Genomic DNA, 71,201 nt, shown 5'->3' with positions numbered 1-71,201 from the left:
TGAACTAACGTTACATCACGAGACCATTATTTCTCTCCGATTCTACACGCTCGTTGGCACACAACGCACAGCTGACCTTTCTTTGGAGATGGGATTTGGGGATAAACAAGTGATGGAACTCGAGGGACGACGCCGCTGTCTTGGCACACACAAATAAAAAGGAGGAAATTTGCAGTTGCGGCCAGGTTGTTATCGTGATCGACCTCTGGCTGACGAATAGGGGCACGCATTTGACTAGCGCCAAAAACCTCCGGTCGTCGTAGACTCCATGATTGGAATTGGATATGGGCATTAGCGTTAACTTCTTTTATTCAAAGATGGTTGGATCAGTATTGAATAACCTGTTCCATTGATGAAAAATACTCCATGTTGGACATCAGTTTGGTGCATGGGAAGACAGTGGTAAAAAGCATGTGAGGTCGAAGAGCGCTTCTCTTCTGAATTTCGTCGCCAATGTTGCGACAGCTTGTTTACCGTTCAGAAATACTATTATTAGGCCCGTCCGTTGTTTTGGGCCAAAATCTTTCTGTTTCCACGAGAGATTTTTCATTTTTAATTCTAGTTAAAACTGTTTCTAAAAATAATGTGAGATTTTTCACAAAATAACATGCTTGTCCAAGCATCCCGTCTAGCGTGGCACGAGATACAAGTCCGGTGTATATCCTTCCTCTCTTTTTCCTTCCTCATTTATTCTTCCTCCCAACCTGTGCTACCGACTTTGTCTTTCCCGACTAAGTACAAAGTAATGGCCGCCCTCTTATTTCTATGATGTTTTTTCAAGATTCACTTTATTGCTAGGGGTTGAAGAAAAAGTATATCTATTTAGAGATGTAAAGGATTTTAGACAGATTGCATATGTTATAAAATTTTAGTTGAATGCAATTGCATGTGCTCTAGGTAGGGACGAAAACGGTTTCGGAATTTTTCGGAATTCCGGAAACCGATTTCGAAATTTTTCGATCACCGGTAACGGTATTTTTCGAAAACGGAATCGATTTTCGGAATTTTCTATCGGAATCGGTATCGGAATCGGCGTGATGTTTTACCGACCGTTTCCATCGGTTACCGGTTTTTGTCGGAAATTACCGGATTTGTGTCTCGAAAATTTCCGGAATTGTGTCTCGGAATTTTTTCGGAATTTTTTTCGAAATTTTCCAGCATGTGATTTTTTCGCATCGCCTGTACATCTCTAGATAAGGATTACTTATTTTTATACTTTTTGGACGCTTTAAGATTTTTTTGGGGTTAGATGGTATTGGAAGGCAGTTGAGATTAACGATTTGGTCTCTCAAACGAATCCACCATTTTCTATGCACATGTTATGTATTAGTAATATATAATGATAGAGAGCCGACAGTCTGTCTTTTCCACACACTAGATTTTAGGGTTTTCCTGTGAGGCTGTGAAAAAACCTTTTATGTGAGGAAAAAATATTTCATGAGTAAGCATGTCATGTCAACTAAATCGAGTGGATATTGTGAATTGTGAACTTTGAGTCTGTGAACTTGTGATCTTTATGAACTTGTTATACTGTTGTCGGGGACCATAATTAGGGGTACCCTCAAGACTCCTAATTCTCAGCTGGTAACCCCCATCAGCATAAAGCTGCAAAGGCCTGATGGGTGCGATTAAGTCAGGGATCAGTCCATTCGAGCGACTCGATCATGCCTCGCCCGAGCCTAGCCTCGGACAAGGGCAGCCGACCCCGGAGGATTTCCGTCTCGCCCGAGGCCCCCCTCCAACGGCGGACACGTCTCCGGCTCGCCCGAGGCCCTGCCTTCGCTAAGAAGCAACCCTGACTAAATCGCCGCACCGACCGACCGAATCGCAGGAGCATTTAACACAAAGGTGACCTGACACCTTTATCCTGACACACGCCCCCCGGCAGAGCCGAAGTGACCGCCGTCACTTCGCTGCTCCACTGACCGGCCTGACAAAAGGACAGCGCCGCCTGCGCCACTCCGACTGCAGTGCCACTTGACAGAGTGAGACTGACAGGCAGCCAGGCCCTGCCAAAGGCACCATAGGAAGCTCCGCTCCGCCCGACCCAGGGCTCGGACTCGGGCTGAGTCCCGGAAGACGACGAACTCCGCTCCGCCCGACCCAGGGCTCGGACTCGGGCTAAGTCCCGGAAGACGGCGAACTCCGCTCCGCCCGACCCAGGGCTCGGACTCGGGCTAAGTCCCGGAAGACGGCGAACTCCGCTCCGCCCGACCCAGTGCTCGGACTCGGGCTAAGTCCCGGAAGACGGCGAACTCCGCTCCGCCCGACCCCAGGGCTCGGACTCGGGCTAGGTCCCGGAAGACGGCGAACTCCGCTCCGCCCGACCCAGGGCTCGGACTCGGGCTCAGCCCCAGAAGACGACGAACTCCGCTTCGCCCGACCCCAGGGCTCGGACTCCGCCCTAGCCTCTGCCGAACGATCTCCGCCTCGCCCGACCCAGGGGCTCGGGCTCGGCCTCGGCCACGGAAGACAGACTCGACCTCGGCTTCGGAGGAGCCTCCACGTCGCCCAACCTAGGGCGCAAGCCAGCCACGTCAACAGGAAGCGCCATCATCACCCTACCCCGAGCTGACTCGGGCCGCAGAGAACAAGACCGGTGTCCCATCTGGCTAGCTCCGCCAGATAGGCAATGATGGCGCCCCACAAGCTCTGTGACGACGGCGGCTCTCAGCTCTCTTACGGAAGCAGGAGGACGTCAGCAAGGACTCAACCGCTCCGATAGCTGTCCCTCCGCCAGGCTCCGTCGCTCCTCCAACGGCCACGACATCACACCAGCTCGGTGCCAAGATCTCTCCGGCTGCCACATCGGCATGTACTTAGGGCGCTAGCTCTCCCCCGCTAGACACGTAGCACTCTGCTACACCCCCATTGTACACCTGGATCCTCTCCTTATGCCTATAAAAGGAAGGACCAGGGCCCTCTTAGAGAGGGTTGGCCGCGCGGGGACGAGGACGGGACAGGCGCTCTCTTGGGGCCGCTCGCTTCCCTCTCCCGCGTGGACGCTTGTAACCCCCTACTGCAAGCGCACCCGACCTGGGCGCGGGACGAACACGAAGGCCGCGGGATTTCCACCTCTCTCACGCCCATCTCCGGCCACCTCACTTCCCCCCTTCGCGCTCGGCCTCGCGTCGACCCATCTGGGCTGGGGCACGCAGCGACATTCACTCGTCGGCTTTGGGACCCCCCGGTCTCGAAACGCCGACAGTTGGCGCGCCAGGTAGGGGCCTGCTGCGTGTTGACGAACAGCTTCCCGTCAAGCTCCAGATGGGCAGTCTTCAGCAACCTCTCCGACCCGGGACGGTGCTCCGTTTCGGGAGTCTTGAGTTCATGTCCTTCGACGGCAGCTACGACATGATACTCCTTCCACCGCCTCGCGACAACGACAATGGCGGCCGACAGCCCGCCCGCCGGCGGCGGAATCGACGACGTCTTCCCCGCGTGGTGGAAGAACAACATTCGAGCTCGTCCCGTCCTCTCCCCCGCCAAAGGAGGAGGAGGCGGGGCAACCAAGGCCAAGCGGGAGGCCGCGCCTCGTCGGCTGTCGAGCGAGTCGACGTCCCCAGCGCCCCAACGGGGGGCGCGTCGGGCGTCGACCTCGCGTTTGAGACGAAGGCGAGCGCCATCCCCCCGCGACACGCCAATCCCGAGCAAGTGGACGACGCCAGTGCGCTCGTGGAGAGCTTGCAGGACGTCGCCCTCGTACCTGAGACGGCGGTGCAATCAGTCCCCGACGTGACTATGTCGCTGCTCATCGACCGAAAGGTACCGACCGATTCCCATCCTACGTCATTTGGACTCAGCCTCAACCCGCCTAGCGACCTTGCTTTGGCGAGCGCTCTCGTAGAGGCGAGTTCAAACCCTCTGGGGTTCCGCATGCGGTCGCCTTGGGACCGGCTGACGGACGTCTCGACCTACGGGCCCTCTGGGTCCGAGGAAGATGACGACCCCAACATCTGTTGGGATTTCTCTAGATTTGGCAACCCCAGTGCCATGCGGGACTTCATGACCGCATGTGACTACTGCCTCTCCGACTGTTCCGACGGTAGCCGCAGCCTCGACGACGAGGACTGCGGCCCAAGCCGCGAATGTTTCCACGTCGATCTAGGGGATCCCTCCGAAGGCAATCATCTCGGCATGCCGGAGGACGGTGATCTCCCTAGGCCGGTGCCTCGCGCTGACATCCCGCGGGAGCTAGCTGTGGTCCCCGTTCCGGCGGGGGGTCACGACCCACAGCTCGAGCAAGTCCGCGGGGCGCTGGCCAGGCTCGACGAGGGCGCAGGAGCGCTTGAGCCGATCCGCCGGGACGTCGGGCAGGCGTGGGCGGGCCAACCCCCGGCCGGAGAAATACGTCACCTGCCCTAGGGTCTCCAGCACCGCGTCGCCGACGGTGTCAGGCTCAGGCCACCACCCGCATCCAGTGGGGTCGGTCAGAACCTGGCTGCAGCAGCAATGCTTCTCCGCGCGATGCCGGAGCCATCAACCACCGAGGGTCGGCGAATCCAGGGAGAGCTCAAGAATCTCCTGGAAGGCGCTGCGGTCCGACGGGCCGAGAGCTCTGCCTCCCGAAGGCAGGGATACCCCTCGGAACCTCATGCCACGACTTCCCGATTCATGCGGGAAGCCTCGGTCTACACCGGGCACACGCGCAACACCGCGCCTGCGGCCCCGGGCCACCTCGGCAACGAGCACCATCATCGCGACCGTCGGGCCCACCTCGACGAGAGGGTGCGCCGAGGTTACCACCCCAGGCGTGGGGGACGCTACGACAGCGGGGAGGATCAGAGTCCCTCGCCCGAACCACCCGGTCCGCAGGCCTTCAGCCGGGCCATCCGACGGGCACCGTTCCCGACCCGGTTCCGACCCCCGACTACTATCACAAAGTATTCGGGGGAAACGAGACCGGAACTGTGGCTCGCGGACTACCGCCTGGCCTGCCAACTGGGTGGAACGGACGACGACAACCTCATCATCCGCAACCTCCCCCTGTTCCTCTCCGACACCGCTCGCGCCTGGTTGGAGCACCTGCCTCCGGGGCAGATCTCCAACTGGGATGATCTGGTCCAAGCCTTCGCCGGCAATTTCCACGGCACGTACGTGCGCCCCGGGAATTCCTGGGACCTCCGAAGCTGCCGGCAGCAGCCGGGAGAGTCTCTCCGGTACTACATCCGGCGATTCTCGAAGCAGCGCACCGAGCTGCCCAACATCACCGACTCGGATGTCAATCGGCGCGTTCCTTGCCGGCACCACCTGCCGCGACCTGGTGAGTAAGTTAGGTCGCAAGACCCCCACCAGGGCGAGCGAGCTGATGGACATCGCCACCAAGTTCGCCTCTGGCCAGGAGGCCGTCGAGGCTATCTTTCGAAAGGACAAGCAGCCCCAGGGCCGCCCATCGGAAGATGCTCCCGAGGCGTCTACTCCGCGTGGCGCCAAGAAGAAAGGCAAGAAGAAGTCGCAAGCGAAACGCGACGCTGCCGACGCGGACCTTGTCGCCGCCGCCGAGCACAAGAACCCTCGGAAGCCCCCCGGAGGTGCTAACCTCTTCGACAAGATGCTCAAGGAGTCGTGCCCCTATCATCAGGGTCCCGTCAAGCACACCCTTGAGGAGTGCGTCATGCTTCGGCGCCACTTCCACAGGGCCGGGCCACCCGCGGAGGGTGGCAGGGCCCACGACGACGACAAGAAGGAAGATCACCAAGCAGGAGAGTTCCCCGAGGTCCGCGACTGCTTCATGATCTACGGTGGGCATGCGGCGAATGCCTCGGCTCGGCATCGCAAGCAAGAGCGCCGGGAGGTCTGCTCGGTGAAGGTAGCGACGCCAGTCTACCTAGACTGGTCCGACAAGCCCATCACCTTCGACCAAGCTGACCACCCCGACCACGTGCCGAGCCCGGGGAAATACCCGCTCGTCGTCGACCCCGTCGTCGGCGACGTCAGGCTCACCAAGGTCCTTATGGACGGGGGCAGCTGCCTCAACATCATCTACGCCGAGACCCTCAGACTCCTGCGCGTCGATCTGTCCTCCGTCCGAGCAGGTGCTGCGCCCTTCCACGGGATCATTCCCGGGAAGCGCGTCCAGCCCCTCGGACGACTCGACCTTCCCGTCTGCTTCGGAACGCCCTCCAACTTCCGAAGGGAGACTCTGACGTTCGAGGTGGTCGGGTTCCGAGGAACCTACCACGCAGTACTGGGGAGGCCATGCTACGCGAAGTTCATGGCCGTCCCCAACTACATCTACCTGAAGCTCAAGATGCCGGGCCCCAACGGGGTCATCACCGTCGGCCCCACATACAAACACACGTTCGAATGCGACGCGGAGTGCGTGGAGTACGCCGAGGCCCTCGCCGAGTCCGAGGCCCTCATCGCCGACCTGGAAAGCCTCTCCAAAGAGGTGCCCGACGTGAAGCGCCATGCCGGCAACTTCGAGCCAGTGGAGACGGTCAAGGTCGTCCCTCTCGACCCCAGTGGCGACACCTCCAAGTAGATCCGGATCGGTTCCGGGCTCGACCCCAAATAGGAAGCAGTGCTCGTCGACTTTCTCCGCGCAAACGCCGACGTCTTTGCGTGGAGTCCCTCGGACATGCCCGGCATACCGAGGGATGTCGCCGAGCACTCGCTGGATATTCGGGTCGGAGCCCGACCCGTCAAGCAGCCTCTGCGCCGATTCGACGAGGAGAAGCGCAGAGTGATAGGCGAGGAGATCCACAAGCTAATGACAGCAGGGTTCATCAAAGAGGTATTCCATCCCGAATGGCTTGCCAACCCTGTGCTTGTGAGAAAGAAAGGGGGGAAATGGCGGATGTGTGTAGACTACACTGGTCTCAACAAAGCATGTCCGAAGGTTCCCTACCCTCTGCCTCGCATCGATCAAATCGTGGATTCCACTGCTGGGTGCGAAACCCTGTCCTTCCTCGACGCCTACTCAGGGTATCACCAAATCAGGATGAAAGAGTCCGACCAGCTCGCGACTTCTTTCATCACGCCCTTCGGCATGTACTGCTATGTCACCATGTCGTTCGGTTTGAGGAATGCGGGCGCGACGTATCAGCGGTGCATGAACCATGTGTTCGGCGAACACATCGGTCGCACGGTCGAGGCCTACGTCGATGACATCGTAGTCAAGACAAGGAAAGCTTCTGACCTCCTCTCCGACCTTGAAGTGACATTCCGATGTCTCAAAGCGAAAGGCGTCAAGCTCAATCCCGAGAAGTGTGTCTTCGGGGTGCCCCGGGGCATGCTCTTGGGGTTCATCGTCTCCGAGCGGGGCATCGAAGCCAATCCGGAGCAGATCGCAGCCATCACCAGCATGGGGCCCATCAAGGACTTAAAAGGCGTGCAGAGGGTCATGGGATGTCTCGCGGCCCTGAGCCGCTTCATCTCGCGCCTCGGCGAAAGAGGCCTGCCTCTGTACCGCCTCTTAAGGAAGGCCGAGTGTTTCGCTTGGACCCCTGAGGCCGAGGAAGCTCTCGGGAGCCTGAAGGCGCTCCTCACAAAGGCGCCTATCTTGGTGCCTCCAGCTGATGGAGAAGCCCTCTTGGTCTACGTCGCCGCGACCACTCAGGTGGTTAGCGCCGCGATTGTGGTCGAGAGGCAAGAAGAGGGGCATGCATTGCCCGTTCAGAGGCCGGTTTACTTCGTCAGCGAGGTACTGTCCGAAACCAAGATCCGCTACCCACAAGTTCAGAAGCTGCTGTATGCAGTGATCCTGACGCGGCGGAAGTTGCGACACTACTTCGAGTCTCATCCGGTAACTGTGGTGTCATCCTTCCCCCTGGGGGAGATCATCCAGTGCCGAGAGGCCTCGGGCAGGATTGCAAAGTGGGCGGTGGAAATCATGGGCGAGACAATCTCGTTCGCCCCTCGGAAGGCCATCAAGTCCCAGGTATTGGCGGACTTCGTAGCCGAATGGGTCGACACCCAGCTACCGGCGGCTCCGATCCAACCGGAGCTCTGGACCATGTTTTTCGACGGGTCGCTGATGAAGACGGGAGCCAACGCGGGCCTACTCTTCATCTCGCCCCTCGGGAAACACCTACGCTATGTGCTACGCCTCCATTTCCCGGCATCCAACAATGTGGCTGAGTACGAGGCTCTGGTCAACGGGTTGCGGATCGCCATCGAGCTAGGGGTCAGGCGCCTCGACGCCCGCGGTGACTCGCAGCTCGTCATCGACCAAGTCATGAAGAACTCCCACTGTCGCGACCCGAAGATGGAGGCCTACTGCGATGAGGTTCGGCGCCTAGAAGACAAGTTCTACGGGCTCGAGCTTAACCACATCGCTCGGCGCTACAACGAGACTGCGGACGAGCTGGAAAAAATAGCCTCGGGGCGAACAACGGTTCCCCCGGACGTCTTCTCCCGAGATCTGCATCAACCCTCCAACAAGATCGACGACTCGCCCGAGCCTGAGGCGCCCTCGGTTCAGCCCGAGGTACCCTCGGCACAGCCCGAGGCACCCTCAGCTCGGCCCGAGGCGCCCTCAGTTCAGCCCGAGGTACCCTCGGCCTCCGAGGGCGAGGCACTACGCATCGAGGAGGAGCGGAGCGGGGCCACGCCTGATCGGAATTGGCAGACCCCGTACCTGCAATATCTCCGCCAAGGAGAGCTACCCCTCGACCGAGCCGAGGCTCGGCGGGTAGCGCGACGCGCCAAGTCGTTCGTCTTGCTGGGCGATGAGAAGGAGCTCTACCACCGCAGCCCCTCGGGCATCCTCCAGCGATGTATCTCCATCGCCGAAGGTCAGGAACTCCTGCAAGAGATACACTCGGGGGCTTGCGGCCATCACGCAGCGCCTCGAGCCCTTGATGGGAATGCTTTCCGGCAAGGCTTCTACTGGCCAACGGCGGTGGCTGACGCCACTAGAATTGTCCGCACCTGCGAAGGGTGTCAATTCTATGCGAAGCAGACCCACCTGCCCGCTCAGGCTCTGCAGACGATACCCATCACCTGGCCCTTTGCTGTGTGGGGTCTGGACCTCGTTGGCCCCTTGCAGAAGGCGCCCGGGGGCTACACGCACCTGCTGGTCGCCATCGACAAATTCTCCAAGTGGGTCGAGGTCCGACCTCTGAACAGCATCAGGTCCGAGCAGGCGGTGACGTTCTTCACCAACATCATCCATCGCTTCGGGGTCCCGAACTCCATCATCACCGACAACGGTACCCAGTTCACCGGCAGAAAATTCTTGGACTTCTGCGAGGATCACCACATCCGGGTAGACTGGGCCGCCGTGGCTCATCCCATGTCGAATGGACAAGTAGAGCGTGCCAACGGCATGATTCTACAAGGGCTCAAGCCTCGGATTTACAACGACCTCAACAAGTTCGGCAAGCGATGGATGAAGGAACTCCCCTCGGTGGTCTGGAGCCTGAGGACAACACCGAGCCGAGCCACGGGTTTCACGCCGTTCTTCCTGGTCTACGGGGCCGAGGCCGTCTTGCCCACTGACCTGGAATACGGCTCCCCGAGGACGAGGGCCTACAGTGATCAAAGCAACCAAGCTAGCCGAGAAGACTCGCTGGACCAGCTGGAAGAAGCTCGGGACAAGGCCTTACTACACTCGGCGTGGTACCAGCAGTCCCTGCGACGCTACCACGCCCGAGGGGTCTGGCCCCGAGACCTCCAGGTGGGTGACCTGGTGCTTCGGCTGCGGCAAGACGCCCGAGGGAGGCACAAGCTCACGCCCCCCTGGGAGGGGCCATTCGTCATCGCCAAAGTTCTGAAGCCCGGAACGTACAAGCTGGCCAACAGTCAAGGCGAGGTCTACGGCAACGCTTGGAACATCCAACAGCTACGTTGCTTCTACCCTTAAGATGTTTTCAAAGTTGTTCATATACCTCGCACCCACGCAAAGTTTAGTCATCAAGGAAGGGTCGGCCTCGCCTCGGCAAAGCCCGACCCTCCCTCGGGGGCTAAAAGGGGGGAACCCCTCTGCATTGAATTTTTTCCTCGAAAAAAAAAGATCTCTTCTGGCAGAATATCTTTCGTGCTTTCTGACTACTTCGAAAAGTGGATCCTGGAAACGACGGAGTACACGTAAGCAGCCAAGGCTGACCGAGCCGAGAGACTCCTACGCCTCCGGGATACGGATACCTCACTCATCACCTTCTGCGATAAGTAACTCGCGTTCGAATAAAGTGATTCCGCGGACCGAACAAGTCTTCACGTTCGGAAGCTCTTCTGGCGAAGCGATCCTTCGAGCCTTCTCGACTGAGTCGGTGACAGGGCCTCATGGACGGGTGAAAGTGCGCGTAAGCGGCAAGGCCGACCGAGCCGAGGGACTCCCACGCCTCCGGGATACGGATACCTCACTCATCACCTTCCGCGAGAAGCAACTCTCGCTCGCACAAACATCCCTGTTACCGACAAAAAAGTCCAGATACTCGAAACAAGAGGAAAGGAGACGCAGCTTTACAACGCAGCGAGGGTGTGTATTCTGGCCTCGGCGGCCGCAGAAGGCACACGCTACAAGACAATCTGATCCTGCAGGCTTGGGTCTTGACGCTGGAAGGGGGCAGCAGCACCCTCGGCATCGACGACAACTTCGGCGAGGTTCGACCTAGCCTCGGACGGCGACGCGGTCCGAAGACCTCCACTCCGAAGGACGACGTCATCACCACGCCTGGGCCGTCGCCGCCAGGGTCTTCTCTGGGAATCCGGCCCGAGCAGGCGGCTCGGCCGGTGACCCCTGGGGCCTCGGCCAACCATCTCCCAAGGGCGCCAGCCCGACCCGAGGCCTCGGCTGGTCAACTCCGGCGCTCCCGCTAACGGACAACCCGGCTAGGCTCCGGCCAACCAGGTTTCATTTTCGAGCCAACTCCGCCTCTGTTCATACTGAATCGCTACCCCTGGCCTCGGCTCGTCGAAGAGCGGCCAAGGGGTCCCTTTAACTAAGCTAGAGGAGCCTCAGACAACAAGGCCGACCGAGCCGAGGGACTCCTACGCCTCCGGGATAAGGATACCTCACTCGTCACCTTGACACGGGGCGACTCATGCTTGGTGAAGCGGTTCAGATAATCAACAGGCGAGTCTTAGTGCTCGAAAATGAGGAAAAAACACGGCTCCGTGCCAAAATTACATACATGTTCAGGCCTCGACAGCCGTAATGAACAAAAACACTGGCATTCAAAGTGCCATTACAAACGGAACTCTGGTTCCCCCTCCGCAGGTACGAACAACCCCACTCCATGGGGGAGGACCTGCGGAGCAACAGAAGACTGACGAGCGGCTCGCGGCCGCCCGCTCTGACTACGACGACAACGACCCCCGCTCCGGGTGGCCGGACTGCAGCAGCGCAGGCCTCAGGGTGGGCGCTGCTGCAATCTTTCCCTCGCCCACGCCGACGCTCGAGGGGCGATGACAAGTACAAAGAGCCGGAGGCCCGAAGCGCGGATGGTGGCGGTGATCCCGTCGGTGACGGGGACTTCTCGAACCGCCTCCGCCTCGGCACCGACGGCAGGGGCCATCAGCCCTCCGGCAGATCCCCACTCAAATCCTCCTGGATGAGTGGGGCACCGGCCTCCGCGTGAAGATGCCACGCCGGTGCAAAGGCAGGACCACCCCAGAACACGAACTCCGCCCTAGCAGCGCGCGGCATCTAGGGGGGCCCTCCCGTGCACACGGCGCGGCAGCCGCCCTCCGGCAGAAGGGGCCGCCGGGAGCCAAGCCGACGAGCCCGACACGCTGGAGGTGACGACGCCTGCCGTCGACCAGCCCCGCGTTGTCGAAGTCCGGGCCGCCCGCAGGGCCAGTGAGCGCCCTCTCCCTCGAACGCCGCGGGAGAGGGTGACCCACGAACCCGCGCGGGAGGTAGAGCGCCGGCTCAGCCCGGCCCCCACCCCAGCGAGGATGATGAACATCCTTGAAGCTGAGGGTGGGACCAAGATCGCAGCCCAGCTTGCTTCTCCCCACCCAGGAACTGGTGGTCACCGTCTTGGGTGACCACCGGCGGGGGGGGTACAGCCGGGCTGGCTGATGAAAATCCTTGAAGCCGAACGATGGCTGAAAGGTACCAACTCCCACGGAGTTGCGTTCCTCCAACGATGAGGCGAAAAGACGGCGGGTATCCCCCATCCGGGGGCTTGGAAGGTGGAAAGACGCGATGCATAAGGGAGCGAGAAGACATGGTCGCCTTCCGAAAGGGGTCGCCCTCCTTTTAAAGGCCACTCTCCCTACTTGCGCCCCCAACCGTCACGGGCTGAGTCTTCTCCAACACGCTCCAAGGCCCTCCCCTGCGGCGCGGGGGCTGGGTCCCGCACGTCATGCAAACCGGCTCAGAGCAGGAGAAGCCAAACCGCCGCGCGTGGTGCACACAACCGCCCAGCGGTTACAAGTGACCCTCCATTTTTGCCCAGACCAACGGGCGAAAGAGGCGGGCAGCCATGCAGGCGGCATGCAACCGTGCCAAGTGGACGCGCTTCTCCGACTCCCAACGCGCCCAGCCTGGAGGCCCAGGCCCACGCGTCATGCAACCGGCGCGCCGGATGCTTCATGCAAGCAACTGCACCGCCACTTGCGCCACCACCTCGCCTCCTCGATTGCGGAACCAATACCGTGACTCGAGGTGACCCAGCGCACGACCCAGCAGCGCCAGCCTAGCGCGGCGGTCAATGCGGTCAAAAATGGGCCGGCAGTAATGACGGTGGCAGGCGGGCGGGAGCAGCGGTCACGTCGTTAGCCTAGCTCACGTCCCATCCGGGGGCAGCAAGAGGACCCCCTCTCACGGCGTGAAGACAACGCGCCCGTGATCCGTTCCTCGAACGGCTCGCGCACGCGCGACGGCCGCCCCGCCAACCACTCGCCCCGTCGCATTAACGCCGCGGCGAGACAGGCGGCACCTATGGCAGGAGAAGCGGGCGACGCTTCGCCTTCGCCGTAATAACCGCGCCAAAAAAGGTATGCCGCGTCGTTCGATTTCGTATCCTTTTCCGTTTTTCCTCTTTCTCTATCTCTTGCAACAGGGACCGGGAAAGGGGGATACCCCGAAAAAGATCCTTCCCCGTGAAGGAACCAGGCTCCGAGCCTCCTTACTGATCAGAGGTTCGAAGGCTGGCCCCCCGAAGGGTTTCAACAGCCGCCTCAGATCGCGTGGGCCCTACACCCACTACTGGTCAGAGGTTCGAAAGCCGGCCCCCCGAAGGGTTCCACGGCCGTCTCAGGCTACTCGGGCTCCGCGCCCATTACTGATCAGGGGTTCGAAGGCTGGCCCCCGAAGGGTTCACAGCCGCCTCAGACGCCGAGCAAGGGATGACCAGAGGTACGTTCGATACATAACCAAGGCTCGGGCTGCGCTCCCGAGGTACCCTAGGACATTTCCGAGACCAGCGGGAGCGATCTTGTAACGGAATCCCATCAGATGGAGGCATCGAGCCCTCGGACCCCGTCGCTAGGGGACCGGGTCCGGCAGATCACCCGCAGGTACTTTTGGGCGTGCCTCTGGGCCCCTAGCCGACCCCTAACGAACGGGGCACGGACGTCCACTCGGATTACCCGCTTGCAGCTCACCGGAGACACCATGTTCGGCGCCCATCGAGGGTAACATGGCGCTTTCCCCCCCTCCTCCTTGCGGAAAGGCGACGCAGGGGCGTATGTAAAAAAGCCGAGTCTGTCCCTGATCGTCCTCTCGCCCTGTGCGGAGGCTCGGGGGCTGCTCTCGCAAACCCGGCTCCGGCCGAACCGTTGACAGCGTCAACATACCAGCCCGAGAACTTGGGCCCAAACCGTACACCCGGGCTACGGCCAGTTCGCATGAGGGAACAACCAGACCAGCCGAAGCATTACGCAAGGCATTAAGACCTCGGAGGAGTGAAACCACTCCTCCGAGGCCTCGGGGGCTACACCCGGCGGGTGCGCTCGCGCGCACCCACCGGAACAAAATGCAACCGAGAAAGGCTGGTCCCCTTGCAAAAAAGTGCGACGAAAGCCTCCAAGCGAGTGATAACGCTCCCTTCGAGGCTCGGGGGCTACTGTCGGGGACCATAATTAGGGGTACCCTCAAGACTCCTAATTCTCAGCTGGTAACCCCCATCATCATAAAGCTGCAAAGGCCTGATGGGTGCGATTAAGTCAGGGATCAGTCCATTCGAGCGACTCGATCATGCCTCGCCCGAGCCTAGCCTCGGACAAGGGCAGCCGACCCCGGAGGATTTCTGTCTCGCCCGAGGCCCCCCTCCAACGGCGGACACGTCTCCGGCTCGCCCGAGGCCCTGCCTTCGCTAAGAAGCAACCCTGACTAAATTGCCGCACCGACCGACCGAATCGCAGGAGCATTTAACGCAAAGGTGGCCTGACACCTTTATCCTGACACACGCCCCCCGGTAGAGCCGAAGTGACCGCCGTCACTTCGCTGCTCCACTGACCGGCCTGACAAAAGGACAGCGCCGCCTGCGCCACTCCGACTGCAGTGCCACTTGACAGAGTGAGACTGACAGGCAGCCAGGCCCTGCCAAAGGCACCATAGGAAGCTCCGCTCCGCCCGACCCAGGGCTCGGACTCGGGCTGAGTCCCGGAAGACGACGAACTCCGCTCCGCCCGACCCAGGGCTCGGACTCGGGCTAAGTCCCGGAAGACGGCGAACTCCGCTCCGCCCGACCTAGGGCTCGGACTCGGGCTAAGTCCCGGAAGACGGCAAACTCCGCTCCGCCCGACCCAGGGCTCGGACTCGGGCTAAGTCCCGGAAGACAGCGAACTCCGCTCCGCCCGACCCAGGGCTCGGACTCGGGCTAAGTCCCGGAAGACGGTGAACTCCGCTCCGCCCGACCCCAGGGCTCGGACTCGGGCTAGGTCCCGGAAGACGGCGAACTCCGCTTCGCCCGACCCAGGGCTCGGACTCGGGCTCAGCCCCAGAAGACGACGAACTCCGCTTCGCCCGACCCTAGGGCTCGGACTCCGCCCTGGCCTCTGCCGAACGATCTCCGCCTCGCCCGACCCAGGGGCTCGGGCTCGGCCTCGGCCACGGAAGACAGACTCGACCTCGGCTTCGGAGGAGCCTCCACGTCGCCCAACCTAGGGTGCAAGCCAGCCACGTCAACAGGAAGCGCCATCATCACCCTACCCCGAGCTGACTCGGGCCGCAGAGAACAAGACCGGTGTCCCATCTGGCTAGCTCCGCCAGATAGGCAATGATGGTGCCCCGCAAGCTCTGTGACGACGGTGGCTCTCAGCTCTCTTACGGAAGCAGGAGGACGTCAGCAAGGACTCAACCGCTCCGACAGTTGTCCCTCCGCCAGGCTCCGTCGCTCCTCCGACGGCCTTGACATCACACCAGCTGGGTGCCAAGATCTCTCCGGCTGCCACATCGGCATGTACTTAGGGTGCTAGCTCTCCCCCGCTAGACACGTAGCACTCTGCTACACCCCCATTGTACACCTGGATCCTCTCCTTATGCCTATAAAAGGAAGGACCAGGGCCCTCTTAGAGAGGGTTGGCCGCGCGGGGACGAGGACGGGACAGACGCTCTCTTGGGGCCGCTCTCATCCCTCTCCCGCGTGGACGCTTGTAACCCCCTACTGCAAGCGCACCCGACCTGGGCGCGGGACGAACACGAAGGCCGCGGGATTTCCACCTCTCTCACGCCCATCTCCGGCCACCTCACTTCCCCCCTTCGCGCTCGGCCTCGCGTCGACCCATCTGGGCTGGGGCACGCAGCGACATTCACTCGTCGGCTTAGGGACCCCCCGGTCTCGAAACGCCGACAACTGTGAACTTGTGATCTATGTAAACTTTTTATATTATAAATTTGTGATCCTTGTGAACTTGTTATATCATGAATTGTGAACTTGTGGTATTTGTGATCTTTTGTCAATTTTGTTTTATTGTGAAGTTTGATATGTTTACCGATCGTATTTTAGATTTCGACCGTTACCGGTGTATTTTCCGCACCGAACTTTCGTTTCCGATGTTTCCGAAATACCGATATTGTTTCCGTTTCCGGAGTTACCGTTTTCGATTTTATTTCCGATAAAAAATATGAATACGGTAATGGTTTTAGTGTTTACCGACCGTTTCCGACCGTTTTCATCCCTAGCTCTAGGTTTAGGTTAGCTATTTAGTTTGAAATTTGAGTTTCCATGTTTATGTTTAGGTCAAATGTGGTCAGTGCCTTTAATGTTTAGGGTTAGTCTTGATCGTCCTAGTGATTTATATTTGGACATGTCTTGCAAGAATACGCTTGTCTCTCATGAGCTACTGGTGCGTAACTGTGATTACGGAGAGCCAGTCCATGTGTCTCAATGAAGACATCCAAACATCACTACTGGAATTCGGGCCTTTGCCGAGTGCTTTTTATCGGGCACTCGACAAAGATTCCTTTGCCGAGAGCCACACTCGACAAAGTCCCGCACTCGGTAACGATCTCGTTTACCGAGTGCAGGACATCTCGGTACAGAATTACACTCGGCAAAGATAGCTTTACCGAGTGCCGAACCCTCGGCAAAGACGGCGCTCGGCAAATAGCCGTCAGCGGTCGTCTAAAGATGATGGTCGTTAACCTTTGCCGAGGGTCAAAGGTAGGCACTCGGCATATAGGATTCTTTGCCGAGTGTCTTTTTTGGCACTCGACAAAGTACATTTTTATTTTTTTAATTTTGGCAACCAAACTTTTTGTGGTATGTTCCTACACTATGTAGATCTACATGTACCATTTTGGGACAATTAGAAAAGTGTTTTCTATAGCTAGTAGATTTAGTTCGTTTATTTGAATTTCTTCGAAAAATTCACATTTGTACTGCAAGTCACTCAAAACTTGGAAAACCGTGCGTGCAAACATAATATTCATGCTATTTAGCACAAGTTACGACCGATTTCAGGAGCGGATCGGAAACTTCGAGCACCATGATCGCTCAACATAGCCGTGAACTTGCCATCCAGTTGTTTAAAAATTGTATAAAACACAAACAAAGCCAAAAAATCATGAAACTTGTCCACGTGTCATGATATCATATGTAGAGGCTGTGAAAAAATGAGAATGTTTCAAAAAAGTTGAGACGTACTATGTGTAGAAACCTAGGAGAACTACACATGAAATCATAGAGTTTCAATGTAGTTCTCCTAGGTTTCTACACATAGTACGTCACAACTTTCTCGAAACATTCTCAAATTTTTACCACAGCCTCTACATATGATATCATGACACGTGGACAAGTTTCATTATTTTTTGACTTTGTTTGTGTTTTATACAATTTTTAAATAACTGGATGGCAAGTTCACGGCCATGTTGAGTGAGCATGGTGCTCGAAGTTTTCGGTCCACTCCTGAAGTCGGTCATAACTTGTGCTAAATAGCATGAATATTATGTTTGCACGCACGGTTTTCCAAGTTTCGAGTGACTTCCAGTTCAAATGTGAATTTGCCGAAGAAATTCAAATAAACGAACTAAATCTACTAGCTACAAAAAAACACTTTTCTAATTGTCCCAAAATGGTACGTGTAGGTCTACATAGTGTAGGAACATACCACAAAAAGTTTGGTTGCCAAAGTTAAAAAAATAAAAATGTACTTTGCCGAGTGTTCAGAGATGACACTCGGTAAAGAGAGCTTTGCCGAGTGTCAACCGATTGACACTAGGAAAAAATCTTCTTTGCCGAGTGCCATCTCCTTGGCACTCGGCAAAGAACTTAGAACAGATCTTTGCCGAGTACCTGTCAGTTGACACTCGGTAAAGCCGTCTTTGCCGAGTGCCTACGATCTGGCACTCGGCAAAGAATATTTTAAAATTAAAAAAAAATCTTTGTCGAGTGCCAGTTCGTGGGCACTCGGCAGAGAAGAGAAATAAATCGGCCCGCCTTATCCTTTCTCCTTCTTCCTCTCCTCTCACTCTCTATCACCCCGCCGCCGCTCACCCCACCGCCGCTCACCTCGCCCACGTCGTGCGCCCGCCGCCGCGCCCGCCCCTCGTCGCGCCGTCCCCTCACCGCGCCGTCCGCCTGCCCCTCCCCATGCCCGCCCCTCACCGAGGCCGCGCTCGCCCGCCCCTCGCCGAGGCCACGGTCGTGCCCGCCTGCCCGCCCCTCGCTGAGGCCATGCCCGCCCGCCCGCCGCGCCCCTCTCCCTCGCTCGCCCACCGCCCGACACCGCCGCTGCGCCCCGACACCGCCACCGTCGTGCCCCGACACCACCATCGTTGTCGTCGCCGCGGCCCGGCCTCAACCGCCATCCCCATGCCTCGCCCTCAACCGCCGTCGCGCCCGGCACCACGCCATCGTTTGGTAAATCATTCTTTATTTTTGTTGAGCATGTGATTGATAATGTGATGGATAGTTAGAGTTATATTATCTCTAGCCACTAGGTACTTAGAATTTGCATTGTGTGGATAATCTTTTTCTAGTAGATTAATAAAATAATGCCAAACTCTAAAACATGCATGGATTGAATATATATATGTGTGATTGCCGGCCATCATGCCGTTGAATTATACGTGTATGTCAGCCATCGTGCTGATAGTTTTATTTGCAGGATTTCGAAACCTCCGCGTGCAGGGGAGGTGCTGCCGAAATTTTCTATTATGCTAGGCTTCTGTTAGAGGATGGAGGACCGTGAGTGGATGTACACGGGCCATAGAGGAAGGAACGATGTCACCCCTGAATGGATTAGAAAAACCGATGATTTCGTGGAACGAGCATATGGCGAAGCTGCTAAAGGAGCGAGTCTAGTCCCATGCCCGTGCAGCAAATGTACCAACCGGAAAAGAAAACCAAAGAAGACCATGGTAGAACATATTTGGAAGAATGGATTTACTCCGGGCTATACTCGGTGGATATTTCATGGTGAAGCGCATAGTACGAGAGAGGAGGTGCTGATACAACGTGTCGAGGATTATGACGCGGATGAGGGGGTAGCGGATATGTTGAACGACTATCAGAAGGCACAGTACACGGGAGATGTATGGATGGTGAGCCAGAGCCGACTGCAAAGGCGTTCTACGACATGTTCGATGCGGCACAGAAGCCCCTTCACGGCCAGACAAAGGTTTCTCAACTGGATGCCACTGGGCGTGTAATGGTGTTCAAGTCGCAGTACAGCATGAGTAGAGACGCATTCGATGGCTTGTTGATGGTTATTGGGATCCTGCTTCCGGATGATCACATTCTGCCAAAGAGCATGTACGAGGCACAGAAACTCCTTCGTGCACTCAAGATGACGTATGAGCAGATTCATGCTTGTCTGAAGGGCTACGTGCTATTTAGGAAAGAATACGCGAAGGCAAAGTACTGTCCCAAGTGTAAATCGTCTAGGTTCATGGAGGTAGACTCTGGTGATGGACAGAAGAGGCAGCTCGACATCCCCTTGACAATCCTATGGCACCTTCCGTTCATACCGAGGATCCAGCGTCTGTACATGACAGAGGAATCCGCGAAACAGATGACATGTCACAAAAATGGAAAACGATACAATCCTGACAAGATGGTGCACGCATGTGATGGTGAAGCATGGAAACACTTTGATGCTATTCACCGTGAGAAAGCTGAAGAGGCTCATAATGTACGTGTTGCGCTGGCCACAGATGGGTTCAATCCCTATGGAATGAGCGCTGCCCCGTACACATGTTGGCCCGTGTTTGTTATCCCAATCAATCTCCCCTTGGTGTGTGCTTTCAAAGGCAGAATATATTCATGTCGTTGATAATTCCCGGACACCCGAGGAATAAAATGGGCGTGTACATGGAGCCTTTGATCGATGAATTGGTACGTGCCTGGGAGGAAGGGGTATGGACGTATGACCGAGCTACGAAGACAAACTTCAGAATGCATGTTTGGTACTAGTACTCCATGCATGACTTACCGGCGTATGGGCTATTCTGCGCCTGATGTGTTCACGGTAAGTTCCCATGCCCAGTTTGCAAGGAAGCTCTCAGGTTCATTTGGTTGAAAAGGGTGGCAAATATTCGTCCTTCGATAAACATCGACAATTTCTTCCTCCTGGCCATCCATTCCGCCTAGACATCAAGAACTTTATGAAAGGTGTCGTAGTGACAGACCGCCCACCTGCAACGATGACTAGCGCCAAAATTCGTCAACAGATAGATGGGCTCGTGGCCAATACAGAAGGTGGTTTTGTGGGATATGGTGAGCAGCATATGTGGACACATAAGTCTGGCTTGACTCGTCTCCCCTATTATGACGACCTGCTCCTTCCACACAACATTGACGTGATGCACACTGAAAAGAATGTTGCCGAGGCACTGTGGGCAACAATTATGGACATTCCTAATAAGTCAAAGGATAACGTAAAGGCAAGAGTAGATCTGGAAGCGTTATGTGATAGACCAAACCAAGAGATGAAGCCGCCAAGTGGTGGAAAGACATGGAGAAGGCCTAAGGCCGATTTCGTCCTAAGCAGGGCCGAGAGGAAGGAAGTACTTCAGTGGATCAAGATGTTGATGTTCCCTGATGGGTATGCAGCTAACCTGAGTAGGGGGTGAACTTATCTACTATGCGAGTCTTAGGGATGAAGAGTCATGACTTCCACATATGGATTAAACGGATTCTTCCTGCGATGGTTCGAGGCTATGTCCCTGAGCATGTCTGGCTAGCGCTTTCAGAGTTGAGCTATTTCTTCCGTCAGCTTTGTGCAAAAGAGTTAACTCGGACCGTGGTTGCAGACTTGGAAAGATTGGCACCGGTGTTACTGTGTAAGCTTGAGAAGATATTTCCACCCGGCTTCTTCAATCCAATGCAGCATTTGATTCTTCATCTCCTCTATGAGGCACGAATGGGGGCCCGTGCAGGGACGTTGGTGCTATCCTATCGAGAGATGTCTAAAGACTATTCAAAAGAAATGTAGAAATAAATGCAAAATCGAGGCTTCCATTGTAGAGGCATACATTCTAGAGGAGGTGTCAAACTTCACAACAACTTATTATGGTGACAAACTGCCGAGCGTGCATAATCGACCCCCTCGTTACAATGATGGCGACAATGAATCGAACCTTAGCATATTTCGAGGCCAACTCAGAAGCGCAAGTGGCTCGACCACCAAGACCCTGACACATGAAGAGTGGCGGCATATCATGCTATATGTATTGACCAACCTTGAAGAGGTGACGCCATACATGGAATAATTTCTTCATGAATTCTGGCGTCGATCAAGGGACCCCACTCCACAGGAATATGACACTCTTCTTAGAAAGGGTGCAAGAAATGAGTTGCCCGCTTTCATTTCCTAGATCAAATGTAAGGTACGTGCTTAGTTTGTCAAAGAGATCCGTCTATGAACTCAATTTAGCGTCTTTTAACTTGCGAATACTTGCAGGGCAAAAGAGATCCGTCTATGAGTGCCGAGTTGAGACAAGTAGCCAACGGCTTTGCTTATAGGGTCAAGAAATATTCTGGGTATGACGTAAATGGATACCATTTTCGCACAACAAACTACGACAAAAGTTAGCCCAATCGGAAAACAATGTGTTCTGGAGTCTTTACGCCCGGCCTTGACGATGTCGATTATTTTGGACGAATCGAAGAAATATATGAGCTCAATTTTTATGGTTCCAAACCTCTTACTCCGGTGATATTCAAATGTCATTGGTTTGACCCTCAAGTGACGAGACGGACATATTCTAATCTTGGGATAGTCGAAATTCGACAAGATTCCACCTTACCAGGAGATGATGTCTATATCGTGGCCCAACAGGCCACACAAGTGTATTATCTCCCATATGTGTGCCAAACGAAAGAACATCTTAAGGGTTGGGATGTTGTGTATAAGATATCGCCGCACGGGAGGTTACCTGTTCCTAGCGATGAAGATTATAACTTAGACCCGGACACATATGATGGAGAGTTCTTCCAAGATGGGCTAGAAGGGCGATTTGAGATAGACTTAACCGAAGCTATCGGAATGGACGTAGATATTGAAATGGTTGTTGATGAGGAGGATGATGAGGTGCAAAATGATAATGACTTAGTGAAAGGGAAATGTGCCCTTGGGCCATTTCTAAGTATTTTGGTGATTGAGTGCCAACACAAGTGGACAAAGTGCAAATCAAGTAAAAAGATATGTTTCTATGACTTAGTACATTGTTTTAGAGACTAATGTATTGTGTCTAAGTGCTGGAAACAGGAGAAATTAAGTTGGAAAAGAGATGGCTTTGTTCAGCCAAAGACAGCTCGGTCTGGGTGCACCGGACTGTCCGGTGGTGCACCGGACAGTGTCCGGTGGTGCACCGGACAGTGTCCGATGCGCCAGGTCGGAGTCTGTCAACTGGCTGCTCTCGGGAAGCAATTAACGGCGTACGGCTATAAATCACCGGACTGTCCGGTGAGCCAACAGTCAGCCGGGCCAACGGTCAAAAGGGGGCACCGGACTTTCCGGTGTGCACCGGACAGTGTCCGGTGCGCCAACGGCTCCAAGACTGCAACAGTTGACTTCGCCAAATGAGGAAAGAAATCCGCACCGGACAGTGTCCGGTGGTGCACCGGACTGTCCGGTGCGCCAGGCGACAGAAGGCAAGAATTGCCTTCTTGAAATGCTCTCAACGGCTCCTAGCTGCCTTGGGGCTATAAAAGGGACCCCTAGGCGCATGGAGGAATATTCCGAGAATTCTCTAAGCATTCCTAAGCACCAAGACTTCGATTCCGCGCATTTGATTCTTTGTGATAGCAACTAGAGCTCCATTTGAGTTGTGAACTCGTCGGGTTGTGTTGTGAGCCCTTGTTGTGACTTGTGTGCGTGTTGATACTCTGATTTTGTGTCTTGTGTGCGTTGCTCATCCCTCCCTTACTCCGTGCTTCTTTATGAACATCAAAGTGTAAGGGCGAGAGGCTCCAAGTTGTGGAGATTCCTCGCAAGTGGGATATAGTAAAGTGAAAGCAAAACACCGTGGTATTCAAGTGGGTCTTTGGATCGCTTGAAAGGGGTTGATTGCAACCCTCGTCCGTTGGGACGCCACAATGTGGAGTAGGCAAGTGTTGGACTTGGCCGAACCACGGGATAAACCACTGTGCCATCTCTGTGTTGATCTCTTTGTGGTTATCGTGTTGTGCAAGCTCTCCTCTCTAGCCACTTGGCTTAATTGTGCTAACTCCTAATCAAGTTTTGTGGATTAAGTTTCAAGTTTTTACAGGATCACCTATTCACCCCCCCTCTAGGTGCTCTCAATTGGTATCAGAGCCGTTCTCTTCAAGAAAGGGACTAATCGCCCGAAGAGATGGATCCTAAGGGCAAGGGGATGGTGGTCAATGATAAGGAGAAGGAGTCCTTCGTCAATGATCCAAAGGATGACAAGCCTACTGACTCAGGCTCGGGCCACAAAAGAAAAGACGGGAGGAAGAAGAAAACAAGGCGCATCAAGGAGATAGTCTACTACGACAGCGACGAATCTTCCTCCTCCCAAAAGGATGACGACAACGACTACGAGAAAAAGAAGACGGTTAATTCTAACTTCTCTTTTGATTACTCTCGTATTCCTCAAAGTACCAATTCTCATTTACTCTCCATTCCACTTGGTAAACCTCCTCAGTTTGATGGAGAGGACTACGGATTTTGGAGTCACAAAATGTGTAGTCACTTGTTCTCTCTCCATCCAAGCATATGGGAGATAGTCGAGAGTGGAATGCAATTTGATAGTACTGATAGTCCTATATTTATTAATGAGCAAATTCACAAAAATGCACAAGCTACTACTGTTCTTCTAGCATCATTGTGCATGGATGAATACCATAAGGTGAGCGGCTTGGATAACGCCAAGAAAATTTGGGACACCCTCAAGATCTCACATGAGGGGAACGATGTTACCATGCTCACCAAGATGGAGTTGGTGGAGGGCGAACTCGGGAGATTTGCGATGATTAGGGGGAGGAGCCAACCCAAACGTACAACAGGCTCAAGACCCTCGTCAATAAGATAAGGAGCTATGGAAGCACGCGATGGATGGACCACAACGTCGTCCGCCTAATGCTAAGGTCCTTTACTGTCCTTGATCCACATCTTGTAAACAATATTCGTGAGAATCCTAGGTACACCAAGATGTCGCCCGAAGAAATTCTTGGGAAATTTGTAAGCGGGCGGATGATGATCAAGGAGGTGAGATACGTGGATGATGCGTTGAATGGCCCAATCCACGAGCCTCAAACCGTTGCTCTCAAAGCAACAAGGAGCAAGGAGGCGCTACCTAGCAAGGTGGCGCAAGTTGAGGCGGCCGGGCTTAATGAGGAAGAAATGGCCCTCATTATCAAGCGGTTCAAGACGGCGCTAAAGGGTCGCAAGGAGCACCCCAACAAGAACAAGACAAAGGGGAAGCGCTCCTGCTTCAAATGCGGTAAGATTGGTCATTTTATCGCTAATTGCCCCGATAATGATAGTGACCAGGAAAAGAAGAGTGGAAAGTGGGAAAAGAAGAACTATAAGAAGGCAAAGGGCGAGGCACATCTTGGAAAGGAGTGGGATTCGGATTGCTCCTCGTCCGACTCCGACAACGAAGGACTCGCCACCACCGCCTTCAACAAATCATTCCTCTTCCCAAACGAGCATCACACATGCCTCATGGCAAAGGAGAAGAAGGTATGTACTCGAAACAATACTACTTATGCTTCTTCAAGTGAGGATGAGTCTAGTGATGATGATGAAATAGACTATTCATGTTTATTCAAGGGCCTAGATAGAACTAAGGTTGATAAGATTAATGAATTAATTGATGCCTTGAATGATAAGAATAGGTTGTTAGAAAAGCAAGAGGATCTTTTGTATGAAGAGCATGATAAATTTGTAGAGGCACAAAATTCTCTTGCATTAGAAATTAAAAGGAATGAAATGCTTTCTTGTGAATTGTCTACATGCCATGACTCTATTTGTAGCTTAAAGAGCATAAATGATGATTTGAATGATAAGTTAGAAATAGCCAATAAATCAACATCTTGTGTAGAACATGTTGCAATTTGCAATAGGTGTAAAGATTTTAATATTGATGCTTGTAGTGAACACCTAGTTTCAATTTCTAAATTGAATGATGAAGTGGCTAGTCTTAATGCCCAACTTAAGACTAGCAAAAATGATTTTGATAAACTAAAATTTGCAAGGGATGCCTACACGGTTGGTAGACACCCCTCAATTAAGGATGGTCTTGGCTTCAAGAGGGAAGTTAAGAACTTAACAAGCCATAAGGCTTCCATCTCTATCAAGGAGAAAGGGAAGGCCCCTATGGCAAATAGTATTCAAAAGAACCATGCTTTCTTATACCATGATAGGAGATATTCTAGGAATGTTCATCATGATAGGAGTTGCAAGGATGTTGTTTCACATGCTTATGAATCAAATGCAATGTTTGCCTCTAGTTCTTCTATGCATCATAGAAATTTGGCTAGGAAAAATGCTATGCCTAGAAGAAATATTGTTCATGTTCCTAGGAAAGTAATGAATGAACCTTCTACAATTTATTATGCTTGCAATGCTTCCTTTGCTATTTGTAGAAAGGATAAGAAAGTAATCGCTAGGAAATTAGGGGCCAAATGTAAGGGAGACAAGACTTGCATTTGGGTCCCTAAGACTATTGTAACTAACCTTGTAGGACCCAACATGAGTTGGGTACCTAAGACTCAAGCCTAAATTTGCCTTGCAGGTTTATGCATCCGGGGGCTCAAGCTGGATTATTGACAGCGGATGCACAAACCACATGACGGGGGAAAAGAGGATGTTCTCTTCCTACGTCAAGAACAAGGATCCCCAAGATTCAATCATATTCGGAGATGGGAACCAAGGCAAGGTGAAAGGGTTAGGAAAAATTGCTATTTCATCCGAGCACTCTATTTCTAATGTGTTCTTAGTTAAGTCGCTTGGATATAACTTGTTGTCTGTGAGTCAACTTTGTAATATGGGATATAACTGTTTATTCACAAATGTAGATGTGTCTGTCTTTAGAAGAAGTGATGGTTCATTAGCTTTTAAGGGTGTACTAGACGACAAACTTTATTTAGTTGATTTTGCAAAAGAGGAGGCCGGTCTAGATGAATGCTTAATTGCTAAGACTAGCATGGGCTGGCTGTGGCATCGCCGTTTGGCACATGTGGGGATGAAGAACCTTCACAAGCTTCTAAAGGGAGAACACGTGATAGGTCTAACTAATGTAACGTTCGAAAAAAATAGACCTTGTGCAGCTTGTCAAGCAGGTAAACAGGTGGGAAGCTCTCATCATGCCAAAAATGTGATGACAACATCAAGACCCCTGGAGTTACTTCATATGGATCTCTTCGGACCCGTCGCCTATCTAAGCATAGGAGGAAGTAAGTATGGTCTTGTTATAGTTGATGATTTTTCTCGCTTCACTTGGGTATTCTTTCTGCAGGATAAATCTAAAACCCAAGGGACCCTCAAGCGCTTCCTAAGGAGAGCTCAACATGAGTTTGAGCTCAAGGTGAAGAAGATAAGGAGCGACAATGGGTCCGAATTCAAGAACCTTCAAGTGGAGGAGTACCTTGAGGAGGAAGGAATCAAGCACGAGTTCTCTGCTCCCTACACACCACAGCAAAATGGTGTGGTAGAGAGGAAGAACAGGACGCTTATAGACATGGCGAGGACGATGCTTGGAGAGTTCAAGACCCCCGAGCGCTTTTGGTCGGAAGCCGTGGACACGGCTTGCCACGCCATCAACCGGGTCTATCTTCATCGCCTCCTCAAGAAGACTTCATATGAGCTTCTAACCGGTAACAAACCCAATGTATCTTACTTTCGTGTATTTGGGAGCAAATGTTACATTCTAGTGAAGAAAGGTAGAAATTCTAAGTTTGCTCCCAAAGCTGTAGAAGGGTTTTTGTTAGGTTATGACTCAAATACAAAGGCGTATAGGGTCTTCAACAAATCATCGGGTTTGGTTGAAGTCTCTAGCAACGTTGTATTTGATGAGACTAATGGCTCTCCAAGAGAGCAAGTTGTTGATCTTGATGATGTAGATGAAGAAGACATTCCAACGGCCGCAATGCGCACCATGGCGATTGGAGATGCGAGGCCACTGGAACAAAAGGAGCAAGATCAACCTTCTTCCTCAACAATGGTGCATCCCCCAACTCAAGACGATGAACAGGTTCATCAAGAAGAGGCGTGTGATCAAGGGGGAGCACAAGATGTTCATGTGATAGAGGAAGAAGCACAACCGGCACCGCCAACCCAAGTTCGAGCGACGATTCAAAGGAATCATCCCGTCGACCAAATATTGGGTGACATAAGCAAGGGAGTAACTACTCGTTCTAGATTAGTTAATTTTTGTGAGCATTACTCCTTTGTCTCTTCTATTGAACCTTTCAGGGTAGAAGAGGCCTTGCTAGATCCGGACTGGGTGTTGGCCATGCAAGAAGAGCTCAACAACTTCAAGAGGAATGAAGTTTGGACACTGGTGCCTCGTCCCAAGCAAAATGTTGTGGGAACCAAGTGGGTGTTCCGCAACAAACAAGACGAGCACGGGGTGGTGACAAGGAACAAGGCACGACTTGTGGCAAAAGGTTATGCCCAAGTCGCATGTTTGGACTTTGAGGAGACTTTTGCTCCTGTCGCTAGGCTAGAGTCAATTCGCATATTGTTAGCCTATGCTACTCACCATTCTTTCAGGTTGTTCCAAATGGATGTGAAGAGCGCTTTCCTCAACGGGCCAATCAAGGAGGAGGTGTACGTGGAACAACCCCCTGGCTTTGAGGATGAACGGTACCTCGACCACGTGTGTAAGCTCTCTAAGGCGCTCTATGGACTTAAGCAAGCCCCAAGAGCATGGTATGAATGCCTTAGAGACTTTTTAATTGCTAATGATTTCAAGGTTGGGAAAGCCGATCCAACTCTTTTTACTAAGACTTGTGATGGTGATCTCTTTGTGTGCCAAATTTATGTCGATGACATAATATTTGGTTCTACTAACCAAAAGTCTTGTGAAGAGTTTAGCAGGGTGATGACTCAAAAGTTTGAGATGTCGATGATGGGCGAGTTAAGCTATTTCCTTGGGTTCCAAGTGAAGCAACTCAAGGATGGGACCTTCATCTCCCAAACGAAGTACACGCAAGACTTGATCAAGTGGTTTGGGATGAAGGACGCCAAGCCCGCAAAGACTCCAATGGGAACCGACGGACACACCGACCTCAACAAAGGAGGTAAGTCCATTGATCAAAAGGCATACCGGTCCATGATAGGGTCTTTACTTTATTTATGTGCTAGTAGACCGGATATTATGCTTAGCGTATGCATGTGTGCTAGATTTCAATCCGATCCAAGGGAGTGTCACTTAGTGGCAGTGAAGCGAATTCTTAGATATTTAGTCGCTACGCCTTGCTTCGGGATCTGGTATCCAAAGGGGTCTACCTTTGACTTAATTGGATATTCAGACTCCGACTATGCTGGATGTAAGGTCGATAGGAAGAGTACATCGGGGACGTGCCAATTCTTAGGAAGGTCCCTGGTGTCATGGAGCTCTAAGAAACAAACTTTCGTTGCCCTATCCACCGCTGAGGCCGAGTATGTTGCCGCAGGACAGTGTTGCGCGCAACTACTCTGGATGAGGCAAACCCTCTGGGACTTTGGCTACAATCTGAGCAAAGTCCCACTCCTATGTGATAATGAGAGTGCTATCTGCATGGCGGATAATCCTGTTGAACACAGCCGTACAAAGCACATTGACATCCGGCATCACTTTTTGAGAGACCACCAGCAAAAGGGAGATATCGAAGTGTTTCATGTTAGCACCGAGAACCAGCTAGCCGATATCTTTACCAAGCCTCTGGATGAGTCGACCTTTTGCAAGCTGCGTAGTGAGCTAAATGTCTTAGATTCGCGGAACTTGGATTGATTTATAGCATACATGTGTTTTATGCCTTGATCATGTTCCTTAATGCATTTCGTTGTTTATTTATGGTGCTCAAGTTGTACAAGCACTCCTCGGACCTCACATGTCCATTTGCAAGTGATGCACATATTTAGGGGGAGATGTGCTACAACTTGACCCTTTGAGACTAACTGTGTACTTGAGTTTGCTTACTTTAGTCTCAAAGGAGGTTTGAAAGGGAAAGGTGGACTTGGACCATGCAAGACTTCCACTGCACTCCGATGAAAGAGTAAATAATTCCAAGTTCATCTTTGCACTCTTATTGCCTTTTTACTCTTAGTTGAAGATTTTGGTGAGGCAATGGGGTTAAAGGGCCAAAATTGATCCTGTTTTGGTGCCAAAGGGGGAGAAAATAAGGCCAAAGCAAGAAATGGATCAGCTACCACTTGAGAATTTTGAAAAAGTAGAGTTTTTGTTTGTCAAAATACTCTTGTTTGTCTTGTTTGTCTCTTATTGTCAAAAGTTGGCCTCTTGTGGGGAGAATGGTTGATTATGGGAAAAAGGGGGAGTTTTTGAAATCTTTGATCAATTTCTCTTGGAACAACTCTCTTTATGTCTCAACAAGTGTGTTTGACTTAGAGATAGGAAATTGAATTTGATTTGCAAAAACAAACCAAGTGGTGGCAAAGAATGATCCATATATGCCAAATTTGAATCAAAACAATTTTGAGTTCTCATTTGCATTGATGTTGCACTTCCTTTAGTTGCTTTTTATTGTGTTGGCATAAATCACCAAAAAGGGGGAGATTGAAAGTGAAATGTGCCCTTGGGCCATTTCTAAGTATTTTGGTGATTGAGTGCCAACACAAGTGGACAAAGTGCAAATCAAGTAAAAAGGTATGTTTCTATGACTTAGTACATTGTTTTAGAGACTAATGTATTGTGTCTAAGTGCTGGAAACAGGAGAAATTAAGTTGGAAAAGAGATGGCTTTGTTCAGCCAAAGACAGCTCGGTCTGGGTGCACCGGACTGTCCGGTGGTGCACCGGACAGTGTCCGGTGCGCCAGGCCGGAGTCTGTCAACTGGCTGCTCTCGGGAAGCAATTAACGGCGTACGGCTATAAATCACTGGACTGTCCGGTGGTGCACCGGACTGTCCGGTGAGCCAACAGTCAGCCGGGCCAACGGTCGGCCGCGGAATCCGCGCGCGACGCGTGGCAGAGCCAACGGTCAAAAGGGGGCACCGGACTGTCCGGTGTGCACCGGACAGTGTCCGGTGTGCACCGGACAGTGTCCGGTGCACCAACGGCTCCAAGACTGCAACGGTCGACTTCGCCAAATGAGGAAAGAAATCCGCACCGGACAGTGTCCGTTGATGCACCGGACTGTCCGGTGCGCCAGGCGACAGAAGGCAAGAATTGCCTTCTTGAAATGCTCTCAACGGCTCCTAGCTGCCTTGGGGCTATAAAAGGGACCCCTAGGCGCATGGAGGAATATACCGAGAATTCTCTAAGCATTCCTAAGCACCAAGACTTTGATTCCGCGCATTTGATTCTTTGTGATAGCAACTAGAGCTTCATTTGAGTTGTGAACTCGTCGGGTTGTGTTGTGAGCTCTTGTTGTGACTTGTGTGCATGTTGATACTCTGATTTCGTGTGTTGTGTGCGTTGCTCATCCCTCCCTTACTCCGTGCTTCTTTGTGAACATCAAAGTGTAAGGGCGAGAGGCTCCAAGTTGTGGATATTCCTCGCAAGTGGGATATAGTAAAGTGAAAGCAAAACACCGTGGTATTCAAGTGGGTCTTTGGACCGCTTGAAAGGGGTTGATTGCAACCCTCGTCCGTTGGGACGCCACAACGTGGAGTAGGCAAGTGTTGGACTTGGCCGAACCACGGGATAAACCACTGTGCCATCTCTGTGTTGATCTCTTTGTGGTTATCGTGTTGTGCAAGCTCTCCTCTCTAGCCACTTGACTTAATTGTACTAACTCCTAATCAAGTTTTGTGGATTAAGTTTCAAGTTTTTACAGGATCACCTATTCACCCCCCCCCCCTCTAGGTGCTCTCACTTAGTAATCCTTGAAGGCAATGACATTAATGACGAACTTGCGTCTTCCGATGGTGTTGAGATTGAAATGGTTGATAGTGATGATGAGAGTTATGATCCAGCTAACCCCGACACATATGAAGATTATTTTTAACGTAATGCTATATGACTTTTTATTTCGCACCTATTTTTAAATATATCTTTTTATATGTGCTTATTTGTTTACTCTTAATTGCAGGTTTTTGAACAAATATGGTGGGCGGTTGGCTGAGGAGGAGGAGGGGGAGGAGGAGCAGGACGGCGGACGAGGTAGAGCAAGACGAGGCACAGCAGGTGGCGTAGCAGGACGACCTTGTCCAGCAGCAGGCGGCGCAGCAGGACGACGACGACCAGCAGTAGGACGATGACGAAGCTCAGCAGACCGCCTCAGGTTCTGGTGCCTCAGGTTTGAGGAGCATCTACCTGCGAGGTCCCGCGAGTCTCCCTCAGTGTCCCATACTTCGAGACAGGCGGCCGCTGATTCGGTCGGATGGGGAGAGGCATGTAACTTTATGTTCTTTATTCTTGTTCATATTATGTGTTCAAAATCATAATATAAACTAATAATTTTTATTTATCACTTGGACAGGTCTTGGACGGTTGTGGATTATGCTGGGGGTCATTGTCGCCTCCCCAATGGCATCCTCGGCCTGCTGTGCAGGGAAAACTTCCCTAGACTGGTTGAGTACGCTGGAGTGACGGGCCCAGCCTACACCTTCGACCACTACGCCGTCGCCCCCGATGCAGTAGACCGAGACGGCCGGGAATTCAATAACAAGGCAGAGCGGGTGAAGCAAGAGCTGTGGATAAGTCTTAGTATAATGTAAAATATGTCGCATTCGTTTTAAATTCTTGAAATAATGTATGTATACATCGTTTTTGTATGCAGGATTTCTTCAGATGCGAGGCTGGATACGAGGCTAGGGCGGATGTGGTGGCCACCACGAGCTGTAAGAAGCTCGTCGTGGACATGCACTATGAGGCCTGAATCCAGGCCATCGTCAGCTACCACGGCTCTGTCCTTAGGGAGAAGGTGACCAAGCAGCAAGCCCGAACCATGTTGTTGACCAGGTACTAGTACCTGCAGGTAAAGTCATGCATGTTTGGTACCAGTACTCCATGCATGAATTTTATTTTATCTTCTGATATGCACTTTACGTGTTTACTTTGTAGATGATTCCACATTGGTACGCCGCACATCCTCTGTGCTGGGAGCAAATGGTGGATAGGTGGTGTTCGGCTGAGTGGGACGAGGCGCACAACGCTAGCCGGGAACGGCGTATGATGATGCAAGGTCCCTCCCACCACCAAGGCAGCCGGAGCCTGGGCCAATATGCAGAAGCATGGGTAAGCCCTCTTTTTTATTTAGGTATATAGCACTGGATTAGATATTATTTCTAACTATCTCATTGGTTTTCTTGCAGTCAGCGTCACATGGTGGCCGGCCTTGCTCCATCTTCTCGGCCTATGCTATGGCCCATAAGGGTAAGGCGACGTCCGACGTCACCTACAACCCGGATGACGGGCCCGAGGCCTACACCAACCCTGCTGTCTACAGCCGCCTTCATGACTACACCGCAATGGCGCAGGAGGTCCATGGCCCAGAATATGATCCGAGCACCGAGTAGATCGACCCCGATGTGCTCATGAGGGTCGGAGGAGGCAAGAGACATGGGCAGTACTGGATTGCCGACGGGGAAATCGACTCGTCCTCCACTCCCACTCTGTCTTAGGTGCGAGCAAGGAGCACGGGCTCGAGTCCAGCCATACGACCTCGGCACGACAACTCACAGCATCGCATACAACAACTCGAGGTTAGTGCTTCTGTAACTCGTCCTTCCTTGAGTTATATACCATCTCTTTGAGTTACTATAGCGTTTGCTTGTAATATTACAGACTCAACTAGAAGAAGAGAGGAGGGAACGTCAAGAGATGGAGGCGAGGATGATAGCGGAGCGGGAGGCGGAGCGGGAGGCTCGCCTGGCGGCTGATCAGAGGATGGCGGAGATGTTCCAGTACATGCAGATCCTTGGCGCCGCACAGGGTTTCACTCCGCCACCTCCATTGTTCCCTGTAGTTGACCCTACTCTATTCCATACTCCTGTGAGTATCAAAATTGTAGTTACATGTTGGTAATGCATCTGGTATAACACATGCAATCTCTTCTCTGTGCAGGGCCAATCTAGGGCGGCATCCAACAACCCTCATGAAGGGTACAGCCCAACGCAGCACCAGTCCAACCGCCCACCTCCATGAGAGTTATGTTTTTAGTGTTTCAAACACAAAACTTATGTTGAATACTTGTTAGAGCTTGTGAACTTGTGTTGATACTTCTGAACTTTTGTTAATGCTGTTTGTGTTGAGAACCTCTCAACTTATGTTGAATACTTATGTCAGAATTTGTGTTAATACTGTTTGTGTTGGCTATATATGTCTGTGATGATCTGTGATGTATATATGTGATATCTGTGAAATATCTTTTGTTTGTTTGGATGGAATAGGGAAACAAATAAAAAGGTGTGTACTGGTCACTTTGCCGAGTGTCACACTCGGCAAAGAGGCTCTTTGCCGAGTGTCAGGACCATAGCACTCGGCAAAGAACCAAGACCTGGGCACCGGTATAGGTTCTTTGCCGAGTGTAATGGCTTTGGCACTCGGCAAAGAAGCACGCTTTGCCGAGTGCCATACCAAGCACTCGGCAAAGTACCTGACATGGGGACCCCTCTGGCGAATTCTTTGTCGAGTGCTTTCAGGCAGACACTCGACAAAGGTAACTCCTTTGCCGAGTGTCACCTGGGACACTCGGTAAAGACGTCGTCTCCGTCACCCGGCGCCATAACGGTTGCTTTTTTTTGCCGAGTGCTCTTTGGCACTCGGCAAACCACTTTGCCGAGTGCCCGAGAAAAAGTACTCGGCAAAGAAGGCTTTGCCGATGCACTATGTGCCGAGCCCTCTTTGCCGAGTGCGACACTCGGCGAAGACTTTGCCGAGTGTTTTTAAGGCTTTGCCGAGTGTTTTTAAGGCTTTGCCGAGTGCTTCAGGCACTCGGCAAAGCCTTCGATTCCGGTAGTGCATATTGCATGTTGCTTCTACGCATATGATCGTTTTAATGTAAGTAATTGTTTGTACATATTTCATTTTTTGTTCGTTGATATATATTATTTATTTACTAATAAGTTGGTGTCATCAACCTATTTAGGACCATAAGAGATGTTTTTTTATTTTTATCGGTCGATGATTCTGATATGTTTGATGCAAGGTGCTTACTTTGCAGTGAATAGCATAGAGGAATACGAACACAACCCTCCTAAGCCCTTTGAGCCATGGGTTCCACCTCACCCAACCCTCCAGCAACAACGGGTGAGATAAGACCAAAGCCGACATTGAACGTACTGAGAACATTTCTTACGGAGTTGCAGTTTGTCCTTGCACGTAGGAGTTTGCTTGAGTTTGGGTACGATAACAAGAATGAAGTGTGTCTTTGTTTCTATTTATCCTTATATTTGTCCGCCCACAATTAATAATGCATCCTTGTCTGTAACATAAATATTTGACGTGTCATTTCAGTGAGTAGGAGTATAGACCTAATTCTCATTGGCCAAAGCGATAGCAAAAGAACAAAGAGGACCATATTGTGCCCTCCAGTCCTATGACAATCTGGCGTTGAACCCACTATGGTCTAGTTTTTTGGAGATTAGAATAGGCCATTGATGAGTGAAAGCATCTAGGCCCCTAAGTTGGTTTTGATGATTAATGAAAGCACATGATTATTGTGACTAATGTGTATTTTGCAGCTATGCGGTAAGTTAAGTTACAATGCGGGAAAATGGGCTGAAAAGGTGATAATACCTCCAAACGATGGAAATCAGTGATACGACCAAGATAGAATGCTTAAAAGGTCAAGGACTACTAGTTCTAGGTGTCGAAGGAGTTGTTGGACACTTAGTATAGAGTTAGGGCCTTTGTTTATTTTTAGTCGTACTATAAAGGGGTAATAGATGGGTAACTTTAGCTAGGCTTGTTTAGTTTGATGTAATGGTGCAAACTTGCATAAAACTAGTGCTAAAACAGACATGCGGATTTTTAGGACCTTTGGTGTGAGGTTTGAGTTCTTCGATTCCGAACTTCGTTTTCACTCTTCCTCCCCTTTCTCATCTCTTGAGCTTGTTGCAAACACCTCTTGTGTGGATTTGTTACTCTTGGAACCTAGGGTTCCTTGACATTTTAGGTTGCTTGGGAGTCTCCAACTTTGTGGACGACCCCAAGAAGTTTGTATCACTCGCTCATTGAGAAACGTTGAGAAAGTGATTGTCTTGACATTGGTGGTCGGCTTGTGAAGGATTGGGGTTGGAAAAGACCTGCCCTTTTGTGGGCTCCGCAACGGGGAGTAGGGCATCTTTGTGGTATGGTCGAACCTCGGGATAAAATCTAGTGTCTTTGTGTTCTTGCGAATGATTCAATTGTTGTGCTCTATCTTTGGCAAGGAAGACATCACACGATTTACCGTGTGTGTGGATTTTGTGGAGTTGCTCCACATGGATTCCTCACCATCTTCACCTACTTTATCCCTTGTGTTCTTCTCCTAAAAGAATCTCTCATTATTTTCTGCATTGTTTATAGCTTAGATTTACTTTCACAGTTGGACTGTGGTTCGGAGTGGTTCAACCACCCTAGTAGCGGTTGAACCGGTCTGCACCCGTTGAACTGTTAATTTGATTTTGAAAATTTCAGGTTTAGTATATTCACCACCAAGCTACTTTTAGTCCCAAAAAGCCACTGGTAGTGAAAGGGGTTGGAGCTTGCCTGGGTAAGAGGCTCTATCAGGCTTAGCTTGCAAACATGTCTGGCATTCTTGGTCAAACTTTTGAATATATGGTTTCATATTTTTCCGAGCAAAAAAATTCTTGACACGGGCGTATGTAACCGACATCCCCGAGTGACCACACAAAGCTGAACAATGCAAGGCTAAGACTACACGAGTCTGCGGTGAGTTATCAGCACCAAGCCAGATTCGACCCTTGTAGCGCATCAAACCATCGGACAGTGTGAAACGTGAGACAACAATTGGATCCAAAGAGAGCTGAGAAATCAAGGACTGAGCGTCTGTGTCATTAACATAACTCTGTTGGACATACTGTAACCACTGGGGGAACCACAGTTGATATTACTTGAAGTTATGCAGTACAACAACGAGAAAGGGCATCAGCAACATGGTTGTTAGAACCTTGACGATACTACACTTGATACTGTTAGACAGTGTGTGTGTGAGTGTGTGTGGGCCGGCACCACTGTTGGGCTGCCGGCCCATTAGGGTTAGGGTTTCCTGTGTCTCTATATATTGTAGTCCTCCTCTATGCAATACATCAATAGTTCACCATTCTACATGGTATCAGAGGATTAGGTTTAGGGTTTCTCCCTCTCCACCCACAGCCGTCACCCACCCCATAGCCGCCGCCAGCCCTAGGACCAGTCGCCGCCCCCCGGGAGGCTCATCCGTCCCTCCCGGGGGCGGCCTTCCTCCTCTCAGCCGAGCTCTCCTCCTCCAGCAACACCCCCATGGCGCCCAGTTCGCAGACCGACGCTCCCTGCCCTTCCATGGCACCTCCCTCTGCTCCCTTGTTTGGCCCCCTTCCCTCCCGACGTCCGCGGGCTCAGGCGCAACCATGGCGCGGCTCCTCCGGCCGGGGGCGGCCCTGACGCGAGCTCGCGGCCTCCGGCCAGACGCGGTCCAGCGCGGGTGCGTCCAGGCGTGGCGACCCCGATGCTAGATCCGGCGTCGTGCAGCTCCCCTTCACCTCTGCAACCTCCATGGTGCTCGGCGCTCATGCTCCCCAAGGCCGACGTCCCTGCTTCCACTCTCCTCCGGCCGCCCAGGATGTCGCGCCGCCACCCAGGACGATGCTCCGCTGCCTAGGAAGCTGCGCCGCTGACTTCTGTCCGCTTCTGCGGTGCCTCCGACGTGCAGTAGGAGCTGTCCTGCGCGCAGCTGCAGCCTCGTCCGTGGCCCGGCGTCGACCTGCTAGCCGGCGCCCCTCTCCTTCCCAGTCGGCCCAGCGCCTGCATTCGACGTCGACGCCTCCTTTCCCTGCGAGGACGCTGTCCACAGTGCGAGCTTTCTCGGCTCTGTGGACGGGCTGGCTGCCGTACTGCCGCGTGGGCGTGCAGGCCAGCCGCCGCTGCCTCGCGGGCGCACGTGCGGTGCAGATCCGGCCCCTCTCGCAGCAGGCTACACCGCCCTTACAGCCACCGGCGTGCGCGTCCTTCTCGGCCTTCCTGTGCGCCCTACTGCCACTGCCCGCCGCCGCGCTGGGCCTCTGCCCACCACCGCCGGCTCCCTCTCCGTTGCGTCCTCCGCTGGCACCCTCGCATGTGCCGCCTCCCCCTCATTGCGCTGGCCACCTCCTAACTGCTCGCGCTGATGCGCAGCAGCGCCTCACCCTTCTACCTTCTCCTGTCGTCGGCGTCGTTCACAGCCCTTGCCAGGTCCGACGTAGGCCCCTGCCCGGCTGGACCCACCCCGCGGCCCACCCCCTTCATCGCCTTCGTTGAATTCGTCGCTGCCGCGGCCTTCCCGGCCGGATCCACGTAGCTGCGACCTTCCCGGCTCGATCCGCCGTCCCTTTGGCCGGATCGCGTCTTCCCGGCTGGATCCGTCGCTGTCGTGGCTTTCCCGGCCGGATCCGTCGTTCCCCTTCTATTCTGCCGCGGGCGCGGCTTCTATGACCGGCGCAGACGCGTGCGCTGCTGTCGGCCTCCCTCGCAGGGCTCCTCGACGTCCGGCCGATCGTAGAAGCAAGGAGGGTCGACCTGCTGCTGCTCTTTTGTTATGTCGCCATGCCGACCGTTGACGCTCGAACGTCGACCCTCCCGAAGATCAGGCTTTTGCTGCGTGTCTCCTGACCACGACCACATCGACTTTGGCTACCTCGGCATCTAGGGGCTATCGTCTTCTTGGAGCACACACCGGTCTCTACTCCAGCCGCAACATTCGCACCATCACGACGCTGTGACTGCGGGGGGATTTCAACCCGTCGGCTCCTACCTTCGGCCTCTACTCCAGTCTCATCATGTGTGGTGCCCCCGTTGCGACTGTGGGGGATGTTAGACAGTGTGTGTGAGTGTGTGGGCCGGCACCACTGTTGGGCTGCCGGCCCATTAGGGTTAGGGTTTCCTGTGTCTCTATTTATTGTAGTCCTCCTCTATGCAATACATCAATAGTTCACCATTCTACAGATACTGCAAACCTAATAGCTTTGTGAAAATCTTATGTTGCCAAGGTGTATGCAGCCTTTGTTCATTGAGTTGTGACAAGCTTTTATGATCAGTCACAATTACAAATTCGCCATGTTGCAAGTATGCACTCGGTTGGACCACAATGATGATGGCTAAATATTCTTTTTCATAAGTAGATAATCATTTAGTTTTGGGACCCAATGCTTTGTTGAGGAATGCCATAGGGTGCCCTTTTTTGCATGAGTACATTGCTAACCACATGTCCTAAGAAACTGAATTTTGGGCAAAGGAGCATTTAGAGTACTTCACCTTCCACTGCTCCTTGTCTAACAACTGAATACTTGGCTTAGGTGATGAAGATGATTTGGAAGGGTCAGGCTGTAAACAAGAATGTCGTCGAAAAACACAAGGACGCACTTCCTCGATCGATAGGGGTGCAAGAGTTTGGAATGCCTTCTTATGCTCCCGTGAGGCTAAAAGGCATGACGCGGAACTCGAAATGTCCAACATGAGTTTGGAATGCCTTCTTATGCTCCTCACCGGCTTGAAGCAAAATTTGATGGAATCCAGCACGCATGTCCAATATAGAAAATCAAGCGGCCCCTGACAATTCATCTAACAATTCATCAATAATGGGCACAGGATATTTGGACTTCAATTCATAGTGAGAGCATTAGTGTCTATAGTCCACGCAAAAACGTTATGTGATATATTTCTTTTTCACTAATAGAACCGAATAGTAGGAGCACATTTGTGACATTTGACCCATTTGTCTGCACAAAACGGACAGAGACCTATTGCGCGTCGGTAGGCACGAAGCGAGGCAACCTTGCTGTCAGTAGACGAAGTAGTAGGGGTAAACACTACAAGAAAACGTCGAAGAAGTGTCGGTAAGTTTAAGAGTGTCGGCCTCGACACTCTTAATATAGATAAAAGTGTGAATTTTACTGTACCGACACTCTTAATTTAAGTGTGTCGGGGTCCCACGAAAACCGACACTCTTAAATTAAAAGTGTGAGCTTTTTACTATACCGACACGCGACACTCATATTCACTTTACCCTAAACCGCCTACCTGCCCAGTCGCCGCTCTCTGTTTTGCCTCGTCTGCTTCCCTCGTCCGCCGCCAGCCGCTCTCCTTTGGTGGTCCACCGGCTCCTCGCGCCGCCGTGCCGCCCCGCCCTTGCCTCCTCGGCCACGCGCCCGTCGTCCTCGCGCGGCCACGCGCCGCCGCGCGCGCGCCCGTCCTCCTCGGCCACGTGCCACCCTCGCCTCCTCGGCCACGCGCCCGTCGTCCTCGCGCCACCACGCGCCGCCGCGCGCGCGCCCGTCCTCCTCGGCCACGCGCCGCCCTCGCCTCCTCGGCCACGCGCCCGTCCTCCTCGGCCATGCGCCGCCCTCGCCCCTCAGCCGCGTCCCCTCGGCTGCACGCCCTCGCCTCCTCAGCCTCACGCCACCACGCGCCGCCCTCGCCCCCTCGGTGCGCTTCGCCGCGCGCCCTCGCCCGTGTAGTTCAGAACCGAGCAAGGAACGATTAGCTTACCCGAGTAGAGTTGAGAATATTTTGTCAAAGTATGTTATTCCTATTTTTATTCGTTAGTATTTTATTATGACATAAGTAAATAAAATTCTTATTACCACAGTTTTCAAGGAATTGAGAGCAAAAGGCTTTGCAAGCATGTCATCTTCGACTGGCAACGATAATATGTCTACTGAAACTGGCACCCTACCTCCCATGCCTCCCCAATCATCATACATGTGAGTTCTCCCTCTTGTTTTTCTGTCTGCTGTCATTAAGTTTACCTTTGAATGCTAACTTAGCATATAATCTCTGCAGTGGTTCGCCTGTTTTCTGGATTGGAGTTGGTGTAGCATTGTCTGTGGCGTTTACCACGGTGTGAATCCCATTGCCTATAATGCTATGCCATGCTTTTATGTATATCTTTCACTTGTAACTTAAATACTTGGTGGTTTGATGTATCAGGTTTCTTCCATGCTAAAGGTGAGCTCACAGCTATCCTCTGTTTTTTATGCTGTCAAACGGTATGTATCCCTGTAAAGCGCATGGTCACTCCTAATAGCAGGAGGTCTTTGTGTTAGCCTTTCTGTGCTATGCTTCTTTAGTCTTCCATTATCTCTATACTTTATCAGTCCATTTCTGAGGGTTTTGCTGCTGATCTATTTAAATTATGAGCAGTGTTTTCTTCTTAATTTATGCACACACATTTTTTGTTTCTTAATTAATTATTTTGAATACTATTGATGGTCATTAGAATATAGTTATAGTACGATAAATATGATTTTATGAAAGATTGAAGGTACATTTCAAGACATATTTACACATATGATTTTTATGTTTCATAACTAAATATTTTGATAACTGTTAACAGTCAAAATTAAAAAAACGTCTAGATTATTGAGCTTATGGCACTTTTGCGCTGCTTGAAAGCAACAACAACGTGCTGGGTATGGCATTTAGTCTTGTAGATTTTCTTTAACTATCCTTGAATGGAAGGTTGGGACATTCAGTTTGCAGTGGCATGCTCAATTGTAAGTTACCATTGTTGTGCATTTATACTAATAAATGAAACGGGCTAATTGGTGATGCGGCTTTTTCTTAATGTTGATATTCATTTGCTTTTGCTTCATATATCTGCTGCTCATTCTGGCAACCATAATTAAATGTATGCAGCATTTGTTGATGTTTCTCCCGAAGATTTGCAACAAAAGGACCTCCAATCTTCACTGGAGATGGTAGATGTAAAACATGATAGTACAGAAAGTGAAAGTAAGGAGGATACTGAGGAAAAGGTAAGTTATGTTACAAAGCTAGGTAGTAAGCTTCCTGAAAAATCCACTATTAATTTAATACTCTAATTTCTATAATTCTCAAAGGCTCCCACAAATGGAGCGACTTTTAAGCTGAATGAAGATGCTGCTCGTGGGCCAACTGAATCCAGTAAGCAATTGAACATACACATTGCGGATCTCTATTTCTGTCTCAGTGTCTTCTTATAAAATGATTTGGTAGTGTACCTTTTATCTAGTTTTCATGGTTGATCTGAATAGATTCCTCAACTGATTCTTCTATAAGTCAATCAGGACCTATGCTATCTGTTGAGACAATTGAGAAGATGATGGAAGATCTAGCTGTGCAGAAGATGGTTTATTCGTAAGTGCCACCTAACATGTTGTCTTTATAGTTATTTTATTGAAAATAGAAGCACTTCTGCTTCCCAAGAATTAGTTTTAGTTTATTATTAATTGTAATAGTTTGGTGAATATTGTTGATTGTCAGTTAATTACTCTGAATGCTAAACATTCATGTCTTGCCACTTTTGATATATGCACAAAATGAGTATGCTTGATTGCTTGGGCCCGAGCGTGGCTCCCATCGTCCCCAACATCTCGTTCTTGCCCTCACTGTCCTTCATACCTCCGTCGGCTGCTCTTCCACACTCTGACGTTGCGGCTGCCAACTACACCCTGGTTGTGGCCCTCATGGCTGCTAAGGCCATTGTGGTCGCTGCCTGCAAGCGGCAACGGGTCGTAACCCTCGATTAGGAGCATGAATCCACCACGGCGGATGGTACATTATTAGTATCATTAGATAGATTTGAACTTCTTTCTTATGGACTTGAACTTGTATGAATATTGAATATGGTGCTTGTGTTATGATATATTGAATATGGTGCTTGTGTTGTGATATATTGAATGTTGTGCTTGTATTGTGCTGTTATGGAGGCTTCCCATCTGGGGAGGGAGAAAAATAAAACTGGGTATTAAAAAAATTTAGTTAGTAAGAGTGTTGGCCCCCACATTCTTATATGCGCCCAGGTAGGTTGGTGACTGCACGCGCAGTAAGAGTGTCTGCCACGTCACTGGCCGACACTCTTAACATAAGAGTGTCGGTTGCGTGTTGAACCGACACTCTTAACTTAAGAGTGTCGGTCCCCACACTTCTATACGAATAAGAGCGTCCATTTTAGAGTGTTACTAAGAGTGTTGGCTTATTTCAGTAAAAGTGTGGGTTTTTGGCTGACACTCTTTGCCTTTTTTCTTGTAGTGAAAGGTGGGCTTGACTGGTTCTATCCCACCGTTAAGGTATAGCAGATGAATGCTTCAACAGTGGTCGTGAATTACTTGATCCCTCCCCACGAACAGGATCGCGTCTTGATGACTCGGCCTCCTGCAACAAAGCCATGGCAGTATCCAGAATGTTGGGCGTTGAACCAATATGACTGGTTTAATATCGTAACGCAAGCCATCAATGAATTTCATAGTATAAAATAGCGGATCAGCAATGTGTTCATAAGTAACAAGGAAGGGCTTGAGAAGCCTCTTAATTCTAGTGAATTGGACCGTCTGGCGTGAGAGAAATGCTAGGATTTTCGACTACAAATCCTCCACATGTGCTCAGATTCTCGCATCTATTATATCTGAGGCATCAGCCTGGATACGTGCAGGAGCCAACCAGCTGGCTAATCTCCTAGCATCTCTTTAGTTTTGTGTGTTTCAGCTTGGTTTTTCTCCTAGTCTTCTTTCAGATTAGTCTTGTGTGTTTGTGTTTTTCGGCTTGGTCATGCTTTTGTGGAGTGTCTTTGTATTTTAATCCTCGCCACTTTGGGCTCATCTCTTTTTAATATAACGGGCAAATCTTCTGCCGGTTCGTTTCAAAAAAATAAGTAACAAGGAAATCCACAAGCTCACAAATCAATCAACATAGTCTTGAACAGAGAAGTTTTGTCTAATGTGGAACAATTTACAAATCACCAATTCATGGTGCTCTCGCCCAAAGCGTTCATATATAGACTAGCAAACCTGGCGGCATGACCACCGAATTTTTGTATTTTAGCCCTTTTTTGAAAAAAAATCATGTTTAGACTTTTGAAAAAACTATTCTCGTTTTTAGACTCTTTGCTCGGCGCTATAGGCCGAGGCGCTGAAGTAACACTGCTCGGCGCCACAGGCCATACGCCGAGGTATTAGCCTCGCTAGCGCTGATGTGGCCGAACTCGGCGCCAAAATCCATGGCACCGAGCTCGGTTGTAGCTGCTGCGGATGCACCATCCTTAGATCTCTTGACGACGATCAAATCTTCACCATACTGTGCGAGCAGTGACTTACTGGCCTCGTGACACATGCACTATTCATGGCGATCAAATCTTCAGGCCACTCATTGGTAACCATGAGCGCTGAATTCCGACTCGACAGAGGACTGGAGCCTTTCAATCGTGGAATTGATGGGTGGACGCAAGCGCTCGAACTGTCGAACACCTGAGTTGTTGATTCGGGAACAGAGATCCACGTGTTGGTGGAGGCATCGTAGCAGCGGAGTCAATCATCCACCACCTCATCGACGGTGGCCTGGTGAGCCACCAGATCTGCGCGAACGTCCGCCGACAACGCATCGAGATGACGCACCGAGTCGGTGACCATGGATTCAAGCGCGCCGATGCGAGATTCCCACTTAGAATCAATCCCCAAGAGATGCTTATCCAATACGGATAATAGCGCTCAGGAATGTGTCTCGAGAGCCAACGTAAGATTAGCGTCAATCAGAGCAAACGCCATGGAAGGAGATGCCAAAGACAAATACCAGATGTGAGCTACCGTAGTAGGACACAAGGATCTGGAACTACAGATTAGGAATTAAAGACGATGAAGGGAGAAGACGAGAGAGGAAGGTTCAAGAGTTCATAGTTCTCTTAATGCATAACCCTTCTCCACGACAAGAGAGGTATTAAAATATCTCTACTCGACACACACCATCCACCCCGGATACAAGTATTCGGCCCACAACAGCCCAATTACAACCATTCCGGCCTACGAAGCGGCTATTCGCATGCCTTTCTCTTTTACCATGTACGTCAGTCTTGGACTTGTCCTGTTCATCGTCCGGCATATATCTAGATGGTCATCCACTGGCACAGCTATGGTAGTGACACTGACAACGCGGAAGAGCTCTGTGACGTCGCGCTCCTCCATGTCGCCCTCGGCCACCAGGACCTCCGGCTCCTCGCGAACGCTCTGCGTCACCACGCCGGAAACGGTGCCTAGCAGGTGCCCGGACCCGAACCGCCCACGCGCCAACAGGCCCTCCTCCAGCTTCTCCAGGGAGTCGGTGATGGCCTAGCCCTGGGGCATCTCCAAGAGCAGCCTCTTGGCGCACTTCCATTCTTATAGTTGGGCGACTCCTTTTGCGTCAGCACCATCCGCCGGTGGTCTGGGCAGACGGCGGACGACAACTAACCGTCGAGCCGCCACGAAAGAAGGAGGTCACCGTAGCCAACGGCAGGACTCTTCGTCGGGAATGCTGTTGGGTTAACGTTCGCCTCGTCCGGAGTGGCGGCAGCGCCGTTGGGTTCTTGCGGTACTTGTGCTCGGCTATTGTCCTTCAGCATGGGGGACGCTAGTAGGCTCATGTTTCGGTGTGGGTGCATCCATGAATGGTACAACTATCACGACAGACATCAGTATAGGAGAGAATCACCAAACCTCTGCAATTAAATCTTGTTTTGATGCGCTATTGATGGAATATGTTGGTATATTATCAGTTGTCAAATGTAAGATGCATCGAGATACATGTTTTCAGTCTTTTCAGAACTAGGATATTTCAGATTTAACATGATTTAGGTTTTTCAAGCTAAGATATATATCTCTACTTTTTAAAGCACCAGTTTCATGTGTCATGCATCACGTGTGAATCGTATAGATCTGTACCTCTATGTCGCTTCTCGCCTACTAATGGACCCACCACAGATGGGTCGTAAGCAACCATTTAAGTCCAACACGACAGGAAGTCGCACGTAGCGCAAAGCTTCCACATAGTACCACCCTGCTAGCTAAAAGAGAACGAGCTATAAAAAGGAGTTAGGCTCCTTTTCAACTCATGCTTTTTGCTTTTTAGCTAAGATAAAGTGTAATATTTATCCTTATCATTTTAATATCTGGTACGTGGATCATATGTTTACTTTTTATTAGTATTTTTTATGGGGAGAGTCTGATAGGGAATGGCCTACCTCAACCAATACATCAAATATCATTGTGTGGCATCACAATGTAGAGGCATTGTAAAATTATTATATTTAGGTACAGCTTCTGAACTGCACTTCCTATTTTTGTGGGTAATTGGGTACACAGGGGTTGCATTTGGTTTCAGCCCGGTCCACTGCGCCCTCAAGGCAACCATACATGCTTGGGAGCCGGTCGCGCAAATGAGACCGAGTTCAAAATTGTGTTTCCTTCAGTGTCATAAAAGAAGGGTTCGAGCCAGTTTCGGCCTTTCGCACAGCAACCATCATATTCATATTCCATTCGATATAAAGACGTTGAGATGGCGGCGAAGCTATCCTCAGATCGATTCTATTGTGGCCATGGTCGTGACCCGTTACAAGACAGTGTCGCGCCTAGGCTCACGGCTATGGCCCAACATGGCGACTCACCCCCACCCATCTGAGGCAGAGCTAGGGCTGGGCAAAAAACCCGTAACCCGAAACCCGAACCCGAAATACCCGAACCCGAACCCGAAATACCCGAAACCCGAATTTTGTTCGGGAATTTCGGGTAGCAACTTGCAAAACCCGAAATTATTTCGGGTAATTCGGGTATCACAATCGGGTACCCGAATTACCCGAACTTTCATGTGTCATGTACTCATGTCATGCTTATTTATTAATTTGTACATCTATAATTATGTGTAAGTGTGCATAACTTGTGATTGTAGATTGCTTGTGTTTTATATGTCCATGTATATCATTATTCAAACTATATTTTTATACTAATTTAATAGAGTGTATGTGTTTTTATGAAGCCAACACAATAGTTCGGGTAGTTCGGGAATACCCGAACCCGAACCCGAAATTTCGGGTACCCGAAATTTCGAGTATTGAAAAACCCGTTGTAATTTCGGGTATCGATTTTCAAAACCCGAAATTTTAAAAACCCGAATTACCCGACCCGAAAATTTCGGGTAACCCGAACGCCCACCCCTAGGCAGAGCTCATCACATCCTTCCTCTGCCTCGTGTCGCCTCTATAGAGCTTCTTTTATATTTACCTCAACAATTTACTAGTGTTAGCACCATGTTAGCTTTTATTTTATATATTTTTATAAAGGAAATATGAGGTTATATTAAAAATAATAATTGAACACTTAATTAAATCAATCAATAATATTTAGCTTATAAAGAAAATAAAATATACAATACTTAAAGAAAATTACACGATACAAAGATTCAGTTAAACTAAAAATTATTCAATGCATTAAAAATAAAACTAACATTACTTAAAAAGATAAAAAATACATAACTCATAAGCATACAATCTAATTTTTGTGGTGTTGATCCCAAATATGTTGCATTAAATAATTTTGGAGCTGATCATTCTCTATCACTAGGCTTGCATGGAATGTGACCTCTCACTAAAGTACGACAGACAGTGACTCTGATGATGAAAATGTTATTGCTCAAGTTATTCTTTTGTAAGATGTACGCAAAGCAATCTACTATGTGCATCTCTTATTGCTTCCAACTATTATTTAAAGTATCATGAAAAAATGAAGTTAGGACATTTAGACAAAGTGGATATTGTTGACTAATGGACACCATGGAGCCAATCATAACATGTTTCGAATGAATGCTTCACTCTTTTATAGTTTGCATGATTTTCTAGAGAGTACATATGGTCTTAAATAATCTATTAATATAAATTTTGTGGGGTCGCTAACCATGTTTCTTGTTACTTGTGGGCATGGTTGGTCAAATAGTGCTTTAATCAATATATTCAAACATTTTGGATAGACGATTAGCAGAAAGCTTTTGTGAAGTCTTGCACTGTGTGGTGTCTACGTGCAAGGACTATATTAGACCTATTGATCCAAATTTCTCCACGACACAGTATAATTTTTGGTGATCGAAGAATGATGCCTCATTTTAAATATTGCATTGGAGCTCTTGATGAATCCCACATTAATGTGACACATTCACTAGAATATGTTATTAGATACATTGGTAGAAGTGGCAATGCAACTCAAAATGTTCTGGTTGTTGTTGATTTTGACATGTGATTTACTTATGCCTCCATATGGCCGCCAGTGTCTATGCACGACACCAATGTTCTCTTCCGTGCATTAAGGAATGGTATGGATAATTTTCCACACCATCCTACAGGTATGCTATAATATTGTGGGATTTATTAACATTTGTACTAAAAATATATACTGTTGTTATTATGAAATGTAGGAAAATATTATTGTGTCGATGTTGGATATCCAACTCATCCTAGATACTTGGCTCCATATAAGGGTCAAAGGTATCATGTACCCGATTGAAGGAGAGAACCTGCTCCAAATAGTGAGCAAGAGCACTTTAACCATTTTCATTCAAGTATCCGTTATGTTGTGGAGCATGCATTCAGAGTATGGAAAATAAAGTGGAGTATTTTTTTCTTAAAACATCATCCTACAAAATCGAAGCGCAAAAGATAGTCGTTGCAGTTACTATAAGTTTGCATAACAACATTCGTGAGGACCATGCTTTAGATAAGGATTTTGTAAAGTGTGATCCAAATCATGATTAAGTGCCAACTATTTCAGAAAGGTATGCAAGATATCGGTATTCTCAAAATACATTAACAACACAATCCAATGGTCGGGTCATAGATAGATTTTTCGAGATGATATTGCTAGGGCAATAATTCTTTTCCAAATCGTTGTGACTTTTAGAGCATCTCCAAGGGACTCTATTTTTTATTTTTTATTTGACTCTCTATTTACCTCTTCATAAAGATTATACTCTATTTATAGCATATCATTTCAACAGACTCTCCAACGGACAAGTTAGTTCAACTAGCGAGAGTGGCTAGCCAAATTTGGCTACAGAGGAGGCCATTTTGGAGAGCTGGGTGGCTTGGCGAGTTGGATGGCTAGTCTGTCGGAGAGTTTTTCTGTTAAATAGCGAATAATTGGTCTGACGAGTTATTTGGCTAGTCTCTTGAAGATGCTCTTATATACATGTATGTCTATAATAGATGTTGTGTTTTTTTTTCTGAGTAGGATTGCATCTACATTGTTTGTATGAATTGAATATATATATATATATATATATATATATATATATATGAGATTGGTTATATTAATCTTGAATATCTAAAAAAGTAATTAGACGGCGTTTCTTTTGAAAAACATTATAGAAACCATTTTGCAAAATGTTTTTTATAATGGCTTTGGTTCCTTAAAAAAAACTGTCTGGACGGTCAAGCTAAAGCCAAAGCTATTTTTTTTTAAAAAAAATGTCAAATCCGGACCTCAGTATCGATACACTTTGAAAAAAAAAACTCTCTAAACTTGAATCCTAGATCCAGCACTGAAAATCGCCAAAACAGGGGTTGCATTTGGTTTCGGCCCGGCCCACTGCGCCCTCAACCATGACGATCGGCAGCCGGCCGCGCAAACGGAGTTCGGACTTTGGAATTGTGTTGCCGAACGGTTCGAGTCGGTTTCGGCCTTCGCACAGCAGCCATCGTATATAATAAGACGTCGAGACGGCGGCGAAACTATCCTCGTATCGATTCTGTTTATGCTCGCATAATCGCATTCTCCATCGTGCCAATGGTCGCGACGACCCGTTCCAAGACACGGCTGGGCCTAGGCTCACGGCTGCAGCACAACATGGAGACCCATCCATCCGAGGCAGAGCTCATCACGTCCTTCCTCCGCCCCCGCGTCGTCGTCTCTGACGACAGCGACACGCCGTGCGCGTCGTTCGTCCATGACGTGGACGTCTACTCCGCTGGCCCCGGCGAGCTCACGGGCAGGCTCGCTCCGGTGCTCGCGAGCAACGGCGACAGGGCGTGGTACTTCTTCTGCGCCGTGAGGGCAAAGAAGAGCGACGGGCAGCGCAAGGCGCGCAAGGTGCACACCGGGGAAGGGTGCTGGCACTCCGAGGCCGGCGCGAAGCCCGTGGTGGAGGGGCCCGGCCGGCTCCTAGTAGGGCACCGCCAGGCATTCTCGTTCATGACGAAGGTGAAAGGGCGGCGCGTCCGGTCGGGGTGGCTGATGGTGGAGCTCAGCCTCGACGGCGCCGACGCCGACGATGTGGTCCTCTGCAAGGTCTACTTCAGTCCGCGTGCGCGCGCCTCGCCGGCGGCGGCGTCCGGGCGCAAGGAGAGGAAGGCCGCCGCGGACGACAAGAATCCGGCCAGTTCGGCACGCCGGCGCCGCGACCCTCCGGCCGACGACGCAGAGGCAGGCACGCCCACACCCGACAACGACGAAGACAGAGACAGCGCCCAGAGCCGCGGGCTCGCTGATGATGACAACTCATCTACTACTGTGGCCGACGATCCCGACGCGGTCGGACTGGGAACGGACGACTCAGCGTTCTCCTGGTGGATGAGGAATAGGGATCGGTTAATGGAGAAGTACAAGATCGTCGACCGGCCAGACGAGGAGCTCCAGAAAACCCTCGACCTCGATGAGTACCTGCGGCTACTGAGCCGTGATCTCGATCCCGCCGATGCACTGCCGCGCGCCACGTCGTACATGTGATCACGCCAAGTTCAGCTGCTGTTGCCGTTAGGATTTACGCTAGGCAAAAAAACAAAAAAAAAGGCAATACAATAAACAATTTGTCTTATATATGCAGTTACATGCACTCAGCTCCTATAAGCGTGGACGCTTGCTGTTTTGATCCTTTAACACCAACGGGAACGTGATGTGATTATTTCAGATTGTAATAAGCCAGTATATAGTAGGACAAAAAAATAGAAAAAAAGAGGTAGAACGTAGGACGTGGCAAAGCACAACGATTACGAAATTGCACAATCATGAACTATGCTTTTCTCTTGTATACTTCGAGGATGTACTGGAATCCCCTTCTATCCCTTATAAGACTATATCTCGAGCCGTGTTGTCTATATCCGGAAGATCTAGGATCTGATCACGCACTAGACCGATATATTTAATCTACTACAGTTTTAATATATTTTGATCTAAATGTAATAAAGTTATATAGAGATTTACAAATCACGTCCCGGGCCATGGACCGGGTGGCCAGTCCCCTGTATCTAGGGATGAAAACGGATGAAAACGATCGAAAAAACCCATCTCCCATTTCCGTTACCATATTTTTTTACAAAAACGAAGCGAGAGCAGTATAGACGAAAACTGAAACGGTTGCGAGATATACGATTACACGAAAACAAATTAAAACGATCGGATATGCAACAAAAACGGACGGTAACCAAAAACTTTGGCCGGAATATGCAATATTGTATAGTCACTCATCAAACTACAATATTAAGAGTTTAGAACACTATAAATCACAACTTCACAAATTTAAAAGCCAGCATAAATATATATATATATATATATATATATATATATATATATATATATATATATATATATATATATATATATATATATATATATATATTAAAGATCAATAGCGTGTGCAAAGTCAACATTTTTTTCATCAACATTTTTCAATTATGAACCACAAACTTGTGGATATATAAGACAAGAGGGAGTATCCTATACGGTTGTAACATACTAACATGAAGGTTAGGAGAAAATACTGGATCGTTTTCGTTCTCATTCCCATAATGTACCATCTCGTTCCGTTTCCGCAATATGCCATGGAGGTTGCTGTTTTGACCCTTCAACACCAACGGTAACGTGAATGTGATCCCAGATTGTAGTAAGCCAATATAGTAGGACAAAAGTAAAAGAGATGGAACGTAGGACGTGGCAAAGCACAACGATTACGAAATTGCACAATCATGAACTATGCTTTTCTCTCGAGGATGTACTAGAACCCCTCTTATACCTTATATAAGACTATCTTCAGCCGTGTTCTCTATTATAGGGTGGAATTACGCCTGGAAAAAATACTTGAACTCGATGAGCCAGCTTGGTCTCGGTAAGGCTCGATACGTCTCTACGAGGCTTGCGAGCCTGAACAAGCTCGAGTCGAATCTACTGTTGTGGCTCGTTGGAGCAGCGAGCCGAGCCAGCTCGGTTAGGCTCGCGAGTCAGCCTCGTTGATATTATGTTATATCATTACACTATTAGATTATTGTATTGTGGATTTATTTCTTTATTTTTATGGACTCCATGCTAGATGTAGTACAAAATATGTTGCTAAATTATTGGTACATGCTTTTTATTTATATATAATAAAAACAAATCATTTATGTTATAAATGTGATTTATTGTGTAGCCTCGCGAGCCACCATCGAGCCGAGCCTCATTTTCTAGCTCATAATACGACCAGGCGAATAGAGCTTGGTTCATTGGTTCGCTGAGCTCAGTTCGTTTCTAGCCCTAAGTGGGATGGTAGAACAAACAAAAAAAAAATGTTTTATTTGATAAGATTCAAAGAGTAAATATTCGTCCGCAAATTTATCATGATTCGGTAAGAATAACAACAAAAGAAGATTTAAAAGAAAGGATTATATTTTATATAAATATTGAATTTGGATATATTCTAGATCTTCTTCCTTGACAATATATTTATTTTTCTTTCTTAAGAACGTCGTGGAGAGGAAAGAGAATCTTTATACATAGAACGGAGAAACGTAGAGGATGCTGCTACAGGAGACAAGGAGATAAGGGAGGAAATCTCAATTTAGAATAGATGAAATAATCGTTTATAGGCTCCTGCAGCCAGCGTAGTTTTGTTCAATTGCGTACCGGGCCTGGTGGGCCTGTACGCAGAAATTTAGAATGGAAAAAGAGTAGAACACGCCAATGGGCTTCGTTCAGGTGTCTGAGCAGCACCCAGTCCAGTGGGCTTTTTAATCTGGTGTCCAACAACACCCAGTCCTCAAGCGGGTTTATGGCCTGTTTGAAACGAACACACGGTTTTTAAAAACTAATTTCTATCTCCAATTTCCAGGAACTGATTTATAGGGAAAAAAACTAGATATGCGCGTTTAAAACTAGTTCTTCGATACGTGATACGTGGTTTCACGGTTTCATCCGAAAGCCACTAAAAATAAATACAAGAGTGCTTTTAGTTTTCTACTACGAGAAAGTCAGCTTTTAGAAAAAAAAACTGTTTCTTAGATCCAACCTTTTGGTTTGACTTTTGGCTTATAGAGGATAAAAACCAAAACTAAAAGTCAAAAGCTAAACCAAACATACCATTAAAAATAGGAATCCAGTTTTTAGAAATTAGAGCATAAACTAGCATATTTATAAGTATGCCAATTTCTATTAACCAGTTTTTTAAAAACTAGGCGCTGAATCAATACTGAAACCAGGCTGACAAACCAAACCGATGATATTCTAGAACATTCAAGATAGGGTCAAATCCGGGTTTTTCCCATCCCTCCAATTTCGAGTCGGACTCCGCCCTGGAACCGACCCTGGGGATCGGCAAAAGGAAACGCGTGAATCGATGGCCATGTAAAGCGGCGGTTCCCCGTGCCCAATGCCTCAGGTTCCTATTCCATCTCGAATTCGGAGTCTTCTCTCGTCCCTGTCCCCCTCCAGCACCGCCGCCGCCGCCACCGCGCCGCAACCTCGCCATGGCACGCCCTCCGTCGGCGGCCCTCAAGCCGCCGTATCCGGCCTTCCAATCCCATCCCAGCGATCTCGAGCTCGTCAACTTCTATCTCCGTCCCTGGGTCGAGACCGGCGTCAAGACCGGCGCGTTCATCCACGACGCAGACGTGTACGCCGCTGACCCCAACTACCTCACCCGTCAGTTCGCGCCGGCGGTGGCCCAGGACGGCGAGCGGGCGTGGTACTTCTACACCCCGCTGCGCCACAAGAGCGTCCACGGGACGCGGAAGACGCGCACCGTGGCCACCGGCGGCGGGTGCTGGCACAACGAGGCGAAAGCTAGGCCCGTGTACATGGTCTCCAACGGGATGCACCAGATTGCGCATCGCCAGAGCTTCTCCTTCGTCGAGAAGGATGGCGGCGTGCGGGTCCGCACGGGTTGGCTCATGATGGAGCTCCGCCTCGTCGAGGACGGCGCCGCCGGGCAGAAACCGGAGGAGGACGGCGCCCTCGGGAGTCGCGTCCTGTGCAAGGTGTACCGCAGCCCGCGCAACCCCGAGCCAAGCGGCATCGAAGCCGCGACGGCGCCCGGGCAGAAGGCGGAGGCAGACGACGATGAATCTTGCGACGACGAATCTAGCGACGCGACGTTGGACGACGATGACAGCTCCAACGCGTCACTAGCGGCGGCATCGGGACCCAAGAGGGAATCCGACGAGGTGGAATCCAGCGACGCGACGGTGGCGGCACCTAGTCGCCATAGCGCGCCGAACGACGAGATCTCCGGCGGGTCCGCGGTGGCGCCCGGACGCAAGGAAAAGACGGAGATCGGGGAGGTCTCCACCGAGACGTCCGCGGCGGTGCGCAAGAGGAGAAAGGCCGACGGCAGCAGCTCCCCTAGCACTCCGGTTTCTACGACGGATATGCACTGCCCTCAGTGCGGCACCCATCTCATGCTAACACTGAACATGGCGGAGTCCAAATCGGAGGCGGGGCTCGCGAAGGACGAGTCGGCCACCGCCGCGCCTGATCAAGGCGGGACGGGTGAGTCTTCACAGAAGAATGTTCGGGTTCGGTTCCATCAGTTCCTGTGAGATCCAGGGTTCCTTCCTGCCCAGACAAATCCTGGGAAACAGAGCCATAGTTTCTTGTCTGTTATTTGGAAGAACGAAATAAGAAGATTTTAGATTAAGAATTCGTTAGAAGTAACCGTGTCTATTGCTGCAACGGTGATGTAATCGTGAAACCAAGACATAAGGCGTACGAATTTACACAGGCATGCAAATACAGGGATGGATATGAAACTACATTTTTGAAACTATATTTTTAAAGTAACCCTCTAACATGGTATATATACTCGTAAGACTTTCTTGACATAATTAAATAACCCTCTCACATGGTATACTCGTAAGGCTGACTCCAGCAATTTCTCCTCTTAAATCTCCTATTTATACTTTTTATTCAGATTTAAATATCTCGTCCTCAATCATTCTCACCCCTATTTCTCTACTCCCTCTATCATTCTCTCTATTCAGCTCATCATCTATCTTTTAATTAAACTATTTGACTTTCATATATCAGTTTTTGAAAGTTTAAAAATACTATAAATATTTGTACAGTAATAAATATTATGTTAATTAAATCTAAAAATAATCTATTGTGTAATTATTATCGTTGATTAGTGAAGAGTGGGAAGATTAGAGCTCCTCCTCTAAGGGCTACTTTGGGAGCCTCAAATCCCCTTCGGGATCGGAGGGGATTGAGATGGAAATGAACTAATTTTCTCTCCAATCCTTTCCAATCTCGAAGGAGATTTGAGTTTCTAAACTAGCCCTCAAGGGAAAATATTTCTCTCACCCCACGAAGAAGGCTCTCGAGGGGGGCGGTTGGAGGCAGGAGGTGTCTCCTGCCTTGAATCTTGTAGGACTGATTTGATGGTCAAGAATCCCGAGAGGATCCATAGGGGAGGAATCCCCTTACAATTCAAATTTGAAAAACAAGGAGATTCCTCTCCCATGGATCCTCACCAAATCTAGGGGGAGCCATGAGGGGAGCGTTTGGAGGTGGTCGAAGGCCTCTTTGGAACAAAGGAGAGGTGGACAAATTTTAGAGGATTAAAATTTTATAGAAAAATATCCTAATGACCCTTTGAAACAAAGGATTAAGTTTCTACAAATCTTATAAAATTCCTATAAAATAGTCCATTGTAGTGAGATTTTGGAGAATTTCTAACATTAGGTCCAATCTCTTGGAGGTTTTTCTTTGTGTATACCTATCTCTTCTATTCATATGTTATTCCTACATTGCATCCAAATGCTTTCATGTGTTTTTATTTATATAGCATTGCAAGTGTCGTATAACTCTATTTCTACGTTTTTTTTCTATTCTTATATTTTGTCAATCCTGCGTTCTCAAGGGACCTAGTTGTGGTAGTTTCTCGAGGGTCGTACCTACCCAATTGTGTTTCTTGAGGTCAGTAGTAGTAGTAATTGTACGATGGTATGATGGCTTACTTTAGGAAGTATTTTCTGGAGTAAATATCATCAAGTAGATATCCGTATAAAAAGATAAGATGGCCTTCCAATAACATTCTCTAAAGATCTTTAACTAAAAGATTACCCATGTTTGGATGCAATAACAATTGAGCTACACATAAAAGGATACATATAAGAAGACAAGGTGATCTCACTTGCCAATAACATTCTCTAAAGAATGTGTTCAACTAAAAAAGAATAGACAGTCTTCAAAGTATTAATCGAGAGAGAGAGAGAGCTCCACGAACATCATATTCGCATCAACATTTGATTTAATGAAAATTCATAGACAAGTATATATTGCAACAAGCAAATAACCCTCTATATGGCTCTCTGGAGGGAAAACAATATGGCATAAGAAGGATAATATTGCTTGAATTTTTCGACTCCAAATAAGATGAAGAAAATTATTGAAGTTCGTCACCGTTGAAACGACAAAAAAAAAACTTTTACCTATGTTGATTTTATACCTGACATCGACAACACGATCGCGCCAGTTCCAAGCTTCGCTAAAAGCAAAAAAAAATATCTTTGCAGCAATCTAAGAAAATTTTGTCTACACCAACACACAAGTAAATCATTTCGAATCTAAAAATACATGAGCAATAAGGATCAAACAAAAATGTGCTGAATTTTAAACATATTATTCCAACATATTCTGGAGGACTAACAGCAAAAGTTTCTCTTGTCAAGAGAAGCGTAATCCCTTTGTCATCCTACACAGGCCCGAAAGGAGGAACCTACGGAAGGTGCTGCTATGCTTCGAGAGCCATATGCCTCCTTCTGCCAAGTCTTGGCCACCGTCAACTCCCCCTCAAACTACTGTAAAAACATCAGCAAATGACAGCAAGTCATATAATAAAATGTAAGAAAGATGGACCCAATCCATTTGACTAAGTGATTTTGATGTTTGATGATCAATATAACTTATGTACTAATATATTTGCATGTGTTTATATTTTGTAGTTCACATGATACAAATGACTTAGACTAAGACTCTGAGAAAGCAACACTTAAAAAGACCCTAAGAAGACTTATAGATATTCAGCACAAGTCCAAGACACAAGAGCAAAAGAGCTAAAGCAAAGAAGAATCAAGAATCAAGAAATGAGATGTTAGCTGGCACACTGGACCGATCTGGTGGTGCACTGAACCGTGTGCATAGAGAGCATTTCTTTTGGCTCTCGGCCAGCTGACGGATCAGACCGGTCCGGTAGAGCACCGGACTATGGTCCTATGGCTAGTTTCCAACGGTTGACTAACATGACGGTCCACGGATCGATCCGGTGGCGCACATGACCTCTGCACTGTTGCAGAGAATTGTCAGACGTTCAACGACCACTTGACGTGGAGGGCACCGGACCAGGTTCGGTGGTGCACCAGACCGGTCTGGTGCAACACAGATAGGCTACACACCTCCAACGACTTTATTTGGATGGGGGCTCTATATATACCACTCCAACCGGTCATTCTCAAGTGTGGAGAGCTCAAGAACACTAAAGTGTAGAGACACATTTCTATTAATTCCCTACACCTAAGTGCTTAAAAGAATCACTCAGTGATTAGCGTAGGCGCTTTATGAAGTGCTTATCTAAGTTGGACCGCTTTAGCGCTTGCTCTAGATTTGTTCCTAGTTGATTGATTGAGGTTAGAAAACCCCACAAACCCCTTGTCTCTTGAGCGAGCCATTGTATTTGTAGCGAGTGGGCGGGAGTTTGCATGACCACATCAACCGTGTTTGTGGTGTGGCCACCACTGTGTAGGCAGAGGGAACGAGGGTCGTGGCGTTTCGGACGAAGGCTCGGTAGTGAAGACGACGGGGGCGTCCGAGAGGAGACCAGAAGTGGAGCACCACCTTGTGTGTAGAGAAGACTCACGACTCTCTACGGAGTTACCTTTCCGGGGTGCTTAGCCCTCGCGTGGACTTTCTTTGCGTTGGGGCACCAACGATGGTTAGTTAGAACCTTGTGCGGTTCTAGATATCTCGTTAAAAATATTGGCACGTCGATGGGAGTTTGCAATCTATACTTTTTTCTTTAAGCTTCCACATTTACATAAATTACTTAAGTTGCAAATTTTTTACTATTCTTAGTTTAGAATATAGGATTGGAACTTAGGTTGCATAAATTCTTTTGAGGTAGAGATAATAACACTTGGAACAAAATTATCGTGCACATTATTGCTTATTTATTTAATTTGCGTAGGTTTTGTTCTAGAGATTAATTATTAGCCTAGATTAGTGTGCACAATAAAAGTTATAATTCACCCCCTCGCTGGTCCTTTCACAAAACAATAAGTAAATCAAAGAACAAAACCCTCATTTTTTGTATTCCTAATTTAGATTTGGCAAAAATAAGCTTTTGTTCACCTCTATACTAATATTGATGAGAATATTTTTCTCTACCTCGTTAGTCTACCGCATAAACTCTCACTACCGCACACAGCTGCTTTACCGAGTGACTGATGTACTCGACAAACTCTGACACTCGATAAAGAAGTCTGAGAAAAGCGACGTGTACTCGACAAAGAGCCGGATTTCGGTAGTGTTTGTTAAGAGATTTAACGTGAGAAAATTTATATTTATCATCCAATAGCTTCGCATATAACGGATCGTTGGCTTCCTTGATCAAATGAAACAAAGCACGAGTTAAATATATACAACTTAGATCGGCACTACTCTAGAGTACGGTTGTCAGATTTTCATACTGAACAAGCTAGAATCTTCCTTCTCCTAGCAAAAGCGCCTTCGGATCTAGCACCAAATTTATCGTAGCAATCTTTGTTAAGTTTCCATAAGAGATCATCCGAGCGAAGAAAGTAATTATTCTTTTTCATTCAATCTCTTCTTCAAAACTTTCCTTTCTTTTTCATCTAAATCCAATTTTTTTTATTTTTGCATATTATTTATCTTTTAGCTCTATATCGATGGAGATTCCGAGAAGCAAAGACTCAACCATGTGTAAGGTTTGCACTTGCACGCATGAAATACTTTCCTTTTTCCTTTTCAACAAGTTGAGCCTTCATTGAAGTGATTTCCTCCGATATCTTCTTTTCACACCGCAGCAAATCCTCAATGTTCGATTCAGTTGACCTCTGTATTCCTCGCATAAGCAAGTTATTCTAAATAAAAGCAAATATAAGTGAAAATACAACATTGAAAGACAAATTAAAATAGAGCAAAACTCACCTTATACGCTATGGCGATAGACACATTAGCTTGCTTAAGATTCGACTTCTCATAAAGCTCTGCCTGTGCCTTCTGAACTGCAAAAAAAATGTCATCAATGCACTTGGACAACTTTAACATCGAAAGCTTTGGTAGCACCTGAAGTTTGTCTAACCCAATACTAATAAATTTAAAAGCATCCAAAGATATACAACTTCATCCTGATAGAAGTGTAGGCACCTTTGGTATGCATCAACCTTAATCTTCATAGTTACTTTGGTGCGAGTATCTATAGAGATCTCCGCGTGAGTAGAGGGCTTCTTGATCACCTCCTTCATTTTACCAACATCTACGGTGCTCTCCTTTTACCAACCTCTACTCATGAGTCGACTTCGCATGAGTAGAATCTCTATTATACTTCATCTAACACAAAAAAAATAGCAGTCACCAAAAGTTACACCTTAATCAAGATGCTAGATACTAGACCATCAGTGCTAATATCAGTAGTACTTTTATTCGAACGTGCAACTCTTTTCTCTTTGGTCTCCTCATCAAAAACATCATCATTATCATCATCAAATTTCATAGTAACAAATATGGTGCATTTACATACTTTAGCCTTCCCTGAGCGCTTGTTTGAGAGCAAGTGAAGCGGAGGGGATTCATAGGGGCTAGCTAGAATCCCTTACAAGGGGCTTCAACGGTGGGCACCCCAGCTTCAACAAGTGGATTGCTTGCACATCCCACACCAGCATCAGTCTCAACTCTCAACAAACATTTCACTTTACTGCGAAGCCATATCCTCGCCCTTCTGCGAGACACCAAGATCTTGCGAAGGTATGTCACCACTTCGCCCTCTTCCAAAGATCTAATAAACTCACGAGCCGTTGCAAGGCTCTCGGGCATCCCTGAAGCGACACCCTTATCTGATCGCCCTGGAAGCGAAGTTTTCTCTTCCTCGTCGCTCGAGTGAACTTCAACAAATCAGTTTTTTTCCCTTCTTAACTAGTCTTTTTGAAGTCTGTCACCATCAGCCCTCTTCTTTACGGTAACTTTCGAGATGACGGTGAGCTTCTCTTGTCATATGAAATATTACCGATTCAAATGTGTGCTTACACCGCTTATAATTCACACCTGGAATTTTAAGAAACATTTTTATTAATAAATTTGCAACCACTCTAGCATGCTTTCGTTTTCACTGTCTCAACAAATTCAGCATCTATTCTGAAACGCCATGGCCCATAACCACAGTTGAGACTTATATTGCTTCGATATCTATTCATGTCTAATGTCTTATTCACCTTAATCCACATGTATTAAGTTGGATTGGGGTATAGATACCGATTTCGATAGAAATTTCTGAAAATCAATTTTGTTTCTGAAAAAAAAAAACAAAAAATCGGTTTTTAGAATACCGGAAATTTTCAAAACCGTTTCCATCCAGAAGGCCGACGGCGAGAGCGTTGACGCGGCCACGACGACAGGGGAAATCTTCACTGACAGCAAGGACCCTCCCGATGCTGGGGAGAAAGCAGAACAGTACGAGCCCAGAGTTCCCAGGAACAGCCGATTCTACAATTTCTTCAGTGACAGCAGTGCCCGTTTTGATGCTCCGGAGTCCGGAGGAAGCAGAACAGGAGCCCAGAGATCCCAGAGACCCCCAGTTCTGTGTAAAATGCACTGTTAGTACTAAGGTTAATCTGGCAGGAAGCTGAGTGCAGCACCAATTTCTCCTGTAAAAAGAAGACAATTCGGACAGCTTTCTTGACATCAGGAACCATCAGTTCTTTGTGGCACGATGGATGATTTCATAGTAGAATAACAGGGAATACTGGAAAAAGCAAGCATACACAGGAAGCAGAGAGCTCCCTGATTTGGCCTTTGAAGGGCACAAGAACAGATCTGACGGATCACATCACAGACATACAAATACACACGTCTCAAGAACACGTGGAAACTACACTAACATTTGACGACTTTTGATAATTCCGAGCAACTATTTAAGCCTTCAACATGGCCTTCCAGCTAGCTCAGATTTCTTGCGTGGGTGCAGGCAAAGACCAAGCTTATTTGTTCTGACCTGTCTGCTCTATGGTTCTTGGAGCTGCACGCAGATGGACATGGTTCAGAATCATACAATAAATATTATAGCTAAATTAAACAGTGCACCAAATTTCAAAATAAAGGATCCAATGCGATAGTCTGTGGGTCTTAGTTGCACACAACAAGGAAAGGCACCTTCCAAAATCAAGTTTCAGATTCGAGCAGCAAAACAGCAACTGTTTCTTCCAACCAATATTTTAGTCATCTTATCATTCCCTTAGGTTTGTGTTCTGTTATCAGTCACGAGAAATGGTCTATGCATGTAAGCTACAATCCGTTCACAGCCAGGATAGAGTTGCAGCTAATGCTTCAATACTTTGCCTAACTTATTTACAAAGCGCAGGCAAGACAACCTTATGCAAACAATGAGAAACATACCCTCTGTATAGTATAAGTTAACAGCAAATATTAGTGCTTGGGAATTAATAAATTCATATCCTGTGAGGCTGTAACATATGCACAGAATAGATGCAGAATTTCTAGATCTATTGTTACACATGGTACATACCTATTCCAACAGCATCAGAGCCCCTCATGATTTTGAGCTTCCGGCAGATAGAGGTAAAATAACTGAAAAGGAACAAATAAGATCAGCACTTGCATCTTGAGTGGTAACTTGTACAGATATAAAACTGATACGGGGTAATCAGTTTACCGAATTGTATATGAAACTTATACGGGGTAATCAGTTTACCGAATTATATAACAAATGCGTTTAGTACCTGCACCACAAGTACATTTTACATTTTTTTTCTTACGGGGTAATCAGTTTACCGAATTATATAACAATATAACAAATATGTTTAATACCTGCGCCACAAGTACATTTTTTTTCTTTTCATCCTTCTGTTATTTGCATGTCACCATAGCTGGTTGACAAAAATCCAACACTATTGAGATAGTGAGCTAAGGTAATGAGGTAATGCATTCGCAAAGGGGAAAATAATGCATATGATATTCTTTTCATAATCATGTAATATCTTCTTAATAACTGCTGATAAAAAAACAACAGATGAACCAAACAACATCCAACTATATTCTACGCTCACAACATTAAAAGTAATATATGACATTGTAAGGTACTTACTCCCAGGGAAGATCACCGACAAGCATCCAGTCTGCATCCTTATCCTCATATGTAAGTACATACTCCTGGTCTTTGAGGGCATCCACCTTCGAGCCATTAGTCAGCCTGTCTTTGCTCGATGATTTATGCAGGCCACTTTGACCTTTAAAATCACAGGGTAAATACATATTCTTGTGAGAAAAATGTCATACTATGAAAAAAAATGTGTTCAGTGATTTGTAAGGTATTTACTTTCTGCTCTCACATTAATCGTTATTTGTTAGGGCAAGAGCGTGTCCCAAACTCCCAATTATTCATCCGTTAGTAAAGCTCCATGGAACTTTGATTAAAATTGAGCGGTGGAGCCAAGGACCATTGCACTTATTGTGGCATGATAAAGCAGAAATTTCTCCACGTGCACAAAATGACTGTATGTCTGTATTGCGCTTAGTGCTTGTATTAGGTTTAGGATCATATATGCACAAGCACAACGCATCGCTGTATGAATGCTATCTTCCTGCGAGTCTTACGAATCTTTGATTCAAGAAAGCAACTTTTATTGGACTCAAGCTCATCCTACGCTTTAGGAGTAAATCCAGTACATCGCAAAGGACTTATAGCAACGGATCCAATCCATACGCTTCAAGAAATGGCAGTGAACGCCGCAGCACTTGTGTAATTACAAGAGGAAGAGGGGAACGCATCACACAGAAGCGTAGAACCGAACACCACTCACCAGCGATGAAGCAGCTGAACATCTTCTGGAGCGCCACGGAGAGGTCCTCGTAGCTGGAGTACATCTTGATGTCCACCTTCCTGAGGTAGGGCGCGCCATCCATGCTCACCTTCACGTACATGGGCCGGGCCGCAGACGCGGCGTCCTCCGCCGCCGGCGCCTTGCTCCTGGAGGCGCTCGCGGCGAGGGTGTTCTTCCGGTAGTTCCGCACGGGCGGCCATCCCACCACCTGCGCCCTGCACGGATCGACAGCAACGCGTCGGTCAGCCCGGCGGCGTCCGGCTGCGGGTAACGCCTGCGGCGAATCGGAGCGGCGGGGTCTTACTTGGCGGCCGGCGGGGCGGCGGGGGACGCCTGCTTGTCGTCGCTAGCCTTGGCAGCGCCGGGGCGCTGGGCGGGGTCCGGGAAGGCGCGCTTGGCGGAGACGGCAGCGGGCGCCTTGGGGGTAGCAGGCAGCGGGCCGAGGGAGAGCGCGGCGGCGACGTCCTCGCAGCGGTCCCGGTCGCGGTCGCGGTCGGGGGACTCGGAGCCCGGCAGGCCGAGGCGGAGGGTGAGGCGGGGCGCCGGCGAGGACGAGGACGACGAGGAGGAGGTCGGTGTCGGCGGCGCCGCGGCGGCGGCGGCGGAGAGGCCGATGTAGTCGTGGGGCTCGAGGGGCGGCGACATTGGGGCCGGGGCGGGTGGGCGAGAGAGAGAAGAGGCAGGAGTCTGGGGCCTGGGGGTAGAGACTAGAAACTAGAGACTAGAGAGAAAGGTGGGGGGAGGGCGACGTGGGGTGGGGTTCCTCGCTCACCGTCCCTTGTTTGTTTGGAGTGGAGGTGATGAGGGGGGAGCGACGACTTGCCGCTGCTGCTGGTGGTAATAAAAGTGGCCGACCGGGAGGATTTTTAACGAATTTCTCACGCTTTTTTAAAAAAATTTCCGGGGAACTTGTCCGCTTGCCGTCTTGTCGCGCGGTACTTTTGTGCTTGGCTTGGGTCGCTGCCACTGGTCTGTGGTCTCGATGTGTGGGTTGGGAGTCTGCTCTGCGGGGTCGGTGCTGCGTCCGCTTCCAGGTGGACGACGCCGAGTCAGCTCTCAGCTGATCGGCCATGGTCATCGTTCATCGACCACTGGCGATTATGCTAGTTTTGGGAAGTGCACGTCATGTCTAAACAACGCTGTCAAACTCCCGCGCACCCCGAGCAAGCAATATCAGCTCCACGGGGACAAACTGGCCGTTCGCAAGCTAATCACATCGTATAATACGAAATCTTTTACTAGCCCACCTTTTTCCAGCTACGGAAAGCTGGCATGGCGTCCTTGACCATTGACCAACAGATCTACGATATGGCTGGAGAAAAAAAAACAACTAGGAGAAGGTAAACAGAAAAGGCTAGCCGTTGCGAAATCAAAGTGAAGTAAAAGTTGCTGTCCGTTTTGTGTTTTTCACTTTATTAAAAAAAGGGAGGCCACCCGAGCTGGGCCGCTATCAGGCCCACGGCCGAGCAGCCCAGCCGGCAGGCAAGCGCTGGCAAGGTGGCTAGGGCTCAGAGAGGAGCGCAAGGCAGAGGACGGTAGTAGGGAAGGAGTAGCGCAGGCTGGCGGCGGCTGATAACAGATCAGCGATTTGTTTGCCGCCGGGTTCTGCGTAACTACCTGTGCGGGCGTCTTCTTAAGAAGGGAAAACGCATCCCTGGCTTTGGAGAGGTTCTCTGCTCATCTCTGCTTTTATCGGCTGCTGGTTGTTCCAGTCGGCTGCTTGTTGTTCCAATCTCCTCGATCCATTTGGTCCCTAGTGTTCCTGTGGTTAATCGCTAGTGGTGATTGGAAGCTGGTAGAGGTGGTGCTGTTCTTGTGCAGCGAGGTTCTCCTGTGCCCCGTTGATTTATAGTGCGCCTGTGTGGTGCTCTGTCTGTTCTGATCTTTGTCCACCGTGGCCTGGTGCCTGGGCTCCCTGCTGCGCGGTGTTCGTCTTCTCGGGCAGGTGTCGTGGACGTCTCCCTCGGCTCCGGCAGCGGCTCTAGTATCTCCGTCAACCTCCCGCCGTGCAGGCCCGGACGTGGGCGGCGGAATTGGTTTTCTGGGACAGAACCTTGTGTTCGCTGAGCTGGTCTTCCCACGTAGACAATCTACGTGCTGTGAGTTATTCGTTGCCTCACTTTATTTACTGTTTAATTTTTGTGAAATCTGCTAGTATTAAATACTTGGGTGTGATTGCACTGTTGTGGGCGGATTTAATTGCTCGATGATGATAGCGGTGTAGTGAGACAACGTGACAGTCTGGGTTTTAGTGTATTATCATTTTCAGCATTGATATTATTTGTGCCTAATTAAATCTCTCTTTGTTGAGGCTGGTTACCTGTGTTAAATTCTGTTAATTTATTTAATACACAACTCCTTACTATCAGTATTTATATTTGATTATTAGGCTTATTACATCTGATCTAAAACCCTTATTTGGTAAGATAGGACTGTCACGTTAGTCGAGGATCTCTGATCACCTTTTAGCGTTGGAGGGCTGTTTATTACAGCAACCCGCTACTTTGAGAGCAATAATTTAAGATAAACAATTATGTTTATTTCTTTAATCTGCCTTCTTCATCTGCAAGCCATGTTTAATTATAAAATGGACCTGAGATGCTATTTTACATGTTTACATGTTCTCAAATTGCTACTGTTCATTGCTGCAATAATTATATATGGCATTTATCTGAGTTATATGCTTGTTTTATTCGGAATTAGAATATTTAATCTATTTAAATATGTAGAAAGCATGTCACTTATTTCTCTAAATTTACAACAATCCAGAAAACCAATTCCTATTATGGCCTCCAATTCTGATGTCATTAAGCCTGAAGCGTTCGACGGCGCAAGCTTTAAACGCTGGCAGATTAAGACTCGCATGTGGCTCACTGACCTAAAATTATTTTGGGTAGTGACGTCGGCTGTTCCCCAGGCTACATCAGATGATTCTGATGATGCAGCGAAAGCCGCCGCACTAGCGGAGAAGGCCAAGTGGGATGAAGCCAATGAGGCATGCTTGTCTCGTCTGCTGAACGTCTTGTCGAACCGCTTATTTGACGTGTACTCTGGTTTTACCTCCGCTAAGGGTCTATGGACTGAACTTGAGAACGAGTTCTCTGAAGTTGACAATGGCAATGAGTCATTCACAACGGAAAACTACCTTAACTATAAAATGGTTGAGGGAAGGTCTGTTATGGAGCAGCTACAGGAGATTCAACTCCTTGTTAGGGACTTGGTCCAATATGGTTGTGTCCTACCAGACAGTTTTCAGGTGAATGCAATACTGGCAAAGCTCCCGCCTTCTTGGTGAGACTTTGTGACTTCACGCCGTCACATGAAGAAGCAAATGACTCTCACTGAGTTGTCAGTTGCGATAAATGTGGAAGAGCGTGCAAGGTCCAGTAACAAGCCATCCCAGCAACTCCAGGCTCACGTTGTTGAGAAGGGTGGAGATAGAAAATTCCAGAAGAAGAAGAAGAACTCTCCACAGAAGAATCTGAACCAACCTAAGTCCAAAAAGATGAAGAAGAAAAAGGAGGACTTTATCTGCTACGTTTGTGGTGTCTCCGGGCATACAGCTCGGAGGTGCAAACTTAGGAAGGGAAAAGGTCCTCCACCTCAGCGCAAAGAAGGGAACGTGGTGGTTAATTCCACCCCAGGGTATGCACCTCAGGCCTTTATGGCAAGTCCATCAGATGACTGGTGGATGGATTCCGGTGCTACTGTTCATATTTGTGCTGATCGATCTATGTTCTCTTCATTCCAGGGATACAACAGCGCACCAGTCTTGATGGGAAATGGTGTTCCGGCAGCAGTTCGAGGTACTGGACAGGTCTACCTGAAGTTAACTTCAGGAAAGACGCTCGTTCTGAAGGACGTACTCTATGTGCCATCGATGAGCCGGAACCTCATATCAGTGTCGCTGCTATGTCGACAGGGTCTCAAATTAGTGTTTGAGTCTAATAAAGTTGTCCTGTCTAAGTTTGGTACTTTTGTTGGAAAGTCATATGAGTCAGGCGGTTTGTTCCGTCTTTCTGTTTTGAATAATCATTCTTCTTACCATGTTAATGTGGTCTGTAATAACGATTCCATTAATAATACATGGCATTCCCGTTTGTGTCATGTGAATTTTGAGGCCATTAAGAGATTAAGTGACATGTCTTTAATTCCTGAATATAAACATGTTAAAGGTGTAAAATGTGGTATTTGTGTGCAAGCTAAGCAGCCTAGAAAACCGTTTCATACGGTTGAAGGCAGAAGTACCACTCCTTTAGAATTAATTCACTCAGATATCTGTGAGATGAATGGTATAATCACAAAAGGCGGTAAAAGATACTTTCTTACCTTGATAGATGATGCTACCAGGTTCTGTTATATTTACTTACTCAGAACTAAAGATGAGGCACTAGAACACTTTAAGATCTATAAGACTGAAGTTGAAAACCAGTTAGACAAGAAAATTAAAAGGTTACGGTTTGATAGAGGAGGTGAATACCTTTCCAACCTTTTTGATGAGTACTGCAAAGAGTGTGGAATCATTCATGAAACCACTGCTCCATATTCACCTCAGTCAAATGGGGTAGCTGAAAGGAAGAACCGAACGGTGTGTGACTTAGCTAATGCTTTGTTGCAAAGTTCGGGGATGCCTGACATATGGTGGGGCGAGGCAGTACTCACAGTATGCTATGTCCTGAACAGGGTGCCGCCTCGCAACCGTGAGGCCACACCCTATGAAGGATTTAAAGGAAGGAAGCCATATCTTTCGCATCTTCGGACTTGGGGTTGCCTTGCAAAGGTGAATGTCCCGTTGCCGAAGAAGAGAAAGCTAGACCCTAAGACCGTAGATTGTGTCTTCTTGGGTTATGCACATAACAGTGCAGCTTATAGATTTCTAGTGGTCCATTCCGAGACAAGCGAAATCGCTGTAAATGTAATAATGGAGTCTCGGGATGTGACATTCTTTGAGAGCATCTTTCCTATGCGGGATAAGGAAGTAGTAGCCCCAGATGGTCCATCTCGAACATATTCTCTGCCCTCGAGTGTCCATGACCAGACTCCAGATTTGGAGTTAAGGAGGAGTAAGAGACAAAGGACTGAAAAGTCTCTGGGTGATGATTATATTATTTATCTAGTGGATGAAGAACCACGCTCCCTCACAGAGGCATATACATCTCCGGATGCAGAGTACTGGAGGGAGGCTGTCCGTAGCGAGATGGATTCAATCATCTCGAACGGAACTTGGGAGATAACTGATCTCCCAGCTGGTTGCAAGCCTGTGGGCTGTAAATGGATCTTTAGGAGGAAGAGGAGACCCGATGGTACTATTGAAAAGTACAAGGCCCGTCTTGTGGCTAAGGGTTTTACTCAAAAGAAAGAGGAGGATTATTTTGATACTTATTCTCCGGTGGCTCGATTGCCCACAATTCGTGTGCTTTTAGCACTGGCAGCTGCTTATAAACTTCTTGTCCATCAAATGGACGTAAAGACAGCATTCCTAAATGGAGAGCTGGAAGAGGAAATTTATATGCAGCAACCAGAAGGATTTGTGGTTAAAGGTCAAGAGAGCAAAGTGTGTCGCTTGATTAAATCCTTATACGGTCTTAAACAAGCTCCCAGACAATGGCATGAGAAGTTTAATAATACTCTGACCACTGCCGGGTTTTGTGTAAACGAAGCCGACAAGTGTGTGTATTATCGCTTCTCTGGGGGCAAAGGTGTCATCATGTGTTTATACGTTGATGACATATTTGAAAGGGAAATGTGCCCTTGGGCCATTTCTAAGTATTTTGGTGATTGAGTGCAAACACAAGTGCTTAAATGTGAACTTATGCCCATGGATGAACAAAGTGCAAATCATGAGTAAAGGTATGTTTCTAAGCCTTAGTACATTGGTTTTGTGTACTAATATACTTGTCTAAGTGTTAGAAACAGAGAGAAGAAGAAAAGAAAAGAGTTGGCTGTGTACAGCCAAAAGGCTGCTTCGGTCTGGGGCACCGGACTATCCGGTGGTGCACCGGACAGTGTCCGGTGCGCCAGGCTACCTCGGGCGAAGAGGCCGCTCTCGGGAAATTGCCGACGGCGTACGGCTAAAATTCACCGGACTGTCCGGTGAGCCAACGGTCGGCCAGGCCAACGGTCGGCCGCGCGATCTGCGCGAGACACGTGGCCGAGCCAACGGTCGGAAGGGGGCACCGGACTGTCCGGTGTGCACCGGACATGTCCGGTGCGCCAACGGCTCCCAGATCTTCAACGATCAGCAACGGTCGGCTGCGCTGTTTATGGAAATAAATCGGGCACCGGACAGTGTCCGGTGTGCACCGGACTGTCCGGTGCGCCCGACGACAGAAGGCAAGGATGGCCTTCCAGATTTGTTCTCAACGGCTCCTAGCTGCCTTGGGGCTATAAAAGGGACCCCTAGGCACATGGAGGAGAACACCAAGCATTCCTACAACATCTCTAAGCACCAAGACATCGATCTCGCGCATTCGTTTCATTGTGATAGCATATAGAGCTCTTGTGAAGTTGTGAACTCTTTGAGTGTGTTGCGAGCTTTTGTTGCTGCTTGTGTGCGTGTTGCTCTGATCTTTTGAAGTCTTGTGTGTGTTGCTCATTCCCTCCCTTACTCTGTATTTCTTTGTGAATCTCAAGTGTAAGGGCGAGAGACTCCAAGTTGTGGAGATTCCTCGCAAGCGGGATATTGAAAGGCAAAGCAAAACACCGTGGTATTCAAGTTGGTCTTTGGACCGCTTGAGAGGGGTTGATTGCAACCCTCGTCCGTTGGGACGCCACAACGTGGAGTAGGCAAGCGTTGGTCTTGGCCGAACCACGGGATAAACCACTGTGTCATCTCTGTGTTTGATCTCTTGTGGTATTGTGTTTTGTTGAGACTCCTCTCTAGCCACTTGGCAATAATTGTGCTAACACTTAACAAGTTTTTGTGGCTATAAGTTTAAGTTTTACAGGATCACCTATTCACCCCCCCCCTCTAGGTGCTCTCAATTGGTATCAGAGGCGTTCTCTTCGAGAAAGGGACTAGCCGCCCGAAGAGATGGATCCTAAGGGGAAGGGAATCGTGATCAACGATAAGGAGAAGGAGTCCTTCGTCAATGAGCTCAAAGATGACAAGCCTACCGACTCCGGCTCGGGTCATAGACGAAAGGAAGGGAAGAAGAAGAAGACGAGGCGCATCAAGGAGATCGTCTACTACGACGACAGTGATGAGTCTACTTCTTCCCAAAAGGACGACGACCACAACGACTACGAGCAAAGGAAACCGGTTAATTCTAACTTTTCCTTTGACTACTCTCGTATTCCGCAAAGTTCAAATTCACATTTGCTTTCCATTCCACTCGGCAAGCCCCCACACTTTGATGGGGAGGACTACGGATTTTGGAGCCACAAAATGCGTAGTCACCTATTCTCTCTCCATCCTAGTATATGGGAGATTGTAGATAGTGGAATGCACTTTAATAGTTCGGATAGTCCTATATTCATTAATGAGCAAATCCATAAGAATGCACAAGCTACTACTGTTCTTTTAGCTTCATTGTGCAGGGATGAATATAACAAAGTGAGTGGCTTGGATAACGCCAAGCAAATCTGGGATACCCTCAAGATCTCTCATGAGGGAAATGACGCTACCTTGCTCACCAAAATGGAGTTGGTGGAGGGCGAGCTTGGACGGTTCGCGATGATAAGGGGCGAGGAGCCAACTCAAACATACAACCGGCTCAAGACCCTTATCAACAAAATAAGGAGCTACGGAAGCACGCGATGGACGGACCACGACGTCGTCCGACTAATGCTAAGGTCCTTTACCGTTCTTGATCCTCATTTGGTGAATAATATTCGTGAGAATCCCAGGTACACCAAAATGTCGCCCGAAGAAGTCTTAGGAAAATTCGTCAGCGGGCGAATGATGATCAAGGAGGCAAGGTACGTGGACGACGCCTTGAATGGACCGATCAACGAACTACAACCTTTTGCTCTCAAAGCAACAAGAAGCAAGAAGGCGCTACCTAGCAAGGTGGCACAAATTGAGGCGGTCGGACTTAATGATGAAGAGATGGCTCTCATCATCAAACGCTTCAAGACAGTGCTAAAGGGTCACAAGGGGCAGCCAAGCAAGACCAAGACGAAGGGGAAGCGCTCATGCTTCAAGTGCGGTAAGATTGGTCATTTTATCGCTAACTGCCCCGATAATGATAGTGACCAGGAAAAGGGAAACAAGAGGGAAAAGAAGAAGCATTACAAGAAGGCAAAGGGCGAGGCGCATCTAGGCAAGGAGTGGGACTCGGATTGCTCCTCTTCCGACTCCGACAATGAAGGACTCGCCGCCACCGCCTTCAACAAATCAACCCTCTTCCCCAACGAGCGTCACACATGCCTTATGGCAAGGGAGAAGAAGGTATGTACTCGCAACTCTACCTATGCTTCTTCAAGTGAGGACGAATCTAGTGATGAGGATGAAGTAGATTATTCATGTTTGTTCAAGGGCTTAGATAGATCTAAGATAGACAAAATTAATGAATTAATTGATGCCTTGAATGAAAAGAATATACTTTTAGAAAAGCAAGAGGATTTGTTGTATGAAGAACATGATAAGTTTGTAGAGGCTCAAAAATCCCTTGCATTAGAAATTAAGAGGAATGAAATGCTTGCTTGTGAAGTATCAACATGCCATGATTCTATTTCTAACTTAAAGAGCATAACCGATGATTTAAATGCTAAACTAGTAGAAGCAAATAAATCCAACTCTTGTGTTGAATATGTTGAAATTTGCACTAGGTGTAAGGATATTGATATTAATGCTTGTAGCGAACACTTAGTTTCTATTTCAAAATTGAATGATGAATTAGCTAGTCTTAATGCTCAACTTAAGACTAGCAAGAGTAATTTTGAGAAACTAAAATTTGCTAGGGATGCCTACACGGTTGGTAGACACCCCTCAATTAAGGATGGGCTTGGCTTCAAGAGGGAAGCCAAGAACTTAACAAGCCATAAGACTCCCATCTCCACCAAGGAAAAGGGAAGGCTCCTATGGC

At 49.0% G+C, this 71,201-nt stretch overlaps 3 protein-coding genes, 1 long non-coding RNA gene and 1 pseudogene across 6 annotated transcripts; 4 read left to right on the top strand and 1 right to left on the bottom strand.

Moving 5' to 3' along the window:
• The first annotated feature begins 39,753 nt into the window (after positions 1-39,753).
• Positions 39,754-40,067, top strand: LOC103636171 (uncharacterized). The gene is made up of 3 exons (XR_557827.2): positions 39,754-39,793; positions 39,873-39,930; positions 40,020-40,067. It is a non-coding gene; the product is annotated as an uncharacterized lncRNA (long non-coding RNA).
• A 4,857-nt stretch (positions 40,068-44,924) lies between these two features.
• On the top strand, positions 44,925-45,067 carry LOC111590079 (uncharacterized; annotated as a pseudogene).
• Positions 45,068-48,643: 3,576 nt separating this feature from the next.
• LOC103637404 (uncharacterized) lies at positions 48,644-49,711 on the top strand. Its single transcript, XM_008659605.2, has one exon. It carries the CDS (start codon positions 48,644-48,646, stop codon positions 49,580-49,582), a length of 939 nt encoding a protein of 312 aa, XP_008657827.1. The 3' UTR covers positions 49,583-49,711.
• A 2,752-nt stretch (positions 49,712-52,463) lies between these two features.
• LOC100281294 (no apical meristem protein) lies at positions 52,464-53,869 on the top strand. Its single transcript, NM_001154212.3, has one exon. It carries the CDS (start codon positions 52,570-52,572, stop codon positions 53,638-53,640), a length of 1,071 nt encoding a protein of 356 aa, NP_001147684.2. The 5' UTR covers positions 52,464-52,569; the 3' UTR covers positions 53,641-53,869.
• A 6,090-nt stretch (positions 53,870-59,959) lies between these two features.
• LOC100193994 (uncharacterized) lies at positions 59,960-62,911 on the bottom strand. Of its 3 annotated transcripts, NR_159684.1 has the most exons (7): positions 62,477-62,864; positions 62,152-62,387; positions 61,437-61,578; positions 61,160-61,218; positions 61,005-61,071; positions 60,858-60,919; positions 60,013-60,350 (listed from the first exon to the last, which is right to left on the bottom strand). NR_159684.1 is itself a non-coding variant. In NM_001367043.1 (5 exons), the coding sequence occupies exons 1-5, from the start codon at positions 62,815-62,817 to the stop codon at positions 60,313-60,315; spliced, it is 819 nt and encodes a 272-aa protein (NP_001353972.1). In that variant the 5' UTR covers positions 62,818-62,911; the 3' UTR covers positions 60,017-60,312. The 3 variants fall into 3 exon arrangements, 1 of the variants encoding a protein (NP_001353972.1); NR_159683.1 differs by lacking the exon at positions 61,005-61,071 and having other exon boundaries at positions 59,960-60,350; positions 62,477-62,911; NM_001367043.1 differs by lacking the exons at positions 61,005-61,071; positions 61,160-61,218 and having other exon boundaries at positions 60,017-60,350; positions 62,477-62,911.
• Positions 62,912-71,201: the final 8,290 nt, after the last annotated feature.

Source organism: Zea mays, chromosome 8 (assembly GCF_902167145.1).
Source record: "Zea mays cultivar B73 chromosome 8, Zm-B73-REFERENCE-NAM-5.0, whole genome shotgun sequence".
Classification (NCBI taxonomy): domain Eukaryota; kingdom Viridiplantae; phylum Streptophyta; class Magnoliopsida; order Poales; family Poaceae; genus Zea; species Zea mays.
The sequence above is the reverse complement of the archived record's forward strand: the minus strand, read 5'-3'. Positions and strand labels throughout refer to the sequence as shown.

What these genes read in the sequence shown, in the direction of transcription:
- LOC100193994 (NM_001367043.1), bottom strand. Translation starts at nt 62,817, where the DNA reads ATGTCGCCGCCCCTCGAGCCCCACGACTACATCGGCCTCTCCGCCGCC. An exon ending in GCCGCCCCGCCGGCCGCCAA is followed by an intron (nt 62,388 to 62,476) that starts GTAAGACCCCGC and finishes CGATCCGTGCAG; the next exon opens with GGCGCAGGTGGTGGGATGGC. An exon ending in CTCTGATGCTGTTGGAATAG is followed by an intron (nt 60,351 to 60,857) that starts GTATGTACCATG and finishes ATCTGCGTGCAG; the next exon opens with CTCCAAGAACCATAGAGCAG.
- LOC103637404 (XM_008659605.2), top strand. Translation starts at nt 48,644, where the DNA reads ATGGTCGCGACGACCCGTTCCAAGACACGGCTGGGCCTAGGCTCACGG.
- LOC100281294 (NM_001154212.3), top strand. Translation starts at nt 52,570, where the DNA reads ATGGCACGCCCTCCGTCGGCGGCCCTCAAGCCGCCGTATCCGGCCTTC.